General features: G+C 47.0%; 3 protein-coding genes across 6 annotated transcripts in view; all 3 read left to right on the forward strand.

Annotated features, from left to right (window-relative positions):
• Positions 1–4,682, forward strand: part of LOC146191531 (protein THEM6-like) — an 8,872-nt gene extending 4,190 nt beyond the window's left edge. The window contains exon 3 of the mRNA XM_084602048.1: positions 2,691–4,682. Within this exon, the coding sequence (XP_084458174.1) occupies positions 2,691–2,957 (267 nt within the window). The 3' untranslated portion in view covers positions 2,958–4,682. The remainder of the gene's footprint in view (positions 1–2,690) is intronic.
• Positions 4,683–23,423: 18,741 nt separating this feature from the next.
• Positions 23,424–54,562, forward strand: LOC146191532 (beta-1,4-glucuronyltransferase 1-like). Of its 4 annotated transcripts, XM_084602051.1 has the most exons (5): positions 23,424–23,775; positions 34,604–34,802; positions 39,306–40,221; positions 42,511–42,731; positions 54,282–54,562. In XM_084602051.1, the coding sequence occupies exons 3-5, from the start codon at positions 39,389–39,391 to the stop codon at positions 54,521–54,523; spliced, it is 1,296 nt and encodes a 431-aa protein (XP_084458177.1). In that variant the 5' UTR covers positions 23,424–23,775; positions 34,604–34,802; positions 39,306–39,388; the 3' UTR covers positions 54,524–54,562. The 4 variants fall into 4 exon arrangements, with proteins under 4 accessions (XP_084458177.1, XP_084458175.1, XP_084458178.1 ...); XM_084602049.1 differs by lacking the exon at positions 34,604–34,802; XM_084602052.1 differs by lacking the exon at positions 34,604–34,802 and having other exon boundaries at positions 23,430–23,775; positions 42,506–42,731.
• Positions 54,563–66,764: 12,202 nt separating this feature from the next.
• The window catches only part of LOC146191533 (uncharacterized), a 23,230-nt gene continuing 18,298 nt past the window's right edge, over positions 66,765–71,696 (forward strand). Inside the window, exons 1-2 of the mRNA XM_084602053.1 lie at positions 66,765–68,210; positions 71,317–71,449. Coding sequence (XP_084458179.1) covers positions 67,108–68,210; positions 71,317–71,449 — 1,236 coding nt within the window. The 5' untranslated portion in view covers positions 66,765–67,107. The remainder of the gene's footprint in view (positions 68,211–71,316; positions 71,450–71,696) is intronic.

The following is a 71,696-nucleotide window of genomic DNA, read 5'->3' on the forward strand; positions in this document are numbered from 1 at the left end:
TTTTATGTGACACACACAGTTGCACAGCACGTTCCACGTTCAGCGCTGTGGAGGAGGATGGCGCTGGCAAACACTCTTAAGAATACTCTGTAAGAAGACAGTGCAAAAAAGACAACCGCAGGAAAGAACACGACACGGAATGAGCGAGAACCTAGGAAGCCAGTAGTCGTAGTGGGGGATGTCAATTCCCAGACACGTTGAGCAAGTTTTTACAGAAAAGTCCAAGTTTGTCATTGAAGCACGATTGCCAGCTCACGACCTGCTAGCAACAGGAATATTGCCCAGAAGGCCAGTGGAGAATACCGTGAGAGGTGCCTTCTTGAAGGTGTTGACAGCACTGTGCAGTGTGTGTCATAAACGACAGGTTGCCAGTCGAATCGTGTTCCTAATAACACCGTCAAATACTTCAAAGATTAAGATCTACTACTACAAGCTGACAAAAGCGGAGACTTCGTCGTCATGCAGCAAGGTACTTACAAGGAAAAAGCACTTCAAGCTGTTGAAAAGAACTTTGCCCGCATGAGGAAAGGTAGCATTCTTCTGTGTCGTGTTCCCTCCTATGGTTGTTTTTTTTGCACTGTCTTCTTACAGAGTATGAATAAACAACTAGCCCAGTGCCATGTCTTATTGCAGTACACTTAAGAATAGGTTACACTCAACATAAATGCCTGAGGAAGTATAAGGTTAAATAACCATTGCTGTAGCTCAGGGGTAGAGCACCACGCGTGAAATTCAGAGGTCGTGGGTTCGGATTCTACTGGAGACATGTGGTTGCTTTCTCTTCTGCTTCCTAGCCAGTTACTTCCATGATTCGTTATTGCCTCACATTTATCAATAAAAAAAATATTCTCTTAAGCTCTCCTTTGAGTCAGTGGCTTTTGGCTTCTTTAACAAGGCCTGCTGTAGTTGCATATTCCATGGGATAAAGTGTCCAGAAGAAAATCTGTGACTTCTTTTATTAGGTGTCTGTTAAATTTGTATTAAATAAAAGGTTTGTTTTGCTGAACATTCTGAGCATGCTCTGTTGTGTGCGGTATGGTGTGTGACCTACCGAGACAGCCTGTATAACAAAGAAGTCCGGAGGTCTCGAACACTTGTTTATAAAGGCATTCGACTGCAATACACTATACGAGACCATCATAAGGATTTTTCAAAGGAATGGAGACAAATTCCCGCATGATTTCTTTTTTCTTTGTAGTCGTGGCATGGAGTTAACCTCCAGCTGAATAATTTATAAGTAAATTTTTCGATCATACTGCTGGGGTTGCTTTTTCAGCAACCAAATGATGGCTTGGATGTGACAACCAATTTGGGGTCACATGAGTCATGCAAAAGCTGCGGCCTAATTGCTACTAGTTAATTTTCCTGCTAGCAGATCTTGAGCTGGCTTGTGTAAAAGAAGATGTCAATTAAAACAAAAAAGGAGCAACATAATGCTGTGTTTATATGCCTAATTTGATCTCAAATCATCTGTGACGTCACAGCCATGATCCAGCTGTTGAAATTGTTTTACATCATTTACTGCTTGATAGTGCAATGCGTATGGATTTCCATTTTTCTTGTGTGCTGCACACCTTTCAAAGAAGGAACACATGACTAAAATTTGTGGTGTCTGCTCCTTTAATGTTCTCATCTCAGGAAAACATTGCTATAGTTGCTTTACTGAACGTTAATTTGGACGATGTTGCCACGATCCACTAAAATCTTTTTTTTATAACGAGCCTCTTTACAATTTGTTGCTTTTTAATAGCCACCAACAGTCACCCTTATCACCATGATTGTAGCACACGGGACAATTTTGTACTCTTTGTTCATGCTTGATGTCATGAAACACAGCTTCACTATTTTCTTTGTAGCGTGAGATGCGTCGAAAGTACTAGTCTCGAATGGTCCCAGGTACTTGCGTCCTCTTCCACAATGTTCCAGGTTGCCCTGGCCATGTTTTGTGTCTTTATCTAGATATTTCTTCACAGACTTTAAGTTGAGCGCCGACGAATGCAACAGGCATTCATAATTTGATGTTTGCCGAGCAGTGTTGTCATCGCCGCCGCCGAATTGCTCAATTCCTTAGCAGGCACAACTCAGCCCAATAAAGAGTTTATTCTTGTGAAATCTAAGTGTGTTCGACCGTGCCTACAGCTTAGTCACTACCATGTAACAATATGACAACATAATGAAAAGATAAGCTATATCATCATCCAACACGAAATTATGCTAGAAAGTGGAGTCACTTATACACTTAATTTTCGTATTCACATTACATCATCCTGAGTGGAGACCATGAATTGGCAGTATACTTTGAATAAACCCAAAGATCTGGTTCAGTCATTTTTTTGCACCAAGTTAGCAACATTAATTGAAGTTGATAAAATAAAAGTGTTTAAAAGACGCAAAGTATATCACTATGTAAACTTCTGCTCATGAAAATTGCAAAAGATTGAAAAGGAATATGATCACTGCGCAGATTTAGCAGTTCAATATCTGTGCAGCATTTGTAACTCCTCATCTCTTTAACTCAGTCTTAATAATTATTATTTTGTCATCGTTTTTCTTATCATATTCCTTATTTGTGTATGTGTCAGTGCTCACAATTGCTTTGTTTTTATAGTGGTTCCACTGCATAGGCTGTGTGGAAGTATTCGATGAGAGTATTTGTCATAAACTTATGCCCTTTTTGTCTTTTTTCTTAGATTGTATACTGGGACGGTCGAGACATCTACATTGAACAGGAGTTGATCACGGTCAACGACAGTTTTGTTCGTGCAACATGTGTCGTAAAGATGACACTTGTGAGTGGAACATTAGATGACTTGCTAACGTCTCTGAATGTTGATCCGTCGTCCAAGCCCACACCGATACCTGCTGAAATCCAACATTTCATGGGCTACAATCAAGCCAACAGTGTGAAGCTCAATACTGAAAGGGATATGGCACTCAACCTCAAGAGTTCAGAGTAGATGACTGCTAACAGACGTGGAGCCTTTCACACTTGCCATTTTATATTTATTTTCAGGTGCTTGCATTCAAGCTGGAGGTAACAAAATCTTGTTTTTCTGTCTAATATTAAAATTAAGCCTGTCCTCACACTCATTGTTCATGCTTGAACATAAAGTAAGGTATTATTTTAAGGACACATCATATTTACCGTGGCCTTTTAAATGCCATGATGTCTTTGTGTAATGTTTAGTGGCCTTGATCATGCTGTATACATTCCAACTTAGTTTCGAAAATTTATCAAGAGCTCTAATAAACTAGTAAAGATAGAACAGCCGTCACCACTGATCGCTTTGTGGTTAGGAGTGTGGGGTGGTTTGACCCTGCAGATACGTATATGACCCTTGATAAGTGGGAGATCGTGTTTATTCCAACTAGGCTGGTTTTGTACTGTTCCTCTCACATCGGAGTGTAAGTGATATTAATCACATATTTCGGCTTCATGTTTTTCGCGTTCCTTTGAAACTACGCTGGAGAGAGCGTTTCAGTAGGTTGTGCCCGTAATCTGTCTACGTGAATGGTCCCGTACCCTCGCCTGCGCCCCCTTTCCCTGCTTTTTCCTTCTCGATGCCGGCGAACATTGACACCAAGGGAACCGTGAGGAGAAACCTACTATCCCGTTTGATCTACCGTGTCGTCCTTGTGTAGATTTACGGCCGACTTGTCCCATAGCTTTGATGGCGGCCGCTCTGGCTCGCCACCGTAACGAGGCTCGCATTGTGCCAGTATTAGAGCGGCTGACATGCCAATTGTGGCAGTAGCGCTTATATTCTAAGCTTTGTGTAGCCCTGTAGGTGTGCAGAAAACGCGCGCTTAGTCATTTGGCGCGATGGTGCATATCTGTGTGGGCTTTGCGCACCTCCTTGGCTAATTGCGCCGCTTCACACGAAGCGTAGTGGATGGTTGGTTTGTGGTGTTTAACGTCCCGATGCGGTTAGACTATGATAAACGGCAAAGAGTAGGGAAACACACGAAAGGCGAAAAGCTATACGAGCTTCCTGTGGCAGCACCTTTATTTTTATCTGCTGATATGTTTTATTATTTACTATGCAATATGGATGACATGATCACCTGCTTGCCCGATAAACGGATGGCCTCTATTACCCACTCTACTGAATGGAGGGTATATGGCTGTAGGTAGAGCTGACTTGTAGTTTACCTGTAGCGGCGAGTTCTAACCATTTTTGTCGCTCTCTTTCCAATGTCATTCGACTCAGTGCTTTACGGGCCCTTTGTTAAGAACCCCTCACTGAGCTGCGGCTGTGAAAACGATTTGTTCTTGCTCTTTACGGGGTATCGCTTGCGGCAGTCGTCGTCGTTGCTTATCTATGGTAGCTCAAAGGTAAACGCAGAGATAATTTCCACCGTGGTGGACTATGCCCACCCGGGTGATCTTGGATAGGCAGACTTCCCTATGGGTAGACTATGCTAAGTTTAGACTGATGTGATTGATAAGAGCAGCACGTCCTTTCTTTTTTTTATATATCTCATATTGTATGGGCAGAGGCGCTGTGGGAAAAAATTTGCCCAGAGAAAAGCGGCCCAGTTGAAGCTAGTCGACAGACCCGTGCACTTTCCTCCTCTTGTTTCGTTCGATCAGGCAGGAGGAGAAGCAGCTCCGGCGGCTCGTGTGGGTGCAAACGGCCTTGGCGCGCCGCTTCTCCATTACCCATGCTGGCACATTAAAGGCGTGGTTTCGAGCTCGACGTCTTGCTTGTTTTATTTCCTCGAATTTCCTTGTAGTGTAGCCGGTTGGACGAAAGTCTGCTGATATATTCGTCTATTCGACGCGAAATATGCAACTAATGCTGCAGATTCAACGTATTTAATGATCAGTTTATTTCGCCGTTGAGAGTGGATGTAAGCATGAAATGAATTGAGGGAAAGGTATTCCAGGTTTAAGTGCATCTCATTTCTGCTTCGGCACGTCTCGCCTCCGATGGCGGCCCCGCCGCGGTGGCTGAGCAGTTAGGACCTCCGTCGCTGTACCCAAGGACGCGGAGTCGAATCTTAGTTGCGGCGGCGGCTTTTCGATTAAAAAAAAAAAGCCAGGCCCCCGTGTGCTGTGCGATTTGAACATGTGCGGCGTCCCCCGTAGGCTGAGCATGGGTGGCACTATAGCTGACGCCGTTCAATCTGCAAGACTGCAGTAGTGACCACGTCGTCCGAGCAAGCGCCCCTCATGCTGGGATGCGTAACGCAGTCTATAGAAATACGCGAGGCTACCCACACGAGCCTTTTCCAACGACTATCCCTGTCGAGCACGAGTACTCGCTCAACTCACTTCTCTTGAGACCGTTCCTGACCAAGGGCCGCAACAACACCGCAGCCCCACGGTGAGTGCAGGGAGGCATTGCTTGCATATATGCAAATATATAACACGAAGTCAGTTCTCTACGTGGACGCCGCACGTTGCGAGTACCGAAAACTCTGGCCGTCACCACCAAGACGGAGACGTTGCCCAACTTCTCCCACCTCTGATCCGATGTATGCAGAGGAAGGCGCGATTTCTTTCGCTCTGCGCCATATGCGTGCCCCTAATAATACCAGTAATTCTCTCGAACAATCGGGCGGCGTGCTGCGACCTTTAGAGATTATTTCCCGTGACCAGGCCTTGAACACGTCTCTTTGATCCAGCCACCAGGAAATGAAGCAGTGTCCCGCCTCGCGTGGGTACCGGGACCCGAGTGAATCGCCGGTAAGCAACGCGCTCATGCGTTTACCGGTTGTCTAACGCTCCGGGCTCTGTACAGTGACTCGCTCGACCCTACGCTGTTCACGCAGGGCTACATACTGCTACATTAATGCGAAGCCCCTCCGCCAGGCGCGACCGCATTGAACATGTGTATCTGAAGTAACTCCTGTCTCGCTTGCACGCCATGTTCCCTGAATGCCCCTCCACGCGATCTGCCTGCGGGGCATGCGCTATGCTGTATCACGTTAAGTTTGGGAATGCCCCCGCGTGAAATATCTTGTGATCGACCTTTTCGATCTGCAAAACGAAACTATAGCCCCGAACAATGTCTTGGCCTTCCAAAGGGCCACACAAGTGCGGTCGACGCTCGAGCCGAAAAGCCACCCCGCATTCCTGTTGGAGGGAGAGACAGTCCATGCCACCGACCTCGCCGAGGGTACCGCTGTCGCCACTGGGCTCGCCACGGCTACAAGGCGACACAGCTACGCCTTCAACATAATCGCCGCCAACTCCGTCAGGCCAATTCCCGTCACCGATGCACCTAAGTCGGCCTTGGGAGCTAGCGTCCTGGAAGCGAATACGGTCAAGATAGAGGGACGGTAGCATGTACTGGTGCAGCGTGTGGATGAGACAACAAAGCTGTGCCCACAATAGTGAATGGTAGAGGGGAAGCAGTCTCAGCCGCGAATCAGGAGCAGATAGGCGAAGGAAGCCGAAAAGGCTGTGATAGCGCTGGCCTGCGTAGGCAGTGAAGCCTCATCCATCATCAGTGACAGTAAAACTGCAATCCTAAATTTCAGCCGTCGCAGCAAATATTCTGACGCGGCAAAATATCGAAAGAACAAAGTTATCTGGACGACGGCACATGCCTCCTCTCCCGGCGAGGAGGCACATGAGCTATCCCAATGTCTACTTCCGGATGGGATGGGGATCCTAGATAAAGGGAGTGGAGAACTCATGATTAAATTTAGCAATGTGACTCAGCATTACAAACTCGAACGTAGGAGTGTGCCTCCATCAGATGCATCACTTAACAGACGAGCAATCGCCTGGAGACCACTCCAGACGCATACTTCCCAAACCCAGTTCTGGTTAACGCTTGTTATCCAGGCATATCAGATCAATGTTATCATTTGTGCAAGAGGGTCCCTCGCCCACACAATATGAGAATGACCTTTCTCCTTAGGGAGGGCCGTAAATATGGATAACGAAAGAATCTGGGAGACCCGGCTGCACAGCTCGGACACTGAGACCAAGCAGGTAGAGATCTAACTGGCCTAGGAGGCCGCCGAGGAATAATGAATCCCAGCCAGCATCCAAGGCGGAGCGTCACTCTAAATACCCGATGGCGACGGCAGTGGCGGGCGACATGCATGACTAGGCAGTTTGATAGCATAGCACAGTGTTTCTCAAATAGGTGTCCGCAGACCCCAAGGGGTTCACGAAGAGATTTTTGGGGTCCACGGGACCCGCGTCCACAAAGAGAGAGAGAGAGAGGTCGTGCGATGGTTCTGGTTTTGCTAGACATGGGTTAAAAAGTTAGGTTCGAAACCGACTTTAGTTTCTCAAAGCGAAATAAATGCGTGAGGAGTGCGGAAATGCAGAGCGCGAGCGAGAGACATGGAGGTAGAGAAAGCGCCTGCGGCGTTTATTGATGCCGGATTGGGATGAAAAGCGTCTCGATTGTCCGATGAATGAGCGGTGTGGTGTTCAGAGGAGTCGAATCCCTTCTAGTGGCCTTTTCCCCATGTCCTTTGCAGGCCGTTGAGCGCATGCTTATCAAGTGCGCGATTAGTAGAGGTCAGTGATAGCCTTAACTCCCAATTTTGCGACCTGCTCCCGAAACTGCGGCAGCAGTCCTCACAGTATCGACGACGCCCCCTCTCCCCTGTCTCAAGTGGTCCCCCATCACATCCACTTTTTCAAAAGGTGTCCTCGACACAATCATGGCTGAGAACCACTTGTCTAGGAACCTATCAGTTGTGCACCAGGGATTGCTTGCTCTTGGAGCCAGTTGAAAACAAGATGCCGGCGCTTGTACATACACAGACACTGAAGGATAGATAGGCGGCCCGGGTCTTGTGACGACTTCAGCGTATGAGAGAGGACTTAGAAAAAACTTTTAATAAGACGTCCGCGTAAGTCAGAGGAGCGGATACCGGTCTTTTGAAGGCGTCGGAAAGTAAGGGGCGCGGCAACAATAGATGACGAATGAGCATAAGAAGTGCCTCGGATACGTGCTCTTGAATAGCATGTCGAAAAGCCGAGGTGTTCTGATCTGGCCATCCGGTTAGCTGCAGTGATTTTTCCAAGTAGCACATTTGTGAAGCCCTCTCCAGTCGCACTTTTACCTCTCAAATAAGCTTCCACCTTTGCACTTCGATGCAGTGTCTAATCGGTTGAAAACTACAAAAATAACTGATGCAACATGCGGGGCTCTCCGCTGGTAGTGGCTCAGAGGCAGCTCGGCTTTCGTGGAAACGTTAATAGCCGAAATAACTTTCCCGCGTCTAAAGGTGGCTAATTACGAGTAAAGAGGTGTTATACAGTCACACCGTATTGGCAATATTTATAACTATAGGCGACACTGCTGTTGAGAACTCTATCAACAAGAAGTTCGTCTGTGGCCAGCCTGAGTGCAATAGCAAGTTTTATTGATGGCACGATTGAATCGCGCTGCTTCATTCAAGATGGACGCCAAGTTTTATCTCAACGCTTTATATTAGTCGATGTAAAACAAAGAACCGATAAAAATTGGAATTTATGAGGCTTTTCTTTTGATGTTTCTTCGTATAGCGCTTCAACCTCTCGCAAACATCGCCTGATAACGAACTGTTCTCGGGCGTTTCCGAGGCGCCCAGCGGGAAGGATTTTTATTTGGTTCGCCGACATTCCTGCTACAACTGTTACAGGTGGCCATCCGAGTGACTGAACCCAGAGCTTCACACTTGGCCTGTCTCCGTTTAACTTTCGCTCTGGTTTTTTTTGCAAGCCACGAGAGGTCCGTACGCGTTTCGAGAACAAAAAGAGCTTCCTGCGGTTTTTTACCCGCGTGAACGCTAGCTGCCTTTCAGCTCGCCTAGTTCCCTTGTGTTACAAGTCATGTGGTGGCACTGCTCCACACTGCTTTGTGTACAATTTCCAAGACTTCCCTGAACGTCGGGTTCCTGACCAGGGGCACCTCTACTCCTTCTTTTCTATGTCCGTGCCGATCGAATGCTGGGACAAACTTATCGCTTGTGGTGTGGCGCTTATCCAACTCGGTCTCGCGTGCCCTTTTCTTTCGGAATAGAGTCACCCTTTTCCATTTTCCTGCTTTTTCTTCGTCGGATACTTGCGTGGGCTCCCCTATCCAGTCAACGCTGCTACTTGACTGGTCAACTATTTCTTTTGCCTCTACCGCGTCTATTTGTAGAATTCTCGCCTTTCTTTTCCATCTGAAGCGATTAGCCGCCCTTTTCTTATTCGTAGCTTTTGAAGTCGGTAGCTCGGTGATGGTCTGAAGCGGAGCGAGTCACAGATGAACAGGTGTCGAATCGCGCTTCCCTCTATCATCGAACTGCATCCTACAATTTTGATGCTTGTTTTTAACTTTGAAACGCCGCAGTTGAGCAGTATTCCATATTGAGTATTCGTTCATCCTCTCATCTGAAGATAACGACCAACTTCTCGCCTTACTTGGCACTTCTTGTTCTTGGCGCTCTCCTTTCTCGCCATTTTCGTCCTCCGAGATTATAGCTCTGTTGTTCTGTACTGTCATTCGCTTCATCTCAAGTCTGAATTCAAGTATGTATCTCCAGCTCTGCGTCCAGCCTTTCTATTTCTTTGCACTGCTTCGCCATTTTTGCTTCCCATTCTCATTCCTGTGTCTTTTTTGTATTCTTCATCCCACTTTTTCTCCTCTTCTTCTTTCTCACGATCTGTTTTGAGAAGTCTCATTGGCAATATCCAGGAGCGCTTTACAAATATCAGATTTCTCCTTCTGATCGTCAACTATACTGCACCCATCTCCACGCACATCGCCAGAAAATCTGCATCCGGCCATGTAACAGCATCTATCGTTGCTGCTCGGAGCTTTTGACTATGCTGACATACTGTTGGCTTGAGCTTATCACATGTGTCTCACTTAACGACCTCCATTGATTCCTAGCTGTTCAAATTAAATAACCCAAACTTTGAAGCTTGCCGAATTTCAAGCAAAGCCCGCAGAAGCAGACTCACACGCAGAAGCAGCACCAGGCCGCATGGTCGATACAACCGTTGTCATTCAATTATTTGAGATGAGACTCTGGTGCCGCTCAACAGATCCTCGGCCGCGTCGACGCCCGCTCAACCCAGAAAAGAAGTGCCGCTCAGCGAATACGGAGTACGGAGTTTAAGGGCGAAGAATACTTTTTTTTTATTTGCATATTTGACGAATAAATCCAGAACACAGATGCCCGAACACGCAGAGTTTTATAGGGATCTTATTCCCTAGGCTCCCTAAATGAAGGGCGGGCGAGGGAGCGTCCTGATCTCTTCACTATGAAACACTTGCATACACTCTCACTCCTGATGACACGCCCCCGAAAAGTGACACGGACTTGGTGGTAAGGAGGAAGTCTTAGAGACAGTGAGGATGGCGGCACAAGAAGCGCCCATTGTCTGCCGGTGACTTATGTTCTGGGTGCACACCTGCGTCAAAGGAGCCGATGTGCGCTGTCGGCACGCTGAGGGAGAAATGTAGCCGGAAAGGTTTCCTTTGTCCCTTCGTCCAGCTACCCAGAAGGGAGAATGCCCGCGCGGCCGCCTTGGCGGTACCGGCCAGCGCAGAGCCCCTGGAAGCCGTTTTGTTCCCGACGACCCGCTCGTTCACCGTAGTCGATGACCGGTCAAACAACACCGCTTTCCTCTTCGGCTTGTCTGTGCTGTCGCCTCAACTCGCATCTCGCTGTCGCAGTCCTCCATAGCTTTCAGCTTGATGGCTCCGGGCTCCTGCCTGCGTGGTCCAAGGCGGCTGCTTTCCAGCTTTCCTTGTTCTTCGTGTTAATGATGTATAAGACATTCCTGTATATCGATCTACACGCAGTTTTTGACTACGCTAAAAATTTGTAACAAATTTTTCTTTTCTCCTCAGTTTCGGTTTCAGCAGCCGAGAGATGGCTGTGATGTCATAACAAGCCTTCAGATAAAAAAACAGCCATATAGTCGCTAGTCCTTCATTTGTAGTGATTCCTGCTTTTTATGCAGGCTAGCTTTATAATTGCAATGAATTCAAACGATACAGGATGGATTATATTGCTGTATTTCAACTCTCACGTGCCCTAGACTTGACATTGACGTCACGGGCATCGCTCGGCTGTTGAAACCCAAACAGATGAGAGAAGAAATTCGATTATAAATTATTCAGGAGTCTTAGGCGAATATGACGTGCTGATCAGTGCACAGTAATGTATTGGACAATATTACAAAGGATAAAACACGAACACAAAAAATTAGGTGTCTATAGTTCTTTAACAGCCCACAGATGAGTTTGGTTATACTCTATGGAAATGAGGGCGTATAGGAGGCGATAAAGTTGAAAGTGCACAATGAAAAAAATATAAGCAAGCAGAGTCGGAACACTTTATTGCACTTTGCATATGTTTTCATCCTGTGTCAATCCTGGTTGGCTCAAGCATGTTTTGCTTAATTTCTTGATAGGTTTGGCAGAGCTGCCAACGTATCGTCGCGTGCGACGGCATATGTATTTGAAAGTAGCGGGTCATCGCCGGCCGTCACTCATTTGTAGTGTGAATTGCAGTCATACGCTCGCCACCAACGACCAAGAATATTGTCCTATCTTTCTTGTTTGTTGTGCCGCCGCCGCTTTGATTCGCTAACCTATTTCGTGAGGTCACAACAACGTGGCTTCGCACGACTAATTCAAACTAAGTCCGGTATAGCGGCTGAAACACGTGAGTCTTCCCGACGGGTCTTTCACGTTCACTAGCCGAGAGTGATATGGAGCCTGTGACTATGACCTTTTATATTGCTTTGACACAACAAAAAAGTTAAGAAACTGTCGGAGCGGATTGAAACCAGTCGGGTTCGAAGCCGTGCACTCGGGTTCAGTAGCCGAGCGTCTTAACCACTGAGCCACCACGACGGATGATTTCGCTCGTTATAACCACGTTTAATTGTAGGGTCTTCCATTCGCCATTTGACGCGGCAGTTCCTAGATGGCGCAACAAGTAGGGTGGCCTTAAAACCCCTTTATCTTGGAAAGTAGCGAAATTGTTAAGAAACTGTCGGAGCGGATTGAAACCAGTCGGGTTCGAAGCCGTGCACTCGGGTTCAGTAGCCGAGCGTCTTAACCACTGAGCCACCACGACGGATGATTTCGACGGATGATCTTTGCCGCCGTTATAGAGCACTATACCGCCGTTTCCCTCTCCCGGCGCTTTCCTCCTCGCTCCTCTACGCTCCCCTCTCCAAAGAGATAATGAGGGTGGTTTTTCTGGTTTGTCGTTGGCTGCCGGGCCCCCTTACGTGGCCAACACGTCACCATACGTCATCAGCGCACGCAAAATCTTGTTTTGCTTGTTTTTTATTCTCTCACTACCCCCATTAAATTGCCTCGTTCTGCCCTTCTTGTGGCTTGCGCGCGTGCAGTTTCGTGCGCGCGATGCCGTGCTGCTGCTGCGCGTTTCAGTGTTCAAGTAGACAGAGACAGAACGTAGAACAGAACGACTGCCGCGCTTCGCTGATTACAACGCGGCACCGGCAAGGTTAATTGAGTTGAAGAACTTTTCACAGTCTCACATGCCACTGACGAACCCATCACCAGCCGTCATCGAAACTGTAAAAATTGCTGAGAACTTTTTCCGCAGTAACAGAGAGGCTCTCCTCAAAATTTCAATCAGCCCTGCACAACTGTATAGCCTGGATAAAAGATGGCATTTCATTGGTATCTTCCCAGCCTGCCACGATGTTGTAAAAGAGATTGTGAGTGTTTTCGCGAGTACGGATCCAGATCCTTGTCCGAGATGAAGCCTCCAAAATATCTCCAGTGACTAGCAGTAAATGCGGTAGCAAAAGCGTAGGCATGCGGGTCGCTGCAGCTCAGATTTGGTGACAGTATGCATTCGTAATTTCATGTTTTATTAATTTGAAACATTTGTGAAAGTTGTGGTTTGAAAATCTGTGTACAATTATTATTTTGCCTGTCGCCTGAATGAATCTGTAAATACTTCAAAATTTCTGGTAACTGCTTGCATCTTTTGAAAATATTCTCGTGCGTATCTGAAGCTTATTATCATCGAAATTAAAATTGGATTGCAGCATGTGTGAAAAAGGTTTCTACGAAAATTATTTGCTTGTGCTTAGTTTTCATATCTTTTCATTTCGTTAACGGTTCTCAGCATATATATCTTTCAATTGTCTAACAGAGTTTTTCTGTCCATTTATTTTTATTTGGAAATGTGTGCTTTGAATTAATGTGCCTACGCCAGTCTTACGACCCTTTTAAATTGTCAGTAAAATCAAAGATGCTACTTGGTTCCAATCTGCAGCAGTGTTTATCGCTACATTTCTTCTGTATTTGGAACTGTGCATTTTGTATGCGCCACTTCTTGCGACTTTTAAAGCAAACCAGGATTGTGCCAATTAAATAAGATGCTATTTTGCCCGAGTCACTTTGCTGATCAATTGATATTGCGAAGAAATAAAAGCCACTTTTTGATTAGCACTCTGATTTAAAAGAACGATTTAAAAGGCAGCACAACAAGCCCCCGCCATTCACTACCATTGACCCTCCCGCGGCGCCCCTCGAGCGCAGGCAGAGCGCTGCGCACGGGGAGCGCTGCGCACGGCACGCTGAACCTGCCTGCGCTCGAGGGGCGCCGCGGGAGGGTCAATGGTAGTGAATGGCGGGGGCTTGTTGTGCTGCCTTTTAAATCGTTCTTTTAAATCAGAGTGCTAATCAAAAAGTGGCTTTTATTTCTTCGCAATATCAATTGATCAGCAAAGTGACTCGGGCAAAATAGCATCTTATTTAATTGGCACAATCCTGGTTTGCTTTAAAAGTCGCAAGAAGTGGCGCATACAAAATGCACAGTTCCAAATACAGAAGAAATGTAGCGATAAACACTGTTGCACATTGGAACCAAGTAGCATCTTTGATTTTACTGACACAGCACTGGTAGCTTTGAAAAGGGTCGTAAGACTGGCGCAGGCACATTAATTCAAAGCACACACTTCCAAATAAAAATAAATGCACAGAAAAAAACTGTTAGACAATTGGAAGATGTTGAGAACCCTTAACGAAATGAAAAGATATAAAAACGAAGCGCAAGCAAATAATTTTCGTACAAACATTTTTCACACACGCTGCAATCCAATTTTAATTTCGATGATAATATGCTTCAGATATGCACGAGAATATCTTCAAAAGATGCAAGCAGTTACAAGAAATTTTGAAGTATTTACAGATTCATTCAGGCGACAGGCAAAATAATAATTGTATACAGATTTTCAAACGACAACTTTCACAAATGTTTAAAATTAATAAAACATGAAATTACGAATCCATCATGTCCCCGAATCTGAGCTGCAGCGACCCTCATGCCTACGCTTTTGCTACCGCATTTACTGCTAGTCACTGGAGATAGTTTGAAGGCTTCATCTCGGACAAGGATCTGGATTCATACTTTCGCGAAAACACTCACAATCTCTTTTACAACATCGTGGCAGGCTGGGAAGCAAGATACCAATGAAATGCTATCTTTTATCCGGACCTGCAGTTGTGCAGTGCTGATTGAATTTTTGAGGAGAGCCTCTCTGTTACTGCTGAAAAAGTTCTCAGCAATTTTTACAGTTTCGATGACGGCTGGTGATGGGTTCGTCAGTGACATGTGAGACTGTGAAACGTTCTTCAACTCAATTAACCTTGCCGGTGCAGTGTTGGTAATCAGCGAAGCGCGGCAGTCGTTCTGTTCTATGTTCTGTTTCTGTTCTACTTGAACACTGAAACGCGCAGCAGCACGGCATCGCACGCACGAAACTGCACGCGCGCAAGCCACAGGAACGGCAGGACGAGGTAGTTTAATGGCGGCAGTGAGAAAATAAAAAAAACAAGCAAAACAAAATTTTGCGTGCGCTGATGACGTAGGGTGACGTGTTGGCCACGTGGGGGGGCCCGGCAGCCAACGACAAACCAGAAAAACCGCCCTCACTCTCTCTTTGTAGAGGGGAGCGTAGAGGAGCGAGGAGGAAAGCGCCGGGAGAGGGAAACGGCGGCAAAGATCTTACAATTTCGCTACTTTCCAAGATAGAGGGGTTTCAGGTGGCATTGGTGGCCTCTGTGATCAAGTGCTTTGTTGCACTGGAACTAAATACGGAGGCCACGGTTAAACCTCCGCCACTTGACGTGGCAGCTCCCAGATGGCGCCACATGTACAGCTGATACTGCTGAGCACCACGCCCATGCCACTGAAGAGAGAGAGAGAGAGAGAATAGAATAAAAAGGCAGGGAGGTTAACCAGGTGATGCCCAGTAGGTTACCCTACACGTGTGGAGGGGAACAAAGTGAAAAAAAAAGGAAAGAAAGAAAGAAAGAGCGCGAAGGGAAGAAGTCTATAACATATGTCTAGAGATCTGTAGTATCAGGCAAGTATCGTCTAATACAGAAATGACACCGAATTAAACCAGTTAAGATCAGTTTAACAAAGATTATTATCCTGCCTATTTTCCTCTTGACGCCACGCTTGCATGAATAATGGTGCGACCGCACGCCAAACGATAATATCGTTGCTGTACCGCCAGCGCACAACCGTAGGCAAGCAGACGCAGTCACGTCTGACGGAGAATAAGCCGTTTATTCTGGAAGCACTTGCAGCATAAAGTGGGAAGAGAGGGAGGGCAACGCAGACCGGCTATCGCTGGAGCCGTCGTTAGAAACGCAAAGAGGGGAAAGGAGGTTCGACGTTGCAGATGTTCTGTTCGCAATTCTTCTCTCTACTTAAAAATGGAATAGCTGCACTAGCTTGCGTTGCCATGGTAGAGCGACGCAGCATTTGTCCCTGGATTTCCACTTTTGCTAGTGAAGACAATGGCACTGTTGCCAACTGGTTATCGTATGGGCTCGCTGTAAAGACGTCTTGAGGATGCAACGCTTGTGAACCTAGCTGTGGCTGACGCAAGTGATGATTGTATAAAGGAGCGTGTATTGGTTTTTCTCTCGTGAAGTTTGTAAGCAAGACGAGGTTGGTAACGGTGATTAATGCCGATGGCATACTTGGTCAGCGTGGCGTAACCAAGGAAGTAGGAGTTTGGACAGTGACCATGCGAGATCCCGATATCGACTTCACGTATCCCGTTATTCACTTATCTCCCACACAGTAGTCCCGCAAGTACACGCTGCTTTCTGGGGGAAACTTCCATCCTTCCATTCATCAGACTCCTGCTTCGACTCTGTAACAGCTGGAGGAAAACGTGTGTCTAAGCGAGATTGCAACTGCAGGTACCCCAGCATTACGTAACTTTGACAGTGATTTCCACGACTTCTGGGGCATTCTTCTTTAGTTGAACGAGAACCTGACAAGAATGTCTTCTAAGCTTCCCTGCGCCATTTTCTGAAGTCCATCCTTAATCGTATCGTATTCGTTAATCGTAGAACTCGTGCCGTTATCGGAGACAATGGTTCGCGGAACGTCAAATCTGCTGAACATGGTGCGCAGCTAGCTGATCGTTCAAGACGTTGTAGCATGTCTGACTGGCAAGACTTCAATCCACTTCGTGTGTGAATCCATTGCCCCCACTATGATCATCTTTCCTGCTTTGGTTTCGGTAAAATAGACATGAATCCGCTACCATTCTTCCTGCGTTCGCGGCAGCTGGCTGGAGGCGCCGCATTCGGCATTGACATGTTTTGAACGCAGTTTGGGCATAAGGCTGATAACTCAATATCGCGGTCTAGTCGAGGCTGCCAAAATTCTGACCTTGCTGCTGAATTCATTCCTGACGAGCTTTGGTAGGTCTCGTGCAACATCTTCAAAAGTCAGTCGCAAGCTCTTTCAGATATGACTACGCGATGCCCCCAATGAACGAGATCGTGAGCTACAGACAGCTCTAACCTACGCTCAAAACGGCCGTACTGTAACCTGCAGCTGTTTCACGCTTTTGGACCCGCCACATAGAATATAATGCTTGACCGCATCGAGTGTGGGGTCGGAGGCCGATAGCTTCTGCAATTCATGTGTTATTACCACACCATCGTCGAAGTTTTCGAGTGCAAGGACGTATTCCGTTGGCTCAGATACTTCATCCGTCTCCGTAGACTGCAGTGGCAGTCTGCTTAGGGCTTCGGAGTTGAGGAGGCGTAGTGGAGGCGGAGTTGAGGCACATAGTGCGCATAGCTTCTAACGGTAGCCTACAAAGTACGACAACGCCCAGTGTTGCACGCCCGCTACAGCCGGGGTTGCGTCGGACGCTCAGGCCGTAACAGACGGAGAAGGGACTGATGGTCCGTCACAAGGATAAGATGGTTACGGAACTTTGTGAGGCCGAACACCAGAGCAAGGGCCTCTCTCTCCTTCTAGGAACAGTTATTTTCAGCCACTGTCAGGTTACGGGACTATAGAAACCTATGGGCTTGTACATGCCATCGATTGTGTACAAAAACGTTTCGTGTACACCATGCGAGGAATCATCGCATTCGAGCTTCGACCCCGTCGACGGATCGAAGTGTACGAGGAGCTTGCTTTGATCTTTCCTTAGCTATGTAGAAGGTAGCTTGCGGCTGATGTACCCACTGCCATTTTAAATTGTCCCTTCTCCAAGAGTGGCGTTATTTGCGTTATGAGCGTTGCGTTATGAGCGGTATTTCTATGGAGCTTTGATAGCGTGAAATTAAAATTAGAAACTGGCCCTCTTTGTCGTTCCTTATGCCGAAATGGGCGGGGAGAAGCAGAAGGCGGTTGCGACAGGCATGACGCAAAAAGATCTGTGATATAACCTGGATGTCGCACTCGCTAAGCGGCACTCCTTACAATGGAAGTTATCGGACACCGGAATACCCACCTCCCACGCTGTTCGTTGTTGCAGCTTCCGCTCGTGCATTACATGCCGCTATCTTTTCCGCCGCTAGGAGCAGCCAGCTGTGGCAACGCCAGTAAAGGATGTCAGTTATACTGTCACCGTAGGAAGTGAGACTTTCGTGAAGCCTCGCTCAGCAGCGACAGACGTCGGCCAGGAACTCCTGGTTAGAAGAGAACCGAGCCGCACGCAGCATCTGCTTTTAGGTGGAGGCGAAAAGCTAGGCGTCAGTGTGTTGTGCGATATCAGTGCGCGTTAGAGGACCCCAAGGAGGTCGAAATTTTCGGAGCCTTCCAATCCGGCGTCTCCCATAGCCTGAGTCGCTTTGGGACGTTAAACCCCATAAATAATAAACAAATCGTACCCTTAAAGGCGGAGCATAAGTTAGGCCCAATTTCATTTTTTTTTTTTCGCTATCTATGCATCACCAAACGCAAGAAAGAAGTGAAGCCGCGCGAGCAAGAAATTAGGCTTAATAACACGCTTCCTTGATGGTAGGTAAGTAGTAATAACTTTATTAAAATGCAGGCAATGCTTCCTCGAAGTTGTGCATGCCATTTGCTCACCGATTTTCGGGAGGTGAATAAGTAAGCGGAGGACAAACCCAATTTTTCTGACCTATACCTCACTTATTCCAACTCTCTCTCTCTCTCTCTCTCTCTCTCTCTATATATATATATATATATATATATATATATATATATATATATATATATATATATATATAATTTTTACGTGACTGCGTTGGTTGCGCATGCAAACTACCGACAGCCAGCGCCTACAAGGATCACATTGCTGCCGTATCATCTGTATTACAAAATAATGTACACTGCTTGCACGTGATATGCCGTCTGACAGCTCCAGAGACGCTTTCAACTATTTTGCCATCCTTTTGCAGTTATCTCACCTTCACGAAGGAGGGAGCTGTTCAATGCGTGCTAGACACGTGGGATCGACGCGCGTTCGAAGTGAAGAAAGGGTGCATAATACGGACCCGTACACATCGCGACCGCGACCGGGAGTTGACACAGCGATGAATGTTGAGCTGTTCCCATACACAGTGCAAGGAGGCATCGTGCACTGTCTAGTTTGTTCGTTTGGCTTTGTGATGCTGGTAGTAATTTAAACCTGCAATTAATTGGAGTGCGCAATCTTTTCACGAGTGGATTAGTGAGAAGCCTGATGTCGCGTGCACAAGGCGAAAAGATGTTTCTACTCGAAGAGGTGACCTGATAACCACTCAAGTGACTTTTTAGGAGATTTAAGAGAATTTTCCTTGATAATAACCATCTCAAGTTAAGTTGCCGACAGCGGTGATCTCATTATGACGGCGAAATGCACACGCCCACGCATCAAGATTTCAGAGTACTTCAAACGACGATACTTGCTTAACGACGTACTCATACCCGCTCCGTCTACTGCATCATGTAAAATTCATTTATTACACGGTGAAACTAATAAGCATCCCTGTTTAAATATTCACAGCGATGAAAGAACTCGTTCCGTCCGTGACAACTTTAGATGGTGTGCACATGTACATTTGGTAAAAGTGCAAAGTCTTTGCCAAAAGTAGCCAGGCTCCGTGTTCTGCTTCTAGGTCGGCTAGCTGATAATTCGTACCACTTCTGAAGCTGTAAACCTGAGCAAAATAAAGGCGAGCTCCTGTCCTTACTTCTGAACAAGTTGTGTTCCTCTGGATATCAATTTTGGCTTTAGAATACAAGCGAGAAGCAAAACATGCAGCCTGGTTACTTTTGGCAAAGACGGTACATGTTTGTGTGCTTGCTCCAGCACTATTATCTTTGTTTTCGCAGGTAAGCTATCCACATAGGTTCGGTAACCACACAATAAAAGCGTGGGTCTTGTGCAAGGCAGATGGCATGCGTGCTTGCATGGCTGGCACAGCCGAAGTGCGCTTACACGTTAGAGCTTGCCTCTTTGCCTGAAAGTTGTTTTCGTAGCATATAATTCACGATATATGCAGAAGCTGTCCGGTTATGAAGTGCGCTTCGCACACAGCTACACTGTGATTTCCAGGTTCGAAATTGGCGCTTAAAGCGTGCATGTCGCAACTTACCCTTATACTGAGCGTCTTGTTAAAGTACTGACCTACAACGACGGTCCTCGAAATGCCAGACAAGCTCGTATTTGTCAGCTTCTTCGTTCGCTCGGAGCTCTCGCCACGGTTGGAGCAGCCGGAAACGGTGCACATAACCATTCTGCAGCAGCGGCTGCATGCGAAAACGACACGAGCTGGTGCCGATGGAAGCTACAGTTGTCTGCATGGCCGACTGCTATCACAAAGCCCCGGATGTAACCGTCGGTGTGAACCGTGTATACGTACGGATAGCACCGAACCGTAGAATGATGTTGTAAACTATATTTGCAGAAACTTTGGAAGCTTCTCATAAAATGAGATTATGTGCCCTATCGGAAATTTCAGTTCATAGTTTAAGGTAACCATTAGGCTTATTATGCCCTAAATGATATCATAATACGTTCAAATCATATGTATGAAACAATGCAAGTGTATATATACCAAAGCACTCTTTTCCCGCTGTTTGTACATTACTTATTTCTTCAAATATCACTATACTTTGCAGCGAATCTCTCATATATGAATCTTCTCCATAGATTACATGCATAGCTTAAATACTTCATCGAGGAATTTTTCTTGTGGCCCTTCTTATCGCTGTCACATGTGGAACAAGCTTCGTAAGTAATTAGGCGTTATGCTGTAGTGTCCGGTCGAGGCTGAGTGCGCGAGTTACTTACATTAGCTTTATTAAAGCGTCTATTGCATTACCGTCATTGCGCCTGCTTCCATCGAAATAGTTCATTATATGCCATGTACTCCCGAAGTCGGTGGGTCTGGCTTTTTGCAGGAGTACCTTAGCATCTTGACGAAAGTGGCATTTTGTGAATGTTTAACTAAATATAGAGGAATCTTCTAACATCATTTATCTCTAACGCGTCAGAAACGCTAGGAAACAAAAGGCATTAATTAACTCTAGGCAAGGCTTGCATGTAACGAGAAAGCAAGGTAACCTATGGCCTGGAATGGTAACGAACTGGACATCACGAGAAGGCAGATGTAGCAGGGGGTGGCAGAAAGTCAGGTGTGTGGATAAGATTAGGAAGTTTGCGGGGTAAGGTGGTTGCAGCTGGCACAGAAGCGAGTTGATTGCAGAGATATAGGAGAGGGTTTCTGCCTGAAGTGGGCACAGTTAGACTTATGATCATGATTAACGTTAGTCCAAAGAAAAAAGAAAAGTAAAATTGACGACGCTACGAAGAACGAATATAATTCCACTTGAGCTAGGCTCCAGCTTCTTTCGTCGCTACAAGACTGCGACGTTATTTCCTAATCCATAGCTCGCCTCGTGCTCTGGGCTCTGTATATACGCGGTTTATACATGCGCCTATTTATAATTCTGCTCGGCAGCTAAAACCGCTAAGCTATAAGTCTCGCCAGCACACGTGCAGCCCGCACCAGCTTTCTCCCATCTCTTTACGCAGGTATTTCCATTTAGTCGGTAACCAGGCCCAGCGTGACTACAGTCACGAAAGGTGTGTCGGCAACCTAACGTCGGTAAATAACAGCGACCCTCCGTGGCGCCCCGTTCTGCTCCATACAGCGCTTGTGCTCGTAAACCTTTCCTCGGCTGTTGGCCCTTGTTTTGCAGGGCTCGGCCAGAGAAAGGTTTAAAGGTTTGTTTATGAGAGCGCGGCTGCAAGCTGCTAAGTTAAACAAGAGGTTTTGTACGCGTCTGTTACCGTCGAAAACATCCAGCGGGAACTTAAGATGCAAATAAGCGAGGCTTGACGCAAGTGTTACTGGGACCAGAGTAATATTGCTTCTCTTGCGATGGGATGCCGCTAATTAGGTCTTTCGGGTATGTTTTTTTTTTTTTCGCGTGTGTGTAGGCTCTGCATGTCTAAAGCAAGTATTCCCTTTATGTTTTCCGCGTTTGGTATCTATTCCGGTTTTTGTTACAGTATAAGTTGCACCAAAGCAGGGCAGTTACTTTTTACTTATTTTTTATCAGAAGCAGGAGCGCTTTCTGAGTCTTGTAAAATGAGATGTATCAGCTGAAAAATTGATTGTATGTCTTTCAGTTACGGAGATCTATTTCACTCTAACCGAAGTTTGCACAAAATGCAAATTCTCTTAACTTGAGCTGTGAGGAGCGAATATTCAATGCCTTCAATTCGAGCGGACTATTTCTAAAATATTTTCCTGATGGGAGAGTTCAGCGTTTGTCAGGTCATTGATAACACAAGTAAAGAATGCAGGCGAAGTCAGCAGTATGATATAGGATGCGTGGCTGAACATATATCTGAGCGACTCGGGCTAAGAGTAGCATGCATATCTAGGGGAGGGTTATGGAATAATTTATTATTATATATGCCGTCTTGGGTTATTTACCGTTCACTGAAATCACACAGGAAAAAGGCACCTTGCGCACTGAAATACGATCGTTGGTGCCGGGTTCGAACCCTAGTACTCCGACTTGGTAACCGAGCGCCTAACCAATGAGTCACGATTCGATGTAGTCAAGTCCCGTGCGTATTGTCTTGGAGGCTATCTCACCTTTGCTGCCTTTCTTCTTCCTGTCTTTTTTTTTTTTTTTTTTTGAAAAAGTTCGCTGAAGCCTGAATTATCACAAACGCGAAGGAAATTTGCGTGCCGCTAAAACTATGTTACATAGCACTCTGACGTCCTAACCAGAACCGCAAATTATTGGCTTCGCCTCCAACTTTTTGCCAACTATGAAGGCAACGAACACTTTGCCAAGTAAAACTTGTGCTTTGTGCAAGCATCACATGATAAGCAGAACAAATGTGGGCCGATACCAAGGTGTGCACGGTAATCAACCCCATTTTACCACATTTTCATTATAGCCTTCCTCCTGCCGTTTTGATTTGTATTTTCTGCGTTCGGTGCTGAGAAATTCGACCCGACGCAGTAGTGCAGTGGTTTGGGCGCTCGAATTCTTCGTCCAAGGATGCGGTATCGAATCCCGGCGGCGGCGGCCGCTTTTCGATGACGGCGAAAAGCCAGGCGCCCCTATGCTGTACGATTCCAGTGCACGTTCAAGAACCCCATATGGTCGAAATTTCCGGAGCCCTCCACTGCGGCGCCTTAGTCGCTTTGACACTTTAAACCCCATAAAACAGACCAAATCCTTTCATTCCTTATTTAGGTGTGTGCGCACTCGGGTGCGTTTAGAATACACCCTTTAGTTTGATATGGGTGTCTGTGTGTGCGCGTGTGTTGATCGACAGCCTTCGGCTAGATGGCTCCTTGATTAGCCACGGCCAATGCACGAAGCTGTTCTTCCATGCACATCGCTCTACACGTGCGCGGATGCACTCATGTCGACGCACGGGACAAGGTGAAACGTTTCCACTGATTATCCAGTCAACGGGACGGCGCAGAACGCATACGAAATGCGATTATTGGGAAGTTGTTGACATTCAGCTAGCCCTGCTCGGCACACGCGTCAGCAACACGCTTCGGCGGAGCACATGTTTTTATCAACATCGTCATCCGCCCACGGGGGACCTCGCTTTAGTTGAGAGGGGGGGGGGGGGGGGGGGGGGGGCGTCCTCGCTCCAGCTCTTCCCTTCACTGCCTCCTCTGTCGTTCCCATTGCCGTTTCCGCCCCCGTAGCGCGTCGTGGTCGTCGCTGATTGCGTCACTTGTGTTCTGCCGCCTTCCCCCCTTTCCCGGACGCAAGGCCCGAGCGGCGGAGAAGGTTCAACCTGCGGTGCGCGTGGGCTCTTGACGGGACTGGAACCTCGCGCGCTGACCGCCCGCGCGATTACTGCCGCGATACTGCGCGGTGTCCGCCGAAGAGAAGCCACGAGCTCCGCTGCCATCGACTTCGACAAGGACTCGTCCTGAAATAATATTGCACCCGTTCACTGCTTCCCTCAGCATCAAAGGCGAACTTCGACTTCGAAATCTCCTCTTCGGTTTGTGACACCGCGTACTTTTGGTGAAGTGCCCAATTCTGTTCATTGAGGTAAGTGGGCCATTTTCTTGCTGACATGGGGTGATAAGCTGTGTTAATGTGAGCGTTCATTCAAGCAGACAGTACGGACACACACGTGACATCGACGCTGGTGGTGATCGCGCGTTTTGACTTAGCTGTTACAATATTTTGCTGCCTGCTTCGAAGCTGCGGTTGCGACACCTGGTAACAGAGGCCACACACATGCGGACATAAAAATGCAAATTCTTTGATGAATTGTGACTTCAGTGCATGCTGAATAACCGCATGGAGTCTTAATTCTGAGAGCTTCACTATGCGACGGGCTGACACCCTCAATTTACATATTCAGAAAGAATTCATTATCACGCTTCTGATAAATGTTTTATTGCCGTTGGAAGGAACGATTGTTAGTATAGTAAACCTATGTTTATTAGTGTTAAAAGCGGAGGAGTGCATAAAGCGGTTAGCAGCGTACAATGAATACTCTGATTTTGAAAATAACACCCTCCCAAAGAAGCCTAGAGAATCTAGGCAGCGGGTTCACCTAATACCACATTCATCTGAGCACACTGTTTTTCTCAAATATAACAATTGGTCCTTCTAAAATGACAGCCGCATGCAGCTTATAACGCATGTGCGTGATAATGGTGCATCGTCTTTAGGGCTTCCTGTCCCTGTTATCAGTAGAGCATGTAGTCTAACAATGAAACCTGTGTATGTGCAATCATAAAATTTGAATTTCACCAAGGCAAAGTGTGCCGCATAGCACAATCGGCGCAGCCTAGCTGCTGGCAGTGAATTCGCCTCCTATAGATACGCGCGGCTAAAGCTGTTAGATGAGCGGATGCACTCCCTGCCAGCTCCTGCTCGCTGTCTGCAACGCATAGCGGTAACTGATAACTAGCATATAACATTCATATGGACGCGCCTTTCTTGAGCTGTCATTGCAACGTGTCGCAGGTAGTCAACGCAGCAATCTGCCCTACTAGAAGACCCAACAGACTGCGCTGATGGCAGGGAGTGAATCCGTTCATTTAACAGCCTTAGCAGCGCGTATCTCGCGCGCGAACTTCCTTCCAGCGCTAGCTAGGCTGCGCTAATTGTACAGCACGGCACGCTTTGCCGTGTTGACGCTCATAAATGTTATTACTGTACCTCGTCAACCTTGGGCGTTTTTTCTGCTCCCTTATCTTTCGCGCTGGTATACGCACGTTACAAAAGTGACATGCGTTTGTAGCACAAAATTACGCTCATGGAGGAAAAAAAAAATCGTTTATAGGTTTTGTTAGAATGGACTTCAAATTATCACTTCCAAGTAATTGAAAGATTAATCACAGCTTTTCGAGTTAATCCGTTGTGACTCCTTATTGAACAGCATTCGACTAATATAACCGAAGCGACCCGCCGCGATGGCTCAGGGGTTTGGGCGCTCTACTGCTCAATTCACGGATGCGGGATCATATCCTGGCCGCGGCGGTCGCTTTTTGATAGAGGCGAAAAACGAGGAGTCCGTGTATTGTGCGATGCCAGAGCATCCCAAGTACACTAAAAGTTGAAGAACACTAAAATGCCAAGACCCCAAGATGCCAGACCCGAGATGCCAAGACCCCAGAATGCCAAGACCCCAGAATGCCAAGACCCCAGAATGCCAAGACCCCAGAATGCCAAGACCCCAGAATGCCAAGACCCCAGAATGCCAAGACCCCAGGATGCCAAGACCCCAGGATGCCAAGACCCCAGGATGCCAAGACCCCAGGATGCCAAGACCCCAGGATGCCAAGACCCCAGGATGCCAAGATCCCAGGATGCCAAGACCTCAAAATACCAAGAACCCCAAGTGGTCGGAATCTCCGCAGTACGTTACTGCGACGCGCTGCTCATATGCTGAGTTGCTTTAGGACTTTAAATCGTATATACCAAATCAATCTAATGCGCTCGAAGCCTGTTTGCATGCGTCTACGAAAACAAACGAACGGACTGAATGGAGAGCTTTCTTCTCAGGCGTCTTTTTGGACCCAGTTCGACAAGGCGCTCAAAAGCTCATGCATTTTTTGACAAAGGTTTTGTAGGTTTTCTTGGACACCTCTGCAATAATTGGTCACCTGAACGCAACCAAAAGTAGTAACCCTGTTCTAGTGTACAATAATCAGAAAATATTACCTTTCAAAGCTTATCAACAATATGCTATAATACAATTGCACAGTGTTCAGCATCTAATATTGGGCACGTAGAAAACAGATCTCAAAGGATAGATGCCACCGCATCACGCTTTTGAAGGCATTGACTTTTTCGTATACGCTGTCTGGCGCTCTTGTTATCGACATGGTGGCCAAGACCTACTGCTCCGGACCGCAAGGTCACGATGTCTGATCCCAGCCGTAGCGGCCGCTTTTACAAGAGAGCAACATGCAATAAACCTCAGGTTAATTCTCAAATAAGCCCTGGGGTACACGTACGGCATTCCTCAGTAACCCAGCCGCAATATAAGGACGTTCCCTTAATTGCCGTTGTATCAAGCCATATTTTCATCCTCAATATATAAGGACCATACTGAAGGCAATAAATACCATTGCGTGATTATTTATCGAACAGCACACATGGCGTTGTTAGTGTTCGAAAAATTGCTATGATTTTGATCATATAGCTTGAACTGGTAGCCCAATAATTCGGTTGGGTGGATGAGTCCATCTTCTCAATAAACTATATTTACTTCTGGGCTATTATACCCCGCGTAACCCATCCCAGGAAATGACCTCATGTTTTGGCGATAGTTGAGAAATTTTGCCAAGAAAGTCTTTCCTCATGGGGCTTTCAAAATGGTGTACTCCTAACGTTTCCGTGGCGTGAAATCACAAAACGCCCTGGGAACTTCTTTGGGGAGAGTGACTTCTTCGTGATAGGAAACCTTCTTTCGAAAGTTACCGTATTACTGCATAACGACATTTAAAGCTCTCAATGCTGAATGTAAATCTAGGAAGTAAAACACTTCATCAGAGACGTAGACTGTTGTCCAAAAGATGCCTAGGAACAGGAACAATAGTCACACCGTAAACTTGCCCACGCGAGCCAAGCCAACCTGTTTCGAAAAGTAGTGGGCTCAAAATCGAGTTAAAGCTTCAGCTTTTACATTCTGAGCTGCCCGACGATGAAAGTCGGTAGTAATATATCCCATCTCTCACATTTCGCGCTACTTGATGTAATGAAAAGAACATCAAAATAAGAAAGAAGTATCAAAATATAAAGGCAGGAAAAAATTGAAATTAGACTTCATTCGCGCCCTTACAACGTGAAGAACGATAGTACTTCGCCGCTTATAAAACATTGGAAGACACATCCGCTATTGAGTGGTGGTGTAAAACACAGAAGAGTAAAATTAACAAGCCTTTCACTTGACACCGACTGGGCCAATATCGCTGCTGCTTTCAGGAGAGCTAAAAGCAAAGTGACGGGAACAGATTGAACCAATACACGCGAGAACGTTGCGGCAACCTCGACCGAAGCGACGAAAGAAGCTGCTAAACAAGCCAGACATGCGGCTCGAGCACGCCAAAATAATGAACAGGCTTCTTAGCGTACATTTAAGCCGGTTCTCTAGGATTATCACTTCCCCAATCGAGTCTGTTCTTTGTACAGCAATCTACGCCCTTTTCACAGGGATATGTGAGAGTGTATCGTGGCAAAGTATAGAATAGAGAGAACAAACAGCCGATGGATATACAATTACGCCGCAGAGCTTGGAACAGGTGTTCTCAATTCCTGGATGTATGCGCACAGGCAAGTAAATGTATTCAAGGAACTGCACGCATTGAGGGCGTTTGACTGTATAGGGCTGCTCGCTTCCCTCCGTTCAAAAGGGTTAATTCGAGAGTCAGAAAATTCAGCGATTGATGCAGAATTTCCCGCGACACCCTTTCACGAAAGCGAAATAAAGGCGCGATGAGTACGAAACGGAGAAAGCAAGGGGGCCGTGGAACTCTATGCGTTCCTAAGGGAGTGCGTAACCTTCTTCGCTCCCTTTCGAACGAAGAGTAAGGCGGTAATAGGTTATGCATGCGTTTAATGTAACCGACGTTTGTGATGCCCCTGTTTACTCCAGGCGTACTCAATTCAGTTTTTAGATACTGTAACTTGGCACGGACGGCTTAATTTTTTTGTTCGTTTTCTTTAGGGGAGGGGGAGGGAGGCTCTTGTAGTCGCCTCTTGCTTCTTGTAGTCAAGCACAGACAGGTCGAGTCGATATTGTCACTTGGTTGTGACAATGCCGTGACGACAAACGAACAGGCACGTGTAACAACTACTACTGCGCCCGCATTAGAAGTAAACGATAAACCCGCGTATCGCGACAGCGAGCGCGGTCGATATCATTTCGTGCGCTACAATCACAGTGATAAGGCCGCGTGCTAGAGGCTGTCGAAAACAGAAAATCTTTCATAGGTTCGTTGCATTACACTTCCCCTTAAACAAACATCGCACCGATGCTCCAAAATAAGCAGAGAATGGAAAACACAAACATTGCAAAATTTAAACATAAAGGATTCTTTATATGGCTTAACGCATACAGCATGCACGATTTCCGGGCGCGCGTGTCGTCGCTCGGAAGCTGTCACGCCGCCGATCACTCTGTGTGGTCCAAAGTATCGACGTAGCAACTTTCAATTAGTCCACCACGGCGAATCGGGGTGGTGGACGCGTAGCCTGACTTGGTCTTCCGGATTGTACTCTGCGTCACGTCGTCGTAAGTTATAGCGTCGGGCGTCGGTGCTTTGCTTGTCTTAAATGCACAGCCAGGGATGGCGACGGGCTTCCTCTATGCGCTGAAGGTAGGCGGCCACGTCGACATTGTCCCCCTCTGTCACGTGTGGCAGCATCGCGTCGAGAGTATTCGTTGGCTGCCTGCCATGCACAAGTTGGAATCGGGTCGACCTGGTAGTCTTCTGGACGGCGGTGCTGTAGGCAAAGATCACATATACGGCAGGATGTCCCAGTTCTTCTGTTCAGCATCGACGTAGTACATGGTAATCATGTCTGCGATGGCCTTGATCAAACCTTCTGTAAGTCTGTAAGTCTGTTCGTCTGCGGATCTTATGCTGTTGTATGTCGATGGCTTGATATGACTGTAGGTCAAGATGGCTGCGTCAGCTCTCCTGTTAATGTTGTCCCTGTCCGTGATAAGCACTTCAGGCGCGCCGTTTTGCATGAGTTTCGTAACTAACTTTTGAAGACCTTCACTAGGGTCTCGGCAAAGAAAAAGCGTAGTCCCTCCTGCAATGAATGATTCAATTCCTCTGTGAACCGATATTGCTTATGCTGAAAAAATGAAGGGCCTCTTCAGCCACGCCGACTCTATAGCATGACTGAAGCAGAGAAAGTGAAATTTTTGATGCGAGGATTTGAAGAGTCGCTTTTTTCTAGGCCTCGTCAGAGCTCCGCCGAAAACCATGGCCGAATTCGAAATTCAAGAGTCAACAATCGAGATGATCACTGCGTCCAGATGCGGCACTACCGTCGCCAACGGCACATCTGGAAGCTGAGATAGTCTGCGGTACCTCATGTGCGAAGTCGTCCGAGAAAAACTTCGCCGTTTGCTACCATCACCTCAGCAGCCCCAAGTCGCCACGCTTACTGACATGGTCCGCGAAGAAGTACAGTAGGCACTTGGTGCAACACCGACACCGACGACCACTGAAGAAGCACCGACCATAAACTATGCCGCTGCATTACGTCGCCCTGCACTCCGACGGGAACTTCCAAGCCCCCCTCGACACGAACAAGCTGCTCATAAATGCCGCCTCTTGGCCCCGCCCGCTAAGCATATGAACGACCTTCCAGCCCCAGAAAATACGACGCCTGGAGGACATCAAACAACCGGCCGCTGCGCCACTGCCCGTATAGACACATCGGCCTTCGTGGTTCCGCAGTGAACATCCCACAACTTCACCCCGGTGAACGATCACAAAAAAATCGTATACAGCCATACCCGCAGCGGCAACTTCGACGCATTAGGTTGCTCTAAACGTCAACAAAGAATTGAGCGTACCGCCCCGATCAAGCGTCGTTGTATCCGTGGGTGTCAGACACTTCAAAACAACTAAAGGTATCTTGGAATAAAGCACCCATGGAGTTGCTCTTGGATCGTGGTGGGGCATCGCAAGCGGCATCGCTCATTTTCGGCGTGGGCAAACTCACGTCCTAGTCACAAACTTAACCGAGCATCACCGACATCTGAAAAATGGCACGATGATCGCTTTTCTAGACGGCCTAGCAAACACCCGTGACGTATTCGCCCTCCCCGAACAACCCGAAGATTATGCACCTAAGGCATCCAGACCACGTTACTCAGCGCTACCCTGAGCCAAGCAAGATCGGATTCGCATTCTTCTTAAAATCTACAGAGAATACTTTTTGTCCACGTCGAAGGTGTGCCAAACTAGATTGGTCAAGCACCGCATCGTCATCGACGAACACACGCGACCTCTCCGCCAAAGCCCTTATATATCACCGCAGGAACGCCAGGCCATCCGCGATCAAGTTGAAAAAATGTTTCGCGACGACGTGACCAGGCGTTGAAGAGCCCTTGGGTGGGATCAGTCGTTCTGGTGAAGGTAATCCACGCTCTTCTGCGTGGATTACCGTCACTTGAAAAACGAACAAAGATGTTCACCCCCTCCCTCGCATCGACGCCGCATTGAGCCGGCTCTGCAACGCAAAGTATTTTTCATCGAGGGATCTGAAAAGCGGCTACTAGCAAATTAAAGCCGACGAAAGAGACCGCGAGAAGACCGTGTTCATCACACCAGACGGCATTTTCGAGTTCAAGGTAACGTCATTTGGCCTCTGCTACGCTCCAGCAACGTTCCAAAGAGTAATGGATACTGGACTGACAGTCTTGAAGTAGCAGATATGAGCGATACACTTAGACGACGTCGTTGTCTTCTCTTCGAACTTTGAAGACCATTTGAAAAGGCTTTGCTCAATGCTCGACTCAATCAAGTTGACTGGGTTAAAGTTGAAAGCAGAGAAGTGTCACTTCGCTTACGAAGAGCTTGTTCCTGGTCCACATCGTAAGCAAGGACGGAGTTCGTCCAGACCCAAATAAAACAGCTTCGATCGCGCATTTTCCACATCCAGGAGACAAGAAAGCTGGAGTCGTCTCTTGCTCTTTGTATTCAAGCACAGACAGGTCGCGTCGATATAATATTTGAACTATTTGTGATGCGCCAACTTCGGAAGCCGAAACCTTAGTTTTTTCCGGTTACCTTTCTCGCAATGGAATGGGGTGGTTCGTCGCCGAAGTAGCCACCGCGGTGAGTGTCAACACTTCACTCGCAAACCATGTCTAGCACTACGGACATGCATTCGGTATGCTGGCGCCTGACAATACATTGGAATATGTTGGTAGGAATATCCACAGCACAATTTCCCTGCATTTAAAAGACAGTTTCGTTGTTTTAATTTCCCGGCTAGCTGCTTGTTTACTGCGCCTGAGCTATATGATTGTCGTGCAGCTTTTGGTGGAGCGGCAACTGATGTCTTTAATGTCCCATCCTCGTGCGCCGCCATCCTCTCGTTATTTATCCTTTCGAGATGTCATGGCACGCCGCAAAGGGCCATTCAATAGGCGGAGTTCAATACTGTCAGGCCCAAAGTAAAGAAGATACCCATAGTAACTGATGTGCATACGGCTGTACGTTTGGCCGTCTGGCAGTTGTATAAATAGTACAGAGGTGTTTTGTTAGCATGAAGTTCTTTCGAAAAGGACGGCGCCGGTTAACATTTTTCCTGCTATAGCGCCTATTAGAGTTCTTTTGTTTTTCTTCTTTCGACATACTGAAGCCTTACTTTCAGCGAAGATCACTGAATCCACCGAAGAGTGTTCAATGCGAGTAGTATGGGTTATGATGTGACCATCTTCATAGTAAACCCCACATGCCGCGATCTTTATTGTGCTCGGGCTGACGGCTTGCAGATGTTGACGCGTTGGAGACAAAAGATCGCGGCGGGGCTTCAATAAAGGTCACCTTCGCGAGTAGACAAACAGCTGTCCTTGCCCGCTATGCCGCCGATGTATGAACGCCCATATAGTATCAAGACAGCGGCAGCAACGTCTCAGTGACAACAGCGCTCGGCGGCGAATGAATGCCGGCAATCGAAAACGACTCCGAAAAGAAAGAGTGTCGTGCTAAGGTCCCCAGGTCGAATATAGCTCGTAAATTTTGCACACAAAACACCTATATCTGAGGAACCCGGCTGGCTCCTTTTCTGCCGTGCTGTTCGCTAAAGGAAGATGTGCTGACGCTGCAGAGGCATCGGCTGAATGTTCGTTCAAGAAAGCGTGTTTATCTTAGGTGAGCTCACCGAACGTTACGTGAACTGTTATTTGGAAAATTAGGCTACTCGCATTGACGATTTATAATTTTCTTTCATTCCATGAACGCCGGTGGCAACATGGCGGCGTATAGAAGTGTAGTCTATGGCCTTTCACTGCCGACTTACATCCAAGTTCACATGTAAGCCGTTTCAGTGTTATTAAGAGGCCTATGGAGTTCAGAATATGGTAAGGATACACGCACTCACCATGAATTGGTGACGTAGGTATTTTATATACGCCGTCAGTGCTCTGCCAGCGTAAATTCGATGCTTGGACTTTGCTTCGTCGTTCCCAATGCTTCGTATGCAAGGTGTCTTTTTTGTCATGCGCAGATATTAGAGGGAAAGTCGATTTGTGTCTGTCTGTGTGACATACCTTGAGTAAATGACGCCATATCGCGGTAGATTTGCTAGAAATGGCATTCGGCTGCTGAGATCGACTACGCGGGTTCGTCCTCGGTCAAGGAGGTCACGCCTCAATGGAGGCGAAGCGCAAGGCGCCTGTGTACTGAACAATGTATCTGGGCGTTAAAGTACCCCAGGTGGTCTTAATGAATCTGAAGCCGTTCGTCACGGCATCCGTACAGCATACGTCGGTTTTGGACGCTAAGCCCCATATACCTCTAGGGTACAGCGTATGTTGCTCGAAAGACCCAGCTCTTTGAGCACGCGGTCGAAATCGGTGTTCTTTTTAGGAGCTCTTGATATTTAGAAACTATTATGCGCGTATGAAAGAATGTTCTACTGCTGTTGCTTGTCGAAAAACACGTCATGCGCACTATGCGCAGGTTTAAAATAGGCACATAGGTGACTAACCGCCTTTTTCTACTCTTGTGTCCATAATACCGTAAGTGAGGTAGTGAGTGAGCGCAAGTCTTACTTCCGTGTCCTGTGAGCTGACTCGTGCAGTTTCGCACCTTTCGGATGTTGCTATGAAATTTATATACAACTCCCTGACTTGCAAAAAGAAATCGTTGATATGGACGCTGAGGACAGCTCGTTATGACTTTTCTTCGTAGTAAAAACAAAATAGGTTCTTGAGTAATTTCTAGCTACATTGCTGCCTTTGGGGCAGAAAAGAGGCACTTATTACTGCTAAAATGTATTTGGTAACATTTTTTTTTCCCGCCACTCGATTCGAGCTCGCTACGTCAAGAACGGAATGTACTCCGTGATCCCTGTCAGAAAGTAAATGATATGCAGGCAAGCCTTTAAGACCCGCTTCGCACTTTGTGAAAACAGATGAGGGTGGCAACATCTACATTTTTAAACCTCTTTTTAGCTCATAGAAACCCCGCTTTTTAGATTCAAGATGGAGTATGTGATCTTATTGGACGATCCTGTAAGCAATTGGCAAGGAAAAAATTCATCGGCGAGTATATGATAAGGGCAATTATTTCGACATCCGGCTAGATACGAGTTCTGACATGGAAGCCACTCTTGCAATTTCCGGAAGTCGATAGGCGGGCACGAAGAGATTCCGGCGGCCTCCGAGCTCGTGTTAAAGCTCTACCGGATGCATCGCATCCGACTCCATAGCGGATCAGACGCGGAGAAAGGTGCACGTCTTATAGCAAGCTATGCAAGGGACTTAACAGCAACTCTAAAATAGAACTTCACTGAAATAAATTTTTAAGGAGGTGGCGGAAGTCAGGTTTCCTCAGTCATCAAACTCGCGGGCGTCCAGATAACTTAAGGTTTTCAACCACATTCTCCAAAACAGGCCAATTCCATTGTACAAGGCTCAACATATTCGTAGTCTGATGCTCAACATATTCGTAGTCTGATTCAAGCTTGGCAACGCTCTATAATAAGAGCTGTATGCGTTGGTTTCGCCCGCAGTTTACAAAACTATGTTGTACTTTGCAACAAAGAAGAACCATACTTTGCTAACCTTTGAATACTTTTTCTCTCTTTTGCTTTCATTACTGGACGTGGTCCCGCGGCTCTTCTCGTAATCTTGATGCATTGGGCAGCCTCTTTTCGTTTACGTAAATAAACCTTGCGCTTATTTATTCAGCTGAAATTCACCGCCTGACAAGACGGGATCATTGAAGGGCATGTTTAGGAAATATTGAGGCAAAATGCGACATTTTCTTTTATTTAACTTCGACCAGCACTCAAGCGTGCAAATTTGTTAACTTGATATATTAAGTTATGACAATGCTCATGTGCACTTCAAATGGAATTGACGTTAGCCAGATTGGCGTCGATCGCAGAAAAAAGAAATGTTGAAAGATTCTTTGTGAAGGAGAAAACGGCCGCAGAGGGCGAAATCCTGCCGCCTACATTTCCAGAACTCTTAATCGACCTGGAGTCATAGATTATCGAAAGCATTAAGTTGTTAAAAAAAGATTATGGTTATTATACTGTGCAAAGATCAATCAGTTTTGCGCCTCAGATCTTAAGCGAAAGTTATTTTAGTTGTAGGCGACCAGTCTTCTGGATAACTGAAATTAACTGAAATTGATGGTTTTATTTCTTGCTCTAGAGCTGAAGTATACCCTTCTGACGAGCTTGCTGGTTGAAGGATGAAAAAGCTGCAAAATGCAAGGACAAAGGCAGATATATTAACCGAATACCACGGACGCAGACTTCAATACCGCCGATAATCTTCTCACGGAATACAAGGATGGTTCCAGATGACCGAAGAGTGCTTGAACCTGTGGAGGGACTATACTGAGCTTCAGGTAGTACGCCAGAACACGGGGCTGGTAAGGGGTCATTGCTATGAGGTTCACGCATGAAACTGCAGCGTCTTCCTTGGATTGCGTTCCTTTGCCTTTTGTCTTTCTCGTTTTGCACGTTTTTTTCCCCCCTCTTATTTTTAAAGTTGAACCGTTTTTTTTTCGCTCACTGGGATAGCCGCAAATGAAAAGAGAATTGACTCGCTACCAGTGCGTAGTAGCTGTGAATAAATTTAACCTCTAAGAGATGCAAACGGAGACGATGCCATGAAACGTTTCTATGTCTTCAAATGCACCTTCCAAGGACCAGTAAAACAAATCATGAATGGCATGAACACCATGAATAATATTGCTAAGCGTCCTTATGTCCGGCGGACATACGGGATATTTGTACAAGGCAGTCCGACAATTGAGCAGGCTTTGTTCGGCCCTGCTGTATACAGACACTCAAAACTTCTTGTCCACTTACTGCGAATTGAACCCAATAACATGCGAGTCGAACAGGCCTGAGTGAGAGTGCAAGAGCCCTCACATCACGCTAAGACAAACAGTTGCGAAGAAGTCAGAAAATTCAAAAACATTACGTAACCATGGTCACGCAAATCCCGCCTATGGCCGAGATTGTAGTTGGCCATGGAACAAAGCTGGCCAGGTCCGGATCAGGTAAACTGTCTATCCTTCGAATAGGCTCGCAAAGGTTGTCTTATATGCTTATGGAGCCAATTTTGTGCGCATTCACTGCAAGTATGAGTGATACTTCACTTTTGAAAAATCGTCTCGTTTTGCCTCGCCGGTGAAGTGAAATGCGAAATTTTGAAGCTTTCTCTTTAAATTTCACTTTAATTGTTCCTCTCCTGCTGGCTTTTCTACATTTAATGAGTTTGGTGCCGATATAGTGGTAATAATTTGGCAATACTTGTTTATAATGCCTCTGAATAATGAAAATGACAGACTGTCTGACTCCGCCAATCGACCGAAAACGCGTAAATCTCCATCGTCCATGCATATTCCAGGACTTTCCAACCCACTCTTAGGCCAAGACTTAGGTTATGGCACCGTTCAGGTGTACCTGATGTTGCGGTTTTGCTGATAAATGTCGTTGACCTCCAGGCGGAGGGTCGGCGTTTGCAAGCTTGCCAGCCCAAAGCCTGTCGCTTTACGAGTCTTTAAGAAGAAAAAAATGGCATTTACGCGATTCCTGTGGCTGTTGTCCTAATTGATGAGGGGGTGATCAAAACGAAAACCCGCAGACTAATGCAACCGGGGCGCGAATATCTTTGACAGCGCACTACCTGCAGATCTCAAAGGCGTCCGTTTGGTCGTGGAGGCATTGTCGGCAAGTCGTCAGGCATCGCTTGCGTAGCAGGAGCAAACTTTTCTACTCACTGCAGGCGACAACATTTATTCCCGAGCAGCTTGCATGTGTCATAGGTATTTTATGTATAGTGTCGACCCAGCATCTTCCTCGAAATAAATTCTAGAATTACAGCATGCAGGATTTGGGGGCTTTTAGTCTATCGCTTCAGTAAAGAGGTGAACGGCATGGTGTTGCTACCGAGTTCAATATAAAAACTTTTACTGCCTCTTCCTGCCCTGAGGAAATAAAAATTTGGCCAATTTTATACCGTGCGGACGCTCTGTAAGCTCGCCCTCTACAATTCCCAAACTGCTGGCGGTTCGGACATAGTGGTAAAGCGTTCAAGTGGGTGACGCGCAGTCGTGTATGTGGATAAGGGAATTCAGCTGATAACTGCATCTCAGAGGAGCGCTATTGTTACCACTTGAGCAACAACCCATCGGCTGATGATGCCGATTGCCCGAAACGTAGTGAATAGCATAGCTGGTAAGAGGTCATCATATTTAAGCGGTGCTTAAGAGCCGATGCACACGCTCTTCTTGACGAGAAGAAAAGATTCTTATGCTAGCCTTGTGTGAGCTTCTTTTGAGGAGATTTAGTCCAATTTTACTGCCTCAGTTGTGACCACTGTAGACCTTGCCTGAATAGTATGGTGGAGCGAATACTAAACACCTTTTAATTTCCGGAGCCCTCCACTACGGCGTCTGTCATAGCCTGAGTCGCTTTGGGACGTTAAACCCCACAAACCATACTAAACACCTTTTCTGAAGCGCTGGCTGGACTTGCTGCAATCCAGTCTGTCACCATCAACGTCAGTTTCGGCAGAAACAGCTGCATATGTTTCAGCTTGTACAGCTCTAGAGCTATCCTTTCAACATCACATCCTGAAGCTTCCCAGGTGCCACCTATCATCTATGTTCCTAGCAGTGCATGTCGCACCAACATCATCATTACAGATGTTGAAATGTCGTGCTCTACGCAGAAGCGCCGTGCTTCTTTGCCATCGTCTAAATATAGTACTCAACAGGCGCAAGCTATGAAAGCAGAACTCAAACTTCTCACCCATACCGATACCCTATATATATAAGAGAACAGAAGAACGTGAGAAAGCCTATCGTCTCAGAAAAACTGCCTAGAAGAGGCCATCCTACAACCAGAGTCCGGCTAAAACTGATTATCTATGATTACATAATTGCATCTGGCAGGTTGAATTGCTAGCTCCTTTAAATTTCTTCAAGATCATTTCTTCACGAAATGTTATGCTTGTTATTTTACTTTAAACGTTCTTCTATCGTTTTCCATCAATATATTTTTTTAATATTCCCACTAGGCGCTATTACTTTGTCGCAATCGCTTGTGAAAATTTCCATGTATATGCTACAACACATTAGCCAATCCCTCGATACGGGTATGCACCATGTTTCAAAATTCCAAGAAAAAAAAAAGTGCGCCGATATACTACGAGACTTCACGATAGTTTCTGGCTTCGAATACGCTAGATCCGCTCCGGCCATTTTTTTTTTCCCCTTTTCCACGAGCTCGACATAGCACTAGAAAAATCAACTATTGGCTTATATTTCAGTTGCGCTTTGCTCTAGCTCTTCCTGGATCAAATACAGACAGCTGAACGGGGCGAACTGCATTCAACCCCCGCAAGAACATTTTAATCAAGGTTCTCGCGGTTTGGTAATGCTTCCTCTCCTGTGTGCGAGACAAGCAAGTTCCTGTAAGACATATTGCAGCCTGTATTTTTTGTTTCGCCACCTTCCGTTCCCACCTACGCTTGGAAATTCTTCCTGGTTTTCTTGTCTGTGTAGGCGTATGTAGATGCCTGTAAATGCGTGCCATTGGATTCCTATTCTAGGCACCTCCTTTGCATCAGCTCACCGGGGATGGCGGCAGCAGGTTGTCGTGTAAAACAACACCAGCCGAGTAAATCAAGTTCCGTAAACTCGCCCGCATACACAAAGAAGATGTTAACAAAGCGTAGACCATGCAGCTTTCGCTGAAACGCTTGTCGGCTGGCGTTCGCTCGCGCGCATAATTTCGTACGCGAGCAGTTCCGCATGCGCCTAGCCTCTCATGAGAGGCGGCGCATTTGCTCAATCCTTAGACGCGTGCAACACCTGTTTCGGAAGCGGGACTGTCCGATTGGCAAGTGGGCACTCGTTATTGTTTTTTTTTTCTTTTCTTTTCTTTGTTCACAGGCAATGCTGCCAGCGTGCCTTTGTTTTCGATGCCGCCTCACGGCTTCTACTCTGGGTTGTTTTCGTCTTCTTCATGTGACCACCGTCGTTCGTTGGAGCCATGGCGCTAGAGCCGTCGTTGTATACATGTTGAATAATCAGCGTGATAGTTTCCGTGTTCTCGCGCTACGTTGACGCTCTAGGGGTGATTTCCACACTTACCTTTCTGTGTCTTCGTGGATATGCACATCAATTAAATTTCGGAAAGTGGTACATCTGCGTAGCTTAAATTACGTTGGATAAGCCAGCCTTATTGGTGTAAGAGCCCCGTCACGATGAATCACAGATTAAGGGGCTCGACTGCCATTGTCCGAGGATGCGGGCCGTTCCCGCTCACGTCGGCCTCGTAGTGTGCCATGTCAGGTCATACTAAGATCCTGTGACTACGGCGTCCTTATAGACATTGTCGGGTTGATCAGGAAGTTAAACCAAATAAACCACCCTCTTTACGGTATAAGATATAAGCACGGTTTATAAGTCCGAGAGCCAGTGCCGAGTTCAGATGCAGATTGTTTGAAGCAAACTTTGGTTCTTAAAGATTACTTTGATGACGTAGTATAAGACAACCCTTACCTCACGTGAACTCGTGATTCCGAAAGATTCTGGTTAAAATGTTTCAGATTATTTCGCGATGGTGCATACCTAATGCTGTCGTTTTGATTCATGTTCTTGTTGTGGTTTGTAAGATTCAATACCGCTACATCGCTTTTACTTGGTGCTTTTTCTTCGAGATATTAACGTCAACTTCGGCGGTCTTTCAGACGGCGGCACAATTTCTTTTAACTTTGTCTCATGGTTTCTAAATTATGCGAGCCTTTTTGCCTGTAGTTATCGGTCGTTCGCTTTGTATAGACTTATTTGATTCATCGCGAGTCGTTGTTATTGCTTTTTTCTGCGACGCAGGGATGCCTTGCCAAAGGGATGCCTACACAAACCACGCTGGCAGCGGCGTCGAGCAGCGAATTTCCTGACCCAGCCACAACGGAATGAACTGGAAGCTGCGCCGGAGCCTCATTTTGACGGTCTTCAGCGCGAGCGTAGTCGCTGTGCTGTTCACCTGCACGTCTTTCAAGAGCTGCATCCTGCGCGATGATGGCTGGAAAGACAGCTCTCTCCAGCGCCCTGCACTACGAAACATCCTGTCCACCTACACTGATGTCTTCTCGCTCCCGCCGTTCACGCTCGACTCGCAGTCCCTGTACCGCATCTACGAAAACGCCATACTTGGCGACAGGCGATCACCGTCCAGCAAGGCGACCGTGTGCATGTCCACCATCGCTTCGCTGGACCATCTTCACTGGCTTCGCGAGCTCTCCGATCACTGGAGCGGTCCGGTCTCGGTGGCCGTGTTCTTCAGGGAGGACTTCGACCTGCAACTCGTGGTGACCTACGTGCACGTGCTCAGGATGTGCTTCCCTGCCATCAGGGACAACTTCAGTTTCCATTTCGTATCACCCCTAGATAGAAACAGCAGCGGCGTCAAGGACGCGTTCGTGTGGGAAGACAGCGAGGAGCCACTCTACTGTGACAGCCACAGAGCACTGCTGCGCGCTTTTTTGGCGATGCAGCGCAAGCGCGGGTGGCCCCGCCTGCCTTTTCCGCAGAACCACCTGAGGAACGTTGCCCGCGACGGGTGCAAGTCCAGTCGGTACTTTTATGCGACGGACGTGGATGTGATGCCCCAATATGGACTCTACGAACGACTGTCCACGTTTCTGACGCGGGAGCCACCTTGTGATAAGTGCCTGTACGTGGTGCCTGCATTTGAAGGCACCGAGTTTGCGGTGCATCCGAGAACGAAGAACGCGCTGCTCAGCAGGTGAGCGGAACAAGAGCGCCTCGTGGATTCAACTTCATGCAAAGAAAGAGTCAAGTGTGGCCTAAGCTGGTGACTGGGATAAATGCTTATTTTTACAGTGGGTTCAAAAGCAGCCCTTTAAATCGCTGCTCAAATCATAAAAGTAGTTAGTGCCAAAATACCCGGGTTCTCAATACCGGGTGTCAAAGTTCACTCATTGCTCACCACCATCATCTCTCAATTAACCCCCCCCCCCCCCCCCACACACACACACACACAGATCGGTATGCACACACACGACATCTATGGGTGCTCATTCGCCCCTTTAAACCCCCAAAGAACTAGACTGCGGCTTGTATGAAATGTTCCATACTGTCTGCCCGGCGTCATAGTTAGGCGCATCCCTGGGCGTTGATACCGCAGGCAGTGAGCTGACCCATGACTCACCTGCTATTCTCATCCAAGCACCCGCATTTTACTCTGTTCTCTGGAGCCCTCCGCGCCCTCCGCGATTCCTTTTTTTGTAAAGTGCGGTATGGCGAGGTATACTTCAAAAATACATGAAGGCACACTACCTATGGCTCCGCAATTCTTTCCAGACAGTCCCAAAACCCAACCCTCATTCGGAGTCCACCAGACTGACATCCTCCGTAATCTCCACAATAACACCTTTCTACCTTTAGGCAGCTTGCACCTTTTCTCGCCTCGTTTGTCGTACTGCTCCTCATCCTATGTCCATCATAAGCGCTGTGTGTGATGTCAGTCCACATTAAAGAACCTCAGGCGGTAGACATTTCAGGAGCCTTCCACTACGGCGTCTCTCAGAACCTGAGTTGGAATTGGGCATTAAACCAGACAGACCAAAGCAAGCTAAACCAAACGATCAAATAAGCGCTGTCACTTTCAGTGACCGGCATCCCTTCAGACTTCGTTATTTCAACCTTTCTATCCAACGTAGATTACTTGGCCACCACTGCACCATCGTGAAATTTCAGTAACTATCTGGCACCCTGAAACTCCTTTCCAACTTTCGTCTGAGCACTTAATGCTCGTAAATAAACCAAATGTCTATTTCTCTACGCATTTTCTAATTTCAGCTATTCTTTCAGTCATTTTGATGACCTGGCCAATAGATTTCTCAGCGACAGTGTTCGCGCAATATAACAATGGCGTCAAGAAAGCGCGAGGGTAAAAATACAAAGGTTTAGGCTAGCACAAGCAGCATTAAAAAATATGTGACTTGACAGTTGTTGCGAAAGCTTTTAGCGCGACAACGTTAATTAAATACCCCGCTATCTAGAAAATCTGGCTTCGGGGTCCACGTCGACGATGCCGGCGATTTGAGCTAAAAATCTTTAGCAACCTTTCCGGCGGTGTGTCAAGTGTTGGTAATCCGATGCAGAAAGGAGAGGCTCGTGACTCAGGTAATGTAGATGTTGGAAATTTTGAAATCGTGCTAAAGTTAAGTAAATGGTATTAGGTATGTACGGAACAAGAGTTCCACCAAGTGCGGACTTCGCTAAAAAAAATCTGCCCTTTATTTAGATGCAATGCCATAGTGGCCGGGGCCCAGTGAAAACGCACTTCTTTAACATGAGGTGGAAGAAAATAAATAAAGAAAACAGCAAAACAGAGCATCCCTCGAATTTTCGATCGCTGCCAACATGGATAGGCTGTCAGAAAGCAAAATAACCTTAGAGATATTACTAGGAATCCTTGTCAAGGCCAACTGAATGGCCAGGTCAGGCAGGTGCATTCGTACGGCTTCGTTATAGCGGGTTTTCGCGTCTGTATCGGTATACTTTCCCATAATGTGATAGCCCATGACTCTACGATAACGAGTATGCAGGAAATAATAGCAGCAAAAATTTAGGGATTAGTGATTAAACGAGAAGTATAGCAGAATGCGTGGGAATCTTCAAGGGCGCCTGAACACGGGAACCATTAAACGCTGCCGCGTCAGAACCTTAAAGGCGGAACTTAATAGTCCCTCCTACTTTTTCCCTGACATCACTCAAACGGCGTCAAAGCAGTCGCCAGGTACATGTTAATCGAGTCTCAATAATGTCGAAACTTCTCACCCCGTGTATTATAGTATATCACTCCACTGCATGAAACGCTTTATATATACAACCTTGCCTATTCTGAACAGCGTAGGCCAAGAACATATATATTACGCTGTTAAGAATAGGCAAGGTTAATTGATGCTGCCACATATCTCGACGGCATAATAACTGTAATATTAATAGGTTGTTGTTTTGTTTTTTTGTTTTTTTTTTCTGAACAAACGCCCCCATGTTTGCAGAACAGGCAGAAAGAAAGAGTTTCGAGTGTATCACGAAGTGGCCTTCAGCAGAAACCAGCGGGCAACGAATTTCAACAAATGGAAGAAAGTTCCGAGCAAGGGCGAACTCTACGCGGCGTACGAAGCTGTCTTCGAATTCGGTTACGAGTGCTTCTACGTCGGTCCTCACGACGTTCCCAAGTATCGCGAGATATTCATCGGTTACGGATTTACAAGAAACGTCCAGGTACTTGCGAACCTTTATACTTTATGAGCTAATTTGTTGTGACAGTAGTACACTCTGCGGAGCTCGATTGTGCAAAAGAGCTTGTTTGCTTTCCTGTAACCGATTTGAGCGAAAATTCCAGGCTTCAAGCCTTCCCACGGGTACAGAATGCAATAACGACGGATTTCGTACAGCCAGCGAAATTCTTCAAAACGGCTTAACCTCAGGCTATCTACTGTTCTCAATAGCCTGGTACAGCATTCGCCTTTTGTAGGAGGTAAAGCTTAGTTGTTGTTGTTGTGGCTGTAGGAAGAAGGAAAAGAAAATGCACGGGCTCTGTAACTGAGCCACCTCCGCTGCCTCGTGCGGACGGAAGAGAAAATAGAGAAGAAAAAAAAAGGAAGAGGGAGAGAAAGACACGCGCCGCAACAACAGCCGTCGTCCACCACCGAAACGGTGGCGTATGCAATGACGGCCTACAAAAGATAAAAATTCTGTGGCAGGCTAGCCCCCGCCGCAAGTGGCGGTGACCTACCTGTCCCAGCCCCATCAGGGGAGTTCCCGGTTCCACAGGGAACCACTGACCGCATCTTCCCTTACCTGCGACCGTCCTTGTTCAGTGAACGGCCCGAACGCTGGTTTTTCAGGGGCACTTGGCAAAAGGTCCATTCGATCTGTTGTACCATTATTGTTTCTACCTAAATGGCCACGCGATTAAAGTCTCTTTTGGGCCTGAGCCACGCCGCCATAATTAGCTGATCTCATTACCCTCTGCGTGCTTTATTCTCATAGGCAATGTGGGGATCACGTGTCTCCTTGTAGTAACCGCATTGATTTTTGGGTGCAGCAGACTGGCACGATATCGCTAATTCCGGAAAATCTCCTTGGTGAATTTTTCGCTTTGACATTGTCAGCGTGTCCTATGAACGAGAGCAAGTGTCAGGGACAAATTGCCTTTTTACAAGGACACTTGGAAACGCTAGAGATAAGCAACTGCTTGGTCTCTTTAGTGTTGATTAAACGTTGCCGAAATGCCTATGGTTCTCTCAGACATTTACAAGCACCGTTGTGAAAAGGAATTGGTTACTGTTAGACCTACTCCTGATTACCGGATACACCAGGAGTTTTGAGATAATGTATGCATGGATGAAGTTTTCTTAGTTTGCGACAACATGCACATGTAATGATACTTTAAGATAGAGAGGGAGAGAGAATAAACTTCAAAGCGAGACATATATCTTGAGAATTAATTGAACGGTCAGATTTGTGAACTTTTCATTCTAGAACTCAGGTGGCTAGAGCTGCTTCACGAACCTACAGGCGATGGGCGATGAGCTTTAGCTGATGTAAGGATACGCTAGTTAAGCCACCCTCTGCTCGTAAGGCGTATGGGCCGCCTTTAAAGCTTCAGGCTTGTTCTACACACCCATGAAACGTAAAAAAATGTAGGATTTGGGTCACGCCATGGTTATGTGGTAGAGTGTTGAGCAGAACCTATTTTGGTTTGAAATGCTTTTGTATTTGGCGCCAGACTACAGCATCTGTTGAGCTAGCTTAGCTTTTCGTGTAGGGCTAGTACGTCGTAAGCTAAAGACGCAGTTTATATTCATTTGCTATATGGGTGCGAAATGGGTTTGAGGTGAGGTTTGTGAGAGCAGGCTCTGGTAATAACAGCTCGAACTAGGTTATGAGCCACCTCATCGCTCTGTAACTCGGCATGTTCCGGTGTCTTACTAATTTTGGAATCTTTTAAGTACATTACGTCACCCTCTATCGACTGACACCCCTCAGTAACCTTTACCACTTCTCAGTGACTCACAACTGCTGCGGACATTTACATTTTTTGCCATTTTTTACCAATAAAATAATTACCTAATTAACTTATTGGTCTAATTGTTCTTTCTGCTGCAACATTATGTCAGTCTGTATCGATTGACACCACTCATTAGCCTCTACCACTTCTCAATTATACTCGCAACTGCTGCGGACACGATTTTGCGGACGCGGCCTGCGGATGCGGTCTGCGGATAGAAATAACGCTTTCACGTTAATAAATTAATAAGCCTTGTCTCCACCGGGAATCGCACCTCCATCCCTTGGATCCCCAGCCGAGCGCTTTACCACTGCGCCGCGCTCCGGATTTTCGTTTTCTTTATTGCCTGGCTTTGGCACACGTGAAACGCCCTTCATAATTCCCTTTGTCTACCGTGAGGATGATAGCGAAATTCCGCGAGTGACAGATACTGCGCCTTTCCTTTCCTGTAAACGAATTGTATAACACCGGTTAACTTTGATGCGTTCAATGAAATGTTGGTTGTGTGCTATTGCGCCGGAGTACCCGGGTTCGATCCCGACCTCGGCGGCTGCGTTTCGATGGAGGCGAAACGAAGAGACGTCCGTGTGCTGTGCGATGTCAGCGCGCATATCCCCAGGTGGTCGAAATTCTCCGCAGCCCTCCACTACGGCTCCTCTTTCTCTCTTTCCACCTTCACTCCCAGCTTTCTTTCTTCCCTTACGGCGCGGTTCAGGTGTCCACAGTAACAAGTGTGACAGGTACTGCGCCTTTCCCTTCCTGTGAACCAATTATTATTATTATTATTATTATTATTATTATTATTATTATTATTATTATTATTATTATTATTATTATTATTATTATTATTATTATTGTTATTATTATTATTGTTATTATTATTGTTATTATTATTATTATTATTATTATTATTATTATTATTATTATTATTATTATTATTATTATTATTATTATTATTATTATTATTATTATTATTATTATTATTATTATTATTATTATTGACAAGGGGCACGCGATTTGCCGTCACGACAGGTCATGGCGTCACCAGGCGATTCATGCGTATACGAAGCTGACCCCGCCAGGCGTCCGATCCACTGCAGGCGTCCGTGCGGCGCCTTTCATTTGCCGCTTCCTCAAACGCCGCACCACAGAGCAAACAGAAGCAGACCCAGATGTCTAGGAAGCGTTAGTACAGCGGCCATCAGCGGCGTTTGAAATTGATTTGCAGGATTGAGAAGACGCAGTATCTATCACAGTTCTCCGCGAACGCATCTACCGCGCCGTAAAGGAAGGGAGGTAGTTGGAAGGAAAGAAGAGAGGAAGATAGAGGTGCCGCAGTGGAGGGCTACGATCCACTGCGCTATAATGGCTTTCGCCTCATAGCATTTCAGTGGTCCAGTGTCCTCTAGAATTTTTTTGGTAAAGGGTAGCTGCGAGTTCCGCCGCTATTTCGTGGTTGTTCCCCTCGTATAATCCGTTAGCTTTGCTGCGTGGTTCTATGATAGCATTGGCCTTTTTTGCAAACCCTGTGTTGGTGTTTATTAGATGAGGTCACAGCTGGGGTTGCAGCTATGGCGGGGCTTTCGCCGAATGATTGCGGCAACTGCGCTGCAGTGGTTCAGTGATTACAGTGCTCGACCGTTGATCCCAAGTGCGCGAGGTCATATCCCGGTCGCGACTGCTGCTTCCAACGTAGGAGAAAAGCAAGGGGCCCGTGTGCTGTGCGATGTCAGTGCCCGTTTAAAACCCCTGATGGTCAGTTCCCGGAGCCCTCCACTGTATGCGGCGTGTCTCACAGTTAAGTTAAATTGGTTCACAGGAAGGGAAAGGCGCAGTAACTGTCACACTTGCTCTGTGGACACCCGAACCGCGCCGTAAGGGAAGGGAGGAAGGTGGGAATGAAAGTGGAAAGAGAGAAAGAGGAGCCGTAGTGGAGGGCTACGGAGTAATTTCGACCACCTGGGGATCTTTAACGTGCGCTGACATTGCACAGCACACGACGCCTCTTCGTTTCGCCTCCATCGAAACGCAGCCGCCGTGGTCGGGTTCGAACCCGGGAACTCCGGCACAGTAGTCGGGCGTCTTACCACTGCACCACCCCGGCGGGGCGCGTGTCTCACAGCCAGAGTCGCTTTAGGACTTCAAATCTTATAAATCATACACTAAACTGTGGCTGTTAATATATTGCAGCGCGTGCAACAGCAGCCGCAGGGCGAATGTGCATCGCGAGCCTCGCGTGCCGGCTTGAAGAAGCGGAATTGCTCTCGGTGACGTTCGATGCGAAGAGGCTGAAGTTGGGTCCCATCGTCTCTCGGTGCCCTTGACGTGTTCTCCCGTGTCTTCTGGGTTAACACCCATTGAAATATTCTAGTTACGAGGCCAAACGGCTATGTGACAATATATTGTGTCCTATACACGGTCTACCGCAATTATCGCGAATGCGCCCACTACGGATCCTGCGCAACATCGACGTACGTTGTATCAATGTCATTCCGGAATATTTGTTGCAAGTGTCTCCCCCGTGCAGTAGGGGTTCGAAAAAAGTTTTTCTTTTCAACTTGGCCTTGCGAAATGTCGAAATAAAGGTAGACAGACGATGTACTCTGATCAACAGACTTTCTATAACACCATCAACAAGCAGTACAGAAGCGTATATGCAAAAGATGCAGGCAACGTCATTTCCAGTAGCAAAGATTGGCTCAAAATTAAGTGCAGCTCTACGAGTTGGGTGGCTACACAACACTCGAGTTCACAGCTGTTATCACTTCTACAAACCCGGGGACTGCCTGCATTCCACTGTCGGTGGGGGTAACAACTTTTATTGCCACGAAATTAAAGGAATTATTTCGGGCTGGGGCGAATCTAGGGTGGCCTCCAGTCAGGAGCGACCTCTTGAGCTCGCGTGACGAGGACCAGTTGCGTAGTTTTTCTTGGGCTGGCCAACAGCTTGTCCCATTCCTCCGCTGAGGGAGCTGGCAAGAGTGTCTTTGGAGGGGGATTGCTGGCGCATTCCCACAGTATATGGTCTTGAGTGGCCTGCGTCCCGTCACCGCAGTGCCGGCATGCAGGGTTGAATTCTCCGTTCGTAATTAACGATAGTCGGTAGGGGCTAAGAATAGCCTTTGTTTGTAGGCGTCTGAGTGTCGTGGCTTGCGCCCGGTCGAGGTCGGGGTGAGGGGCGGGGTACGTGCATCTTAGCTCGCGATAAATGTTACCTCCGCGTATGTGCGCGGTGCCTCGACAGGCGCGTCCGTTGCCGATAGATCTCCCGTCTCCCGGTTGATTAAGCCTCGGGCTAGACGGTCGACCCCTTCGTTTCCGGAGTTACCCGCGTGAGCCGGAACCCATACGAGATTGATGTTGTGATTGAGAGATCGGTTGCGCAGAATTCGCGCCGCGAGTGCGCTTACAGAATTTTTGGCGAAATTTTGAACGGCGCTTTTTGAGTCGCTTAGAATAGTTTTGGTGTGGGGATCCGCGATGGCCAGTGCGATAGCTACTTCCTCTGCCTCGCATATGGAGCTAGCATGAAATGTTATGGCGGTAATGAAGGTTGACTTTGGAGTGGCCATACATGCCACGTATGCTCCGTTTTTGATGTGCTGAGCTGCATCCACGTACACTGCTTGTGGATCGTCCTCGTACTGTTTCTCAGGGAAGGTGGGAGTGAAAGTAGAAAGAGAGAAAGAGGAGCCGTAGTGGAGGGCTACGGAGTAATTTCGACCACCTGGGGATATTTAACGTGCGCTGACATCGCACAGCACACGGACACCTCTTCGTTTCGCCTCCATCGAAACGCAGCCGCCGAGGTCGGGTTCGAACCCGGGTACTCCGGCACAGTAGTCGGGCGTCTTACCACTGCACCACCCCGGCGGGGCACCACCTCCGCTGCCTCGTGCGGACAGAAGAGAAAATAGAGAAGAAAGAAAAATGACGACGATTACGGTACTTTCTAATGCGAAATTTGAGCGCAGCTCGTCAGCTGTTTCAGCTTTTCTATAGATTTAGGCAACTAATTCGAGCAAGACATACATGTACAATTACAGACAACTGGTTACGAGGGACAATGGCAACGGCGACGACGACGCGAAACCCAGGAACAGGCGCCAAAGAGCTTAATGCTGGAACGATGCCATTCGAGACATATTTTGAAAAGCGAAGTATTTTTTTTTTTTTTACCGTGGTGAACTAGGTGTATATAAGCAAGCTACATCAAAATATGATGCTTTTCTCGGTGAGTGTGTGAATTCTCGGTTACTGCACATGTTATCCTGCAGTTCGGTGGGGGCGCTCGCATTATTCATGAATTATCTTTGCAGTGTGCACCATTTGTGGTCGCGTCTTCCACTTGAGCTGTGAAGCGTGCCTTTCATAATTGTTTCACACGAATGTAAAGGCGAAGTGTTGGTCACTTGTTTCTGTGGACACCTGAATCGCGCCGGAAGGGGAGGAAGGAAGGTGAGAGTGAAAGTCCACTTGAGCTCTGAAGCGTGCCTTTCAAAGTTAATTCACATGAATGGAAAGGCGCAGTATCTGTCACACTTGTTTCTGTGGACACCTGAATCGCGCCGTAAGGGGAGGAAGGAAGGTGAGAGTGGAAGTCCACTTGAGCTGTGAAGCGTGCCTTTCATAATTGGTTCACATGAATGGAAAGGCGCAGTATCTGTCTCACTCGTTTTCTGTGGACACAGCAACCACGCCGTAAGGGAAGGAAGGAAGGTGGGAGTGAAAGTGGAGCTGGTTACGAGGGACAACGCCGACGCCGCCGCGAAACCCAGGAACGGGCGCCAAAGAGCTGCGCTCTAAAAGAAGAGGGAGAGAAAGACGCGCGCCGCAACAACAGCCGTCGTCCACCACCGAAGCAGTGGCGGGTGCAATGACGGCCTACAACAAATAAAAATCGGTGGCTGGCTAGCCCACGCCGCAAGCGGCGTTGACCTACCGTCCCAGCCCGGTAGGGCCAGGAACAGCCACCTTTCACCTACGTGTGATTTCTCCAAGGATGTTATACTGATGCAGCATTACTACCTACTTAGGCTCCTGGAGCTTATGCAGTCTGCGCCATTTTCTTCGACGGGCGCAACGAAGAGGTTCTAAAACGACCATCGAGGCCCTACACATGCTTGCGCCTTTCTATATTTCAGCTTGTTTTCTTGTTTTTATGAAAGTGCGGTAACCACGTTGGTGATCGACTCTGCCAATAATTATTGCTTTTACCATTCTAAGCATGTGCTTTTCTTCCACGCGTTTTTTGTACGAGTGATATATGCCTGCTCATGGGAGCAATGTGTGTGGTAGTTCATGAAACTTCATTTTATAGTTAAAATTGTATGCATGTCCTGCATACTTCTCTGTGTACAGAACCCTAGTACACGTAATTTGACCGATTTATTGATCTTCTGACCGCAATTGAAGAGGTTAATAGGGTATGGGGACGTGTAGCTGCGGCCGCGGGCTCTAATTACGTCTAATTTTTCTAGTGCACAATACTCAACTCCCTGCTGCAAATGCTTCCACTGTCTCAACGTTACAAAGCGCAGGCGATATCCGGTTAGTGTAGTGTAGGTCTCCGGCAAGGCTTAATATTGCAGAGTTAAAGAAGAGCGGAGATATAACGGAGTACCTTTGTAGGCGACACTATATTTATCCGAACGGGTTCAATTCCTGTCGCAGCTGCTCATTCCGATAGAAATGCCTTCATATAATTAAGGTTTAAAGCGGTGAGTCGGTACTATGTTCTCGTAGAACTTTCCAAAGCAAGGCGGGAGGGAGGCGGAGCGTAGGGAATCGACGGAGGGGAGGTTTCTGGTGTCTCAAAAGTGATGACCATTGAGGAAAAATTTCCTGTTTGCTCTTATTCATTCCCCTATAGTTATTTTGACTTCATTTGGATTTACTCAGTCTCTTGGAATTTTGTTTAACTTGAAGCTACCCAACACAATAATTTTCAGAAATATTTTGATATGCAGTGTACTGCGTCGTCGCCGTGCCTTGGAAAGGGCTGAAATACTCGAACTAAGAACTTTTCACGTCAACCACATAAACAGGCTGCGGTTATTTTTCGGCACCGACGGTTGGTTGATGCGGATGAACGTATTTCAAAGTAAATTCGAAAGTGTCTTTGACACAGAGTTTGGAGAGAACGTTGGCAGCACGAGCCCAAAATAATTCGCGTCTGAAGCATCTCTGAGCGTAGCCTAGTTCTTGAGCCAGTTTTGAGCCAGTTTTGAGCAGTCTTGAGCCAATCATGAGCCAATCTTGAGCCAGTCTTGAGCCAGTCTTGAGCCACTCTTGAGCCAGTGTATGCCTTGTCAACGTGTATATTATCACCGCGAAGCTCGCTGAGGATCCCGTAACTGACAACGCCTCCTCCGCTGCGCGGATTCATTAGGCACCGGAGAAAACGCTCGCGTCGTTATTTATAACTGTTCTTCTACACAACGCGTCGCTTCGCCCTGTCGTTGGCAGTCCATTTGGTTTTGTTCTTCGGCGAGCGCTCGTTTCTGGCGGTATACATATTTCATGCATGCACGCAGGTTTCGCGTGTCGTGAACCGGTGTTCCTCTCTTTCCCCAGCGCGTATCTATTATTTCTTCGCGTGCGTCTTCGCTGGTGAAGAAGTGGGGCAGCTGTATGCCGCAGTGTGGGCGGTGCCGTTTCTAAGAGACGTGTCGACGAACGGCCGCACGTGTCACCGTGGACCATTGTAAAGTATAATTAGTTCCACAGAAACCTGAATATTTAGCCGAGGCCCAGATTGCGTAAAGCTCGGCGTTCAGATCAGCGCCCGGGTTTGTTTGAAATATTCATCTTTAATTTGCTACGATGTAAGAAGAGAAAAATTGGGGCCCGAGCACAGTTGCCTTGATGTGCGTGTCTCTTGCGCGAACAGAATACTTCTTATTAGAAACATCGCAGTAGCGCGAAAATTATTCTTGGTTAAGAAGACGGGAGGGCTTTAGCTAGGTCTTTATTTATTGCCGCCTTTATGTGTTTGTATATACCTTTCCTATGCGGCGCATAAATTTATTCGAGATGTAATGAGAGTGAGCTTCAACAAAATTTGTTTTTCATGCACCTGAAATTCTCTGGGCAGAAATGGCCAGGTACTGAATGACTGAGCAAAGTTGCACGTTATTACAATACGTAGTGTATAGTAGATAGTGAAATACAAGGTATTTACTAAGGCAATCGCTGATAGATTCTGGACGACCATAGACTTCAATCAACCAAGAAACCAAACCAGGAAATATTTCGCAAAGGCTACACGATAATAGATCACATCCACACTATCTAATAAATTGTAGAAAACTACTCGGCATATAACGAACATCTAAAAATAGCTGAAAGCTTTTGACTCAGTGTAAACCACAGCAGTCATGATAACATTGCTGAATCAAGGTGTAGTTGAGCCATCTGCAAAAGTACTAAAAGATATGTTTAGTGGCTAGAAGCCAAAGTCCTCCGTAAAATAGCAGTGATGTCATCTTAAGGGAGGGTGCTCGACAGAATAACATCGTCTCTGCAGTCCTACTTAATCGCTTGGTTACGTGAGGTATTTAGATATCTGGATTGAGAACACTTAGGGATAAGCGTAAAGAGAGATCTCGGTAATCTGCTGTTCGCTGGTAACATTCCTTGCTAAATGACACAGGGAATGGCTTTCGGATGATGATTATTAAACTAGAGTGGCGAAACAGGATTCTGGGTCTATAAATTATTATGCAGAAAACTAATTTTCAGCAGCCTCGGAATGTATCGGCAGTTTAGGATAGGCAATGAGGTGTCAGAAGTCGTAAGGAAAAATACATCTACTAAGGGCTTGTGGTGACCGCAGGTCAGAACCACGAGAGTGAAACTATAATAGTAAGAATAGATTGGAACGCATTTGGGAGGCAGTCACAAATCATACATGGCTGGTAGCCAGTATCCCTCAAAATAAAAGTATATAACCACTGTTCTTTACCCGTTCTCATCTGAGGGGCTGAAACGTGGAGGCTAACGAAGAAGGGCTCTACTACGTTAAGGAGAATGTAGCGAGCTATGGAGCGTAAAAATTATCCCGCTCTCCATCTCTGCACGTCTCGCATACAACCAATGCAACTGAGTTTTTTTTTCTCTCTAGCAATGGCTTTCTTTATTATTTTCTTATACGTATAATCTGTCCTTACTACTGAAAAAGTAGCAGTCTTTCGAAAAACCGCCGCCGCGATAGCTTAGTGGCTCGACTGCTGAGTGGGCGGGATCAGTCCCGGCGGTCGCACCTCAATAGTGGCAAAAAAAAAAAGGTGCCCGTGTACTGTTCCACGTTAGTTCACACTATAAAGCTCCAACTGGCCAAAATTTTCGGGGCCCTCACTACGTCGTCTCTCATAAGAGAGATTTAGCTTGCCGGAGTCGTACTGCCGGAGTCATACTGCCGTAGGCGTATGCCGTTTTACGGGACCTCTCCTGTGCACGCGCATTGACAGGGGTGGGTACAATCGCGGCATCTGCGCCTTCGTGGGAAGCGTGCCGTAAGCAGGCTTACGTCAACAATAGTACGTGTCCGACAGGAGTCGCTTCGGGATGTTATAAACCGCCCTAACCAAACCAATCCAAACCAAATTTGACTTTCAAGAAACAGGCGACAAACCCCGACCAACATCTACTTTACCAGAAAAATATTTCTGTGTGAAAACCAAGCATTTGAACATGCACGAACACGCTGTTTAATACAATTTTGTGAAATTTTTGAAAAGAGCTGCGCAGTTCATTACAACCGGATATCTTCCTTCGGAGGTTAATGGAAGCTTCAAGCGAGTTGTTCATTTGAATATACGCAAGCAAGACACGCAATTTACGGCATCGTTGCTTCTGCCCGATGTTGTATTTTTTGCGCGATGGCATAAGGGTCCCGTGACTGTGAAAAACCGGCGTCGGTGGCGAATAACCCTGACTCGTTGACCAGGCCATGACGTCAGAGCTGCATCACCTCGCGCGGGAATTTCAAACACCCCATAACGCTCGGGTTAAACGTCAAGTCACGCATGGCACGAAAGGGAATGAAACATGACATCTAATGCGAAACAAAGGCCTTCCAATACCTTAAATAAATGAACTTTAAAAAAATTGAAGACAAAGTTTAAGAACACCCCGAGTTTTGAATTCACGTCCTTGAACTGCTGGACATGTTTACTACTACGGCTAGCTGACACTTTTGTACGGGTTAGAAACAAGTGTTATTTATGCGTTTGCCGGGTTGGCTTACATGTAAAATAGCATCTTACGACTGTAAGCTACAGATTATATGTGTAGCAAGAAATGCAATATCTAAAAATTAATAATTGAGCGAGTATAAAGCAACACACTGCCGTCTCTATCCTGCATCTTCGAGTGGCCGGCATTGCGCTTCCTTGCATTCTAACACATTGCACAGACCGTTATCGCGTATCTTCTTAAGGCGCTCCTTAGGTGTCCCCCTTATTTTCTGAGTTAGGCACCAATAAAGAGCGATGAAGCATGCGGTCCCCAAATTTGTTGAAAAAGACTGAGAGTTCATTTCGTAAATTGTTCGCAATGTTGCGAAGATTTTTTTTTTTTTTTCGGAGCCCATGTGAATGCCACAGAGAGTAAAGTTTAAGCAGTGTTGGCGAGAACTTATTTCGTTCACGAAACATTTGTAAGCAGCCCCCTCCCCCCTTTCCCAGAGGAAAAAAAAATAAGGAACTATATATTTATATTTTGAAGTACTATATATGTAACAAATGCTCTCACAGGCCCTGGAGGCTCACCTGGCCGGCTTCAGGTTCCTGGTGCTGAGCGACGCGTTCACCATTCATCGGGGCATGCGCAACACCACCAGGAACGAAAGCTTCCGCAACGCGGAGAAGACGCGCAACTACCGTCTTTTCATCAGCTTCCGCAAGACATTGGAGCAGCGCTACGGCAAAGGGCGAGAGTTCGTGTGACCACGCCGACGCTGCTGGGACACCCACGAGTAATAGTGAAGCGTTCTTGACGTCGTCCACTCCTGGAAAAATAAATTTTACAGTGAAGATCACATCTACTGCCTCATAATCTGCTGTTTCTTTTTCACCTACCCGTGATGCATGAGTGGTGTGAGAGAAGACAACTCTTGTCTCTGTTTTCAGTCTACTAGACGCTTGTACGTACACTTTGCGCCACTGACAGGGAACGAATGAACGTACACACAAATCGCGATATGTTCCGTGCTCGTGCCGTAAAGTGCTTAATCACCATGTACAACCGGCCAGGCCTCGCCTTAACAGTCTACGCTTGACTCTGCCTAATATTATTAAGTTTACTCTGTCTTACCCGGAGCATGTTCTGTTTAAATAATGTATGTCGATGCAAGCACAGCACTTAACGTCGATCATTCCTTAGCGATCAACCGGAATTGTATCAGTGGATTATACGTCCAACGTGAAACGAGAAAACGATCATTAAAACTGAAGAAGGTAAAGTGCCTCAGAGAGGTATGGTTAACGGTGTAACAAGGTGAACGTCTTCAAATGAGGCCTTGGCAATAACTGCTAATATATTTCGGCGTCAAAAAATTGTCAGGGGCTATCTCTGTTAAACCGATTATGGTGCGAAAGGCACGGGCTTTTTTCGTCTTGCTTGTTTAGTTTTAAACGATACCTACATGATACCATGTTAGAAATATTCTCTAGCTGTGTGTATGATGCGTTGCTGTTCCGGCTGTTCATGTGGCGCCGTCTGGGAACCGACGGAGGTTTAACCATAGCCTCCGCGCTCTGATTCGGCGCAACAGCACTTGATTGTGGAGGCCGTAGGTTTAACCCTACTTGTCGCACTATTTGGGACCAGCCGCGTCGAATGGTCGAGTTATAATCTTACTTAAACCTGGTTATAACGAGCCAACGGAGCGCCTCGGTGGCTCGTGATTAAGACATTATAGGCTGCTGAGCGCGAGTACCCTCGCCAGACATGGCAGTAACTGAAATACTGTATGTTAACTTTCCTGGGAATTGGGGATGTAATGAATTTAGTGCCTGGCCTGGTGACTTAGTAATGTAATGTATTACTGAGAACAGCAATTTCGAAGAAGTAATTAGTTTTCTTGTAAATAATTTTTACTAAAGGGAATCACTGCTTGTACTATACCGGTAGGGTGTTGCGAAAGCAGGAATGAGGCGCGTCAAGCCTGAACCAGTGTAACGGATCGGTAAAAATACACAGAATTGAGTAGAACGGCGTCTGAGACCTCAGACCTGCGGTATCCTGCGTCACCGGGTCACAACCATTCCGCAAGCAGCAATATGTATCGAGGGGCCGCCGAAGGGACAGATGGTGCATGACGGTCGGAGGTTAAAACTGAGTTCGGAGCGCGCAGTGGCACTCCCTGTTGTGTCGGCTAGGGCACAGTGATGCCTATTTACACTCGTTTCCATGAGGGGAGCGAGTCAGGCGGACGGTACTACATACATGGCATGAACATTATTGAGCCCGAGATGCCGAGACCCATTTCTTGAAACACGGAAGTAATAAATAACCTAGCTTCTTCTATGGCCTCAAACGGTAGAGACAGCCCTAGACTAGTAAGACGCTGCGTTAGACGCTCGTTTCTGAAGTGGCGAGCGTGCGACCATGCTTTTGATTCAAGGCGAAAACATTTATTGGCTCATGAGTGGCGTCCGCCAATCCACACAACTGTCAATCCAATACAAGACACATAACAAGACATATTAATTAACTTGCGCACTGAATTTAACGCTAAATTAACACCAAAGGACAGGGACACGATACGCATTACCTGTATCGTGTTCATGTACTTCGGTTTTGTGTGTTAAATTAGATCATTCAGTTAAGCTGGGGTCGTATTGTTTGACTCGCGCCATACACGTGCCAAATGCTTGTTTTCAAAGATAATGGCACTGGCATAACTCACGACATCCTGTCGCCGTGGCCAACGCGCAATCGCAAACAGATCCCACACTAACCAAACTTCTACCGCGCATGCGGTGATCGTCACCGCGTACCCATACTTCGGAACTAAGCCCCTCCGTCTGGGTATCGCCCGTTACAAGAATGAGCCGCCGTCATTGACACTGGTGCCGTTAAACAGCTCTGCGAGCGATTTTGGAGGTTGTCCATATTCTAGAGGTGGAACAAAGCGTTGTGCCAATTCATTCATTCTTCTCGAGAAGGAGCCGTTTTCATTCGTGTTGTGTCGCACCTTCGCTGGGTCGGATATAAAAGGTCTAGCAAGTATGTATTCCCCTCACAGAGCGACTCTAAAGGGGTAAATATTTCTCTAATATAGCGAAACAAGCTATAGCTTGTATCCAATAGTGCTATCTCTGTCAATTCTTAGCGCGGCGAGTTGCATAGCCTGAGCAAGCAAGCAGAGAACCAGGCAGTGAGTGACTGTGGGAGAGGTTCTAGGAATAGTTGGTAGTTTCCATCATGTGTTTTCAGATAGTTTCCTCTCAAAATATATTGTTATATTATTAAATCAAGCCATGTTTCAGTTACAACTGTCCACTTTCAACATTTAAGTCAAGGAGGAGGAGGAGGAGGGGGAGGAATAAACTTTTATTTTCTTACAGAAATATGGTACGCGGCTCCTCCACTTCTCTGCTCTATGCCTGGAGGGTGTTTAGAGAGACGCTCCACCTCGGATGCTGGCCGGGATGCGTTGTTCCTGGCGGCCTCCTCGAAAAACATTAACCGGCTGTCTAGCTTGGTTAAACCTTGGTTAACAAAGCGGCCGCCGTGGCATGGATAAAGCACGGGTCTCCCGGCCCAGTAGTCGAGCGCACTAACCTCTTAACCACGTGTGAGGCGGGAGCTCGGCCATTTTTCTCTCGGGCACCGCGCCTGCAGCGACAGCCGCCTCTCCGTCCGTCTGTCTGTATACCGCAGCGAGGTTTGGAAAAAGTTTAGACGCAAGGTTTTCCTACGAATCGCAAGAGTAGACCAACATGTTCATAATACTATCTCGACTTGCATTGGTGCGTTTGAGGGACGGGAGCACAGACGGTTATCGAAGTGTTGTACAGCCCTAGAAGATTCGCAAAATGAGAGCACGAAATTATGAGCCAAATAACCTAAACTGTAAACAGGGGAGTGGCTCCACTTTGAAGCTGAGTGACTTCGAGCGTTGAGCACTTGCGGCATCCCTTGGAAATGCCGTGTATACGAGGGTAAGTCACGCGCAGCACCTCCTATCGCGATGGTATAGAGCCCAATCTCCTCAGAAATGCCGGCGCTGTCGTGTGCCGCGAAAATCCCGTGATTGGTCGAGAAAGGTCTTTTCTTCTTCTTCTTCTTTGAATGTAACCGACGGACTTGTCACCGCTAGTATGAGCGCTTAAAGGCTTAAAGGTTTTAAGGCTTAAAGCTTTAAAACCTGCCAAGCAATTTTCGGTTAGGCAGGAAACGTGGCCTTGCAGCGTCGTCCACCTCTCGGTCAACCAGGTAATTTAGTAGCCGAGTTGGCCAGTTAGTAGGTGACATGACCTAGCGCTGATTGGCCAGCGGAGTGTGACGTCACAAGTCAGCGTTACATAGTTTAGTCGGCAGGTGCTCTGGCGTGGGGTTCCGCAGAATTGTGACCCAATCATGTGTGACACCCTCAAACAGCTATAAAAACAAGATCTGAACAAAGAAAACTGCTTTCGCTGAAAAAAAAAAAACGCGGTCGAGTGAAATCGTGCCATTGCCTTATGGGTCGCGAGCCGAAAGCGCTAGGCAGAAGACGAATCTTGACCGGCCGCAGCTAAGTGCGTGGTATAGCAAGGCGAACCTGCTGCTGTTTCATCATGTCTCGCAGAAGCAGTGTGAACCTTGCTGTTACTTCGTCTTGTCTCACACTCTAATAACGTTTTTGCTATTGTCGGAAACGCTCTCTATTGGTTTTATTGGAAAGACACTACTCACCATTTGCTCGGCTTAGGAAAACTAGACCATTCCCTTCAATATTTGCATAATAGTTTTTTTTTTTACAGTATCCCACGGTTGCAGCACGAGTAAAATTGATGTCCAAGAAAGCTCGACTTTATCGTTTCGTACAATCAAGCGAAAGCCGTTTGCAAAGATCTGCATGGAGCAGAATGCTGGCCCAACGAGTATCCCCTCAAATGTGCCCCAAAAGTATGAATTGTCCCTGTCCCAGTTCAACATTTTTCATACTCTTTAAGGCTGTAGAGGCGGAACATTGGAACATAAGGGTGCGATGCGACAGCGTATCCAGCCCACATATAAAGATCCGTTTTAACCAAGCCGTATGAACGAGCCTGCGTGGTCTCGGAGTAATGGCAATGTAAGGGTCCTGGAAGGTGCATTCTGATATCACCCACCCATATAAAAAGGAGAGGTCCGAGTTGACAGCTCCTGAACGAAGCGTCACTCAACCCTAAGATCAGTCAGTGCGCGGCCATGTCAGCTGCCAGTTACCGCCCTACAGTGTCATGCTCGTGATATTTCGCACACAATGCCAACGCCGGCGCCGACATCAAATTTTTGGTGAACGGGGAGAGAGGAAACATATTATTTTAAATTAAATGCGTGCCTCGTGGCTGGAGTCTGATATGTAGCGACCATAACTACGACACATTTCCCTAGTCATTGCATGGCCGGCACGACTGTTGGGTCAGTGAGTCGCTCCTCCCAGGAGGTATGTGCGAGGTGCAGGATGGATGACAGGGTTGTATGGCTTGGAAGAACCATATCATGTAGAAAAGAGTAGGGCGGTTGCCACAGTGCGGACATCGGGGCGAACAGTGGCCTGAGGGGTCGGAAAGGTGTCAATGTAAAGCTGCCGCCAGACGGGGGCCTGTTGACGAGGGAGTGGGATGGAATGGAGGGTGTTGTTGTCGAGCAAGGTGCAGCTCGGCGAGATGACAGGGGAAAGACAATATTGGAAGAGGAGTATTGGCAGGGACCCCGCCGGAAGCCTGGCTATACGAGAGAGTTCTTGGGTTAGCGCATGGGCACGCTTATTACTGGGCATGTCATCGTGCCTAGTCACCGAGACCAGCTTGTAGCTGGGCTTACTTGGGAATCGGAAGGAGAGGGCTCAAGAAGGTCGTCTGTAGTTCATAGGTGAAGGCTGCTGTGAATAAAGCGCCCACAGGCCGCGTGTAAGTGAGTAAGGATATGGGCATATTGGGGAGGTGAAATCTTACGTGTAGAGAAAATGGATGTACAGGGTGAAGGATCGTCCGCGTCGACCACGACGGTGCACATCGCGCCGCCCCTGAACTGGTGTTTGTGCAGAGTGCAGAGTGCCTCCTTTGCCTGCAGCGTGAGAGGCCTGAGTGGTCTGGCCCTTTCCTGCTACCCCTTTCTAATAAGGCTAAATAATACAGCATTAACGTGGAGCCCCTTGCGTCCACGACGGCAAACTACTCTCTAACAGACACATTTGTAGACATGTGCGCACTTCCCGAAAACGACACTATTTTGAAGCGAAAGCTTCACTACGGCACGTAGTTCGAACCGTCGTGTATGCACGGCTTTCCCCTTGAGGGAGATGTAGAGGTCAAACTTCTTTGTTAAGCTTGGTGGTCGCCATGTGACTTTGGGGCATAGTCACGTAGAGCACCACGTGGCCCGTGAGCACTGTCAAGGTCAATGTCACGATATTTAGAGGTCAAACTTCTGTGTTAAGCTTGGTGGTCGCCATGTGACTTTGGGACATAGTCGCGTAGGCCGCCAAGTAGCCCACCAAGGTGACGATATTTAGAGGTCAAACTTCAGTGTTAAGCCTGATGGTCGTCATGTGACTTTGGGCATAGTCACGTAGGCCACCAAATGGCCCATGGTCACTGTCAAGGCTAAGACCACGTGAGGTGACGTCAGTGTGACGTGGAAGTAAATGGCGCTAGAGGGGCGATACATGTATAAATAGAAGCCCCTAGGTTACATCACTACGCGACATAGAGGAGGACGAACACCCTGCTACAGTAGCCCGTCGGAATGCGAAGAAGAAGAGACTTCGGAATGAGGTCCTGAAAAGACGGCATGCCGAAGAGACCGATGAAAAACGAGCTTAACGTTTGGGGAAACGCACAATGTGTTTAATCCAATCTTGGCAATGCGCGTACCCACGTACATGAAGCTTTAGCTTCCCTCCAGGGTTAACCAAAGTTAAACCACCAGCTAATTTTTAATACTCATAAAATTCTGTCTACATTATTAATACAGACAAGCAGGAATGTTAAAAGAAAACACGAGGGTGGGCGTTTGACTATCGCCGCCACACAGTCCCTCAGTGAAAGTATATACGGAGAATTTCAATACTGTGGGAACGTGGCGACGTTGCAGGCACTGTAGTAGGAGGCACTGGAACGTCGTTGCCATGGTTGCAACTAAGGTAGTTGCAACGACGGGAGATAGGCATAGGCGCGCATGCACATGATCACTTCCGGGTTGATATTTTTTTATGAGGTTCCTGTTTCATGGAATTTAGAGAAACTACATGCGCGCGCCTTCGGAGGAGGGCGTGCGCATCAAGGCACCCTAGTTAAAGATGGGGTTTTAATTGGTGCTACCGCTACACCTACACCGAGGGAGAAAAAATTGGCACTGGCTTAGCTCAGCTATGCCAGGATATATACGTAGCGAGAGGTGCAGCCTTTGTCAAAAGTGTAGAGCCCGGGGGGTCTGCTTCTGAGCCATGTAGTGGCGCTGAACAAGCGTTAGTGGAAGTCTTTCCTACTGCAGAGGGTAGGATAGAAAATCTTCTTTCCGTCAAGGGATTCGGAGCACTGACAATGCATTGCACGTCGCACGAAGTGGCTCAAAAGCAGACCCCCTGGGCTCTGCACTTTTGACAAAGACTACGTTTCTCTTGCTGAGCTTGTGGTCATGTATGTTTAGTAATGAGAGATAGTGGGTATACACATCTTCTAATCATTTTGTTTGACAGAGACAAAGACTGCCCGATGACCTCTGAAGTAGCATGCAGTGATTTCAGTTTTGCCTATACAGTATTTCTATTTGGCAGAGTCTCCTAACGCAGTCTCATAAATTTGATTGCTCACCGGTGTCAAGTCCATTTGGTACCAGTCTCTCGCACACACTTTACTGGGTCCAAATGGATTGTTCACAATGTCTGCGTCAAATGTCCGGGTCGCAGATGCACTCTCGGAAACTCGAATGGAGTGATCAGTCACACGACTTGCCTTCATGACTCTCTTCTGTTGGTTTTCGTTGGCTGAACTCTTCCATAGACCCCATTTCGGCGGTTATGCTCCGTCTATTACGTTCGGCAGTCTGGCATCACCATTTGGCAAGCCGTTCCTCTCTCTGTTCGGGCGTCTCAGCTGCTCTCTTCGCCTTCTTGCGCTCATTCTCCTTTTGCTGCTGTCATGTGCCGCTTTTTACTCTCTGCTGGTGGTGATGGTGGTGGTAAGAACATTTATTTATACAAGGGCCTGGAGGTATGTTCGGATCGGTCCATATGGGACCGGTACTTACAAGCACTAGGTGGAGGTCCCTAGTTTGGGACCCCAGTGGCGGTTGCCGCCGCCCGGGCGCGCCCGACTAAGGCTTGTTGGGCCTGTAAGTTGTGGCAGCCGAGCAGGATCGCCTCCCATTCCTCCCGGGTTGGGTTGGGGATAGGGGGGAACAGCCGGATTAGAGGGGCAGGCCCACACCATGTGATATATGTCAGAAGACACCGCTCCACAGTGTGGGCAGCTGCCACTAAAGGAGGGGTCAAAATGTTTTAGTGCTGCCGGGCACAGCAATGTATTGGTGAAAAGGCGGAGAAGGAGCCGCTCATCCGCCTTTTTGAGGCCTTTACATGGGCTGGGGTAAAGGCGATGACAGTTCTAATAGTACATCGCGACATCTTTGAAGGTGTAGGCTGGATTAAAATCGGGTTCCTGATCGGGTGGGGAGGAGAAAACAGCCCGGCGAGAGAGCGCGCGGGCGGCTGCGGTGCTGCCTCGTTTCCTGCCAAACCCTGATGAGCAGGCGGGGCCCATATAAGGTAACGGAGTGCGGGGTCTGTATCCCGTATGCAGTTTGAGTAGATTTGATAGGGTAGTAAGGGAGCCCAGCCTTGTCTGACGTTCCGACAGGCTCCTCGCGAGTCGGTAATTATGTATTTTGAATCTGAGTGTGAGGCCGCGAGAGCAATCGCCACCTCTTCTGCGTGTGTTGTACTGTGTACTCTGAAGGTGAGACCGTTAACTGTTTTGCTGTTGTGAACTACAGCGGCCGTGTACCATCCCCCATGGTGAGGGCCGGAGGCGTCCACGTAGTATACACCTGTTTTGTTGCCATATTGTCTGGCTAGGGCTTCCGCTCGTGCCAGGCGCCGACCATTATGATCTTCGTGTGACATATTGGCTGGAAGAGGTCGCACACAGAGGGCGCGTCTCCACAGTTCTGGGATGCGAAACTTGTCTTCCATGAGAGTGGTGTGTTCGATACGGAGTCGAGCAAGAAGGCGACGACCCGACTCCGTTTGCGATAAACGCGTGTATTGATTTATAAGGTGCGCCTCCCGGAGCTCCCGGAATGTATTCACCACCCCGGATGCGTTTTGATGGAGGCGTTGTTGTGCGATGTCAGTGCACGTTAAAGATCCTCAAGTGGTCGAAATTACTCCGGAGCCCTCCACTACGGCTCCTCTTTCTCTCTTTACACTTTCTCTCCCACCTTTCTCCCTTCCATTACAGCGCGGCTCAGGTGTCCACAGAGCAAGTGTGACAAATACTGCGCCTTTCCTTGCCTGCTGTGAACCAATTTATTATTATTATTATTATTATTATTATTATTATTATTATTATTATTATTATTATTATTATTATTATTATTATTATTATTATTAAGGCGAAAGACTTTAATGGCTCTTGCTGTCGTGGAGTTTCCCGCTTTTGCGGCGTTCTAATTGGCCGAGACGGGAGACGTCTCTGCCATCTGCAATCCCACACTTGAACGCGCGTCAAGGAACGCCACGCGACAGGCAGGTTGGTGTACCGTTCAAACGCGCCCTTGTCGGAGAAAGTGTGACGTACTGCGCCTTCTCTTTCCTGTAAACCAATTACAATTATATGTAGCATTGCAACGAATGCCGACAAGAGGCTAACGATGGGAGGCAAATTATAGGATAGGGGTAGGCTTTCGCTATTCATCTAAGAGGGCCTCTACTCTAATAATAATAATAATAATAATAATAATAATAATAATAATAATAATAATAATAATAATAATAATAATAATAATAATAATAATAATAATAATAATAATAATAATAATAATAATAATAATAATAATAATTATTATTATTATTATTATTATTATTATTATTATTATTATTATTATTATTATGAAGCTTTATTATTCTTCGTGGTTTCTTGTTTTCTTCGTGGTTTTTAATTCTGTCGCTCGCTTAGAGGAGTATACGGAGCGCGTGACGACCAATCCTACCATTCATGAAATTTCTACAGGCTGTTTGAGAGTCCGTGAGTATCGTTAGCGACCGCCCAGCTCTATAGCCCTCCGCCACCGCTAGAGAAATGGCTACTTCCTCGGCCTCTGCTACTGTGAAACGGTGGCGGGTGCAATGACGGCCTACAACAGATAAAAATTCTGTGGCAGGCAGCCTCTGCCGCAAGCGGCGGTGACCTACCTCCGCTAGAGAAATGGCTACTTCCTCGGCCTCTGCTACTGTGAAACGGTGGCGGGTGCAATGACGGCCTACAAGAGATAAAAATTCTGTGGCAGGCAGCCTCCGCCGCAAGCGGCGGTGACCTACCTGTCCCAGCCCCATCAGGGGGAAACCTCCAGTCACAACAGCATCCCCAGGTGGTTGAAATTATCCCGGAGCCTCCACTACGGCACCCTTTTCTCTCTGTTGTTGACACTCTAGGAAGAGGGATAAGAACATGCACGGTTGTTGTTGTGGCTGTAGGAAGAAGGAAAAGAAAATGATGGGCCTGGCTGCTACTGGTTCTGTAGCTGAGCCACCTGATTGATTTATAGGAAGTGAAAGACTCGGTAAGTATCTCACTTGGTTTCTGTGGACACCTCAACCGCGCCGTTAGGCAAGGGAGAAAGGTGGGAGTGAAAGTGGAAAGAGAGAAAGAGGAGCCGTAGGGAGGGCTGCGGAGTCATTTAGACCACCTGGGGATCTTGAACGTGCGCTGAAATCGCACAGCATACGGACGCCTCTTGTCAGCGGAAGCTGAGTCACCTCCGCTGCCTGATTGATTGATTTGATTGGTTTATAGGAAGGGAAAGGCGCGATAACTGTCTCACTTGTTTTCTGTGGACACCTCAACCGCGCCGTAAGGGAAGGGAGGAAGGTGGGAGTGAAGGTGGAAAGGGGAACCGTAGTGGATGGCTACGAAGTAATTTCGACCACTTGGGCACCTTTAACGTGCGCTGACATCGCACAGCACACGAACGCCTCTTCGTTTCGCCTCCATCGAGACGTAACCGCCGAGGTCGGGTTCGAACCGGGTACTCCGGCACAGTGGTCGGGCGTCTTACCACTGCACCACCCCGGCGGGGCCTTTGCCTCGTGCGGATAGAAGAGAAAATAGAGAAGAAAGAAAAAGGTGAGAGAGAGAAAGACGCGCGCCGCAACAACAGCCGTCGTCCACGTCGTCCCCCACCCAAGTAATGGCGGGTGCAATGATGCACATACTGAACATATACTGCTCCTCCAAACTAAAGCGAGTGATGTTCGCAGACATCTTTAGCCGCGCGCTGAAGACAGTGGGTCGAAACCCCCTCCTTACATTGGGTGACTTCAATGCCCCCAGTCAGCTGTGGGGGTACCGTAAAGAGGAGGTGCGAGGACTCAAACTGGCGGAGCTTGTGTCCACACTGGGCCTCACCCTCCACACCGACCCTGTTTACCCGACACGCGTAGGTAACTCCGTGACGCGGGACACGTGTCCGGTCTTACCTTCACTCGCAACGTACGACACGCAGACTGGGTTAACACCGAGGAAACCCTCGGCAGCGACCACTGCCTTCTTAATACCACGATCTACACACGCCCCCTCAAGCGTCCTACGTACCACACGAGCCCAAATCCCTAATTGAACTGCCTTCCGACAAAATTTTCCCGCCACTACCAACACTGCCATAGCAGAGCAAGGGTACACCAACTGGTCCCGGTCACTGATGTCACACCTTCGCACACGTGAAACGCAGATCCAGCTCACAGAGGCAATAACGGACGTTGATAATCACCTCATTCATCTCTGGGAAGCTCGCCGCAGCCTTACACGCCGCCGGCGTCGCCAAAAACACAACCGCAAACTTAAAGAACGTATTGCCGATATCAACCACCGAGCCGCCGAGTACGCGGCCCAGCTCGCCGACTCGAACTGGGTGGATCGTTGCAATACTTGCAGGGAACGAGGCAGCTGACGCAGCCGCCCGCGCGCTTTCTCTCGGGGCAGTTTCCTTGGGACTCGAATCGGCTGAGGACATCGATTCCAATCCGGCCTACACATTCAAAGATATTGTAATTTTTTTTATCAAAACTCGCGTCGCAAATACCCTAACCCCTGCAAGGGGTTAGGAAAAGCGAACGAGAGGCTGCTCCTGCGCCTCTTCACTAACACGATGCTGCGCCCGGCAGTACTTAAACATTTTTATTCCCAATTCACTGGCCAGTGCCAGTACTGTGGGGAGGTGGCTGACACCTACCACATGGTGTGGGCCTGCCAACGAAACCCATCCCTTCCCTCCTTCCCTAACCCTTCCCGGAAGGACTGGGAGGCGACCCTGCTCGGGGTCCCTGACTAGGGTCTCCACCCAGTATTGTAAGGCCGATACCCTTAAGGCTCCGCGTAAAACCTCCAAATATACAATAAACGTTTTTACCACCACCACCACCTCTTTTTAGAGAGATCAAAACTACCGAGGACAGAAACTTTTTTTTTTTTTTTCCCTACAAGGCTGCTTTTAAAGTTGCCGCGTTACGCCAGTGAAGTGGGTAAGTACCGCCATCTGTGGAAGTTCTCAGTACACACGCAAAAAGAGCAGTGGTAGGGTCCGCAGTGGATCAGTTGCAACCACCCTAGTTTTTGCAACATTTTTGCCACCGCTGTTCGAATACATTGATACATTGAACACGTGCAAAATTAAGTTTGCTGACAACTTTCTTCAAGACAGATGTGTTACTACTGTTACTACCGTTACTACCACAACACATCATTCAGGGGGGCTTAGAGGGAATTTGTGCTCTTCTGTCTAGCTGGCAATGGCACAACGCTGTTGAACATCTGTCTATCTAGCAGTGCTTCGCATGTGAATAAACACGTGGTATGGTTGTGGTTTTGTTGGTTTTGTGCTGTGCTTGTCATCGTGTTTCATCGTAGTGTAAAGTGACAAGGTGTGGTGTACGACGGGGCTTGTCCTGCGTATCGATAGGGTATTGCCAGTACAAATAGTCTCAGCAACAACGCCTTTAATACGACTGAACAGCGCAAGAATACGTTAATGTGTTCGGAATGGTGAACGTCGTTCTCGGAGCATATTGTTCATTGGAATTACAACTTAGGGGTGCGAAAGGTTAATCGTGTTTCGTATGTAACCAATCATTCACGACCTCCGACGAACACAGTCCACGCTGCTAGCATGGATCTGATGCTTGTGTCACCGGCAAGGAAAAGTAAAGGACGTTCACAAAGTGAGTCTTCAGATCTTGACTGTAAGCGTGCTCGCTTTACAGGCGATAAACGACGCAAAAAGACGAAAAAGAAGCATGGCACTGACGTGGTGGGTTCGGAAATCGGTTTGCTTCCTAAAAAGCGGAAGAACGATTTTAGAGTGAGTGAATTCGTTGAGAAAGCAAAGAAAGCGAGGCGCGAAGCGAGTGACGACCTCTGCTATGATGATGCCAAGCCATGCATACCCACGAAAGGAAACGCCAGAAAAGTAAAAAAACGCGGGCGCGAAGCAGGGGACGACGTGAACGAGGCCAAGCTCATTGAAGAGCTAAGGAGCGGTGTCACTTCGATCTTGAGGGGTTTAGACCCAGATGAAACTAGTACCGGATTACCGCATCTCACTAAAACGTGCCCACCTCGGCAGGCCGACAGTGTGGACGCAGAAGGCGAGAAACGAAAAAAGAAGCGAAAAAAAAAGAAACGAAAGCCGCTTGAAAGAGAAGACACTGCGATTCAGAAATGTGCCTCAAGTAAGGCTTCTGAAGACCTTACTAAAGAATCACATTCGTCAAGCAAGAGGGAACATAGAAGAAAAAAGGGAAAGCCCACAGGAAAAGTGGATGAGGAAAGCAATGTTACTTTATCAGCAGAAGAAGAGACGCGTAAGTCGTTTAGTAACTTCACTTTACAAGAACGCAGTGAACAGCCATCGTCAAAACTTTCAAGCCTGAACATTCCTTTTGGTACAGACGAGGAATTGTCACTGAAAAAAGAAACACTTGCTAAGCAACCTGTTGCTGACTGTTCGGTGAAAAAGTCCGCTAATCAACGAAGGCGACCGTTAACTCTTGCCTCATCTGCCGACGTTCGAGAGAGGGCACTTGCCAGAATACGAGCAGCACAGTTTCGCATGCTTAATGAAGAGCTATACACGACTGCAAGTGATGAAGCAGTTCAGTCATTTGAGAGTGACCCTAAGTCGTTCGAAGTTTACCATGAAGGATTCGAACAGCAAGTAGCTAAGTGGCCTGTGAACCCTGTCGATGTCATCATAGACACATTACGTAGCATGTAAGTCTCATTTTCTGTTTCTCATTGTACATTTCAAGCAAATAGCAATTGTGAACAACAGCTGTATATCATGTAACCAGATATTTCACTGTGTTGGTAGGGCTGGAAAACTATGCAGCAGTCAGGTACAGGAAAGAACATTTTGCACTGTAAGGCTTCTTTGTACTGTACTGTAAGGCTTCTTGATGCCATTTCATTAAACGCTGTTTGATGCTTGTGTTTCATTTTCCTCAGGTATATTTAATGTTTCAGCCTAGAAAATGTAAAATTTGTTACATCAATAATTTGTCAAATGAGCTTTTTGTTTCTTATGGTGGCAGGTGGTAGTTGGTAGGTGAGATCGTTGGGCAGTGATAGGTAGGTGCAGTGGTGCGCCAGCGCTCATTTCTCTTTCGGTCATGGAAGTTGCCGGGCATGTGGTTGGTCGGCGGGTTGTGAGACGTCAGGAGCTAGATGAGCAGCCAACTCGGGTAGCTCTTTTCGTAGGAAAGAGTGAGATGAGAATTGAATACATGGGACCCTTTCACCTTCCATTTGAAGCCTGTCGTATAAAGCCTCAGGAAATCACAAGCATGCCCCTGGGAGCGTCCACTTCATGGAAGTGTCCACTTCTCCGGCCACAAAGCTATTATGATCCCACTGATTTCAAAACCTTCACCTGAAAAAAAGGTCAATGGCTACGGGAGATCTCATGTGGTCTAAGTCACTTAAAAGGAAATTTCTACCGCATGATGATTCAGAAACAAGCATTATTGTCTCTTCCATTTCTTTACATATGTGATAACGTAATCATGTGGCGTGCTGTAGATAATAACACTCACACGTATATGCCGCATGAATCTCTTTGTGATTTTTTTGCTACCGGCTCAATATCTATACTAGGTATTGCATCGCATATCAGTTTGGCTTGAATATTAATCAGTGACATAGTGCACCACGTGATCTCACGCTTAATGTTGTTCGGTGCAATGCAATGAGCAGCGAAAAACAATAAGAATTGCGGGGGACGCTTAAGCTCCGCCTTTAAAGGCATGACGCGATAGTGTAGGCTGTCACACCTCATTTCAAGCCTCGCTTTAATCAAGCCACACTTTAATAAAGTTGTATGTTTGTGCCTGCGTGTACTAGGGGCAACGTGAATGCAAAGGGTTCTGGTAGGCTGATTTTGATGTCACCTCTCCCATATGAGAGGAGAGGCCCGAGTTGGCAGCTTCTGCTTGACATAACGTCAGGCTAACCTACGTTCACACTCCATTCACACTACCTCAGTAAAACAACAATAACAAAAAAAAGAACTACCAGAAAGTTGCAATACAGGGAGCTTTGGAGTTGCACAGTTAATTTGAGTTTTAGTTGGACAGGTTGGTTTGAATGGCTAGGTTCATGCGATCTAATTTCCTGACCTCTATAGACAAGTGTCAGCCCGTGATGTCAGTGGAGATGCGGCAGCGCTGACGACAGCAGTGACTTTCGTGGTGTAGGCAAAAGCATGGGCCGTCTGCATTGGATGCGCGGCGCTTGCTGCGTTTTTCGAACATAATTCTGTTGCAAGGTGTGGTGCGGTTGGTTACACCACAAGACACAAAAATTAAAATGGTACCTGTTTTCACTTGTTTTTTATAGTCGGATAAAGATGAGAGCGAATGGCAGAGGTGTTGAGCGCTACAATTGTAGACCCTTTGACGACGGATTGTCTCCGCAGCTAACGTGTGTTGCACTTCTTCACTGAAACTTAATCAGTTCGTTTGTAACTCATCTTAATTGTCATGATTGCTTTTCGGCTACACGACGAATAGCGCAATAACAAACGCCTGCAGCTCGTGCACGTTTTGGTGTATATACTACCAGGCCATAAGAAGTTAGATTCCGTGAGCAGCTAGGAAACCGCGCTGTGAATTTCATTCATCTGCAGTACTGCCCGTGCATATTTTCGTACAGGACACAAAAGCTGCTGCGAAGGTAACTGCAGTTACCTTGAACGGTCACTCCAGCACGATATTGCCAAAACAGGCCCAGAGTTGGGAAGTAGCTTTTCTCTGTTTTCACTTTCCCGAATTTCAACAAGTGATTCTTCATCCACGGTCCTAGAAATCGAGTGAACATCATTAGGGTCCGGACAAAGTCAAGCAGTGCTATTTCTCAGAGTATTAAATTTTCTTTTTGAAGGTCATTAAGATCATAATGAACAAATTAACCACCTGCAACCCTAAAGATGACGTGCATTTGAATAAAAATTTTCCCGGTGTTTTAAAAAGGCTCAGCAGATTGCACAAATTGCACTGCAAGCGATCGGGGACATCGTGGAGAACATTGTATTTGCGCTCATAGCAAAATACAAAAACAAAATTAGACCATTCTTACGAGCCTTCATGTATATATTGACTTGTAAATGACCCTCGCTACATCTGTGTGATTAAACAGACGTCAAACCCCTTTTAATCGAGAAGGCGAAAACAAGTTGGCAGTGTGTACTAGGCAAATGTTACAAAGGACTAAAAGATTAAGTTCATCTTATTCAGTGAAATTCTAGGACTTAATTTGCTGGTACAGTTAGCTAGAAATATGATTTCTAGTTCAGTATAGTTGCTGGTAATATTGTTCTGTGCTTTGAGTAGCAGAAAACGTACCATCAAAATAGTCGTCATATGAAAAACACACTTTCAATCATTCATATCATCGTCCTTGCATGCGCTAACCATAGGCACGGAAGTTGGACAATGTTCACTGTATATTAGTTTTTCTTATACATTGCGATTTCCCGTTTTCATTTAATTTAATCTATCAGTATACAGTGCAACGTTTCTACAGTGGCCGCCGTAGCCGCGCCCTGTTGAGACCACGGAGAAGGAAGCCAATTCAGTGCTCTTCGCCAGGTAATTCCAGCACTAATCGGCTAGTAAAGTGCTGAACTACTCTCTAGGCATAGACTAAATTATTTCTACGCACAAGCAAAGCTTATGCTTCAGAATATTTGCATGCACGAACTGGTTTCGAAGGCAGCGCCGCAAGGCGCAGTGTAGGCACACTGTGTTTTTGCCTACACCCCTCGTCGCTGCTGATCGCAGCGCCACCTTTGTTTACAAACATGACGCTTGCCTATATCCAGGCCCAAGTCAACGGTTATTGCTGACCTTGGCTGTGGTGAAGCAAAGATAGCTCAAGAGCTCACAAAGAACAAGGTTCATTCTTTTGACCTGGTTGCCCTGAATGAGCATGTCACAGTCTGTGACATGAGCAAGGTGAGCTGGCTGTTGCTTTCTGGAAACCATTCTTACAAGGAAGTTTAACCAGCTCAGCATGTCAGCTTGTAAGACATTTCATGTGCTGAATTCGCAATTATATAAAATGACTGTTGGTAGCCTTACAGTGTTTTCTATGGCATTCCACAGACGCTTTCAGATGCTTATACCTGTTGCTATGAATGTTTACTTATATCTGCTTTTTTACTCCTCTCTCTTAACCATTTCACTGGTTTCTTTGAGAGTG

This window comes from Amblyomma maculatum, chromosome 4, assembly GCF_055883805.1.
Source record: "Amblyomma maculatum isolate TAMU_Amacu chromosome 4, ASM5588380v1, whole genome shotgun sequence".
In the NCBI taxonomy this organism is placed as follows: Eukaryota; Metazoa; Arthropoda; class Arachnida; order Ixodida; family Ixodidae; genus Amblyomma; species Amblyomma maculatum.

What these genes read in the sequence shown, in the direction of transcription:
- LOC146191532 (XM_084602051.1), top strand. Translation starts at nt 39,389, where the DNA reads ATGAACTGGAAGCTGCGCCGGAGCCTCATTTTGACGGTCTTCAGCGCG. An exon ending in AAGAACGCGCTGCTCAGCAG is followed by an intron (nt 40,222 to 42,510) that starts GTGAGCGGAACA and finishes TTTGCAGAACAG; the next exon opens with GCAGAAAGAAAGAGTTTCGA. An exon ending in GATTTACAAGAAACGTCCAG is followed by an intron (nt 42,732 to 54,281) that starts GTACTTGCGAAC and finishes ATGCTCTCACAG; the next exon opens with GCCCTGGAGGCTCACCTGGC.